Source organism: Protomyctophum bolini (genome assembly GCF_963924005.1).
Source record: "Protomyctophum bolini genome assembly, chromosome: 15".
Classification (NCBI taxonomy): Eukaryota; Metazoa; Chordata; class Actinopteri; order Myctophiformes; family Myctophidae; genus Protomyctophum; species Protomyctophum bolini.
In genome coordinates, this window is record NC_137876.1 from 37278409 (window position 1) to 37350497 (window position 72089).

General features: G+C 43.6%; 2 protein-coding genes across 2 annotated transcripts; both read left to right on the forward strand.

The window, feature by feature from the left end:
- Positions 1–11664: 11664 nt before the first annotated feature.
- On the forward strand, positions 11665–56941 carry spred1 (sprouty related EVH1 domain containing 1). Its single transcript, XM_080784793.1, has 6 exons — positions 11665–12569; positions 28641–28884; positions 37200–37368; positions 42185–42231; positions 51003–51158; positions 51580–56941. The coding sequence occupies exons 1-6, from the start codon at positions 12538–12540 to the stop codon at positions 52276–52278; spliced, it is 1347 nt and encodes a 448-aa protein (XP_080640919.1). The 5' UTR covers positions 11665–12537; the 3' UTR covers positions 52279–56941.
- Positions 56942–64571: 7630 nt separating this feature from the next.
- fam98b (family with sequence similarity 98 member B) lies at positions 64572–70552 on the forward strand. Its single transcript, XM_080783604.1, has 8 exons — positions 64572–64755; positions 64996–65144; positions 66498–66623; positions 66735–66910; positions 67005–67085; positions 67190–67306; positions 69287–69454; positions 69941–70552. Exons 1-8 carry the CDS (start codon positions 64718–64720, stop codon positions 70199–70201), a joined length of 1116 nt encoding a protein of 371 aa, XP_080639730.1. The 5' UTR covers positions 64572–64717; the 3' UTR covers positions 70202–70552.
- Positions 70553–72089: the final 1537 nt, after the last annotated feature.

Genomic DNA, 72089 nt, shown 5'->3' on the forward strand with positions numbered 1-72089 from the left:
TCAAATTTCACCTAGCAACAGGGCAGCTGCTTGTTCATTCACACACCTACATAGTTACACGTGATCCCCTTGCACTTCCACATGCACAAACAATTTATCATAAGCACAGACAAGCAAGCTTGGTTTAAGTACAAATGAACATGTGTGACGATATGATACTGGCTATTCTCTTCATGCACTCTCACGCATTTGCACACCAACACATACTGTACACAGAGTACTCTCATAGGTAACACACAAACAGCAAGTAACAAGACAGCTGCCAGTGCAAACATCAGATAATAACATGACAGTAGTACACATTTTATTCATTCACTCTCAATACATATACAGTATGCCAATGCACACACAATAAAATGTATTGTTCATACATTTACATATTATTGTTTATATATCGCTGATTTTTAACTCTGAGAGTATACAAACGTAACGAAATGGACCCTTACCACCTCCATTTGGTTGCATTGTATATAATCTCAGACTACATAAACACTGGATTTTACAATATATATATAACAAATTAGATGTATAACATCAGCACATGTAGTGAGGGAGTGTTTATCATTGCCAAACGGACTCTGTCTGTTTGTCTGTGTTGACACCAGGGCCCTGTCATACAGCCCAGTGCTACTGTCAGCCCACATAAAGCCACTTTCAATGTGAATGGAAGTGCTTTGAGTTGGCTTTCAGGCCACGGTCAGAGTCAATGCAACAGGCTCTAATAGTAAAGCTACTCCCACACACTCCTCCTCCCCCATCTCTCTCCCTTTCACAGTGACCCCACTACTCTTCTTTTCTTCCTGCCACCCCCTCCCTCCCTCCATATTCTCAAACTCTCCCAGACCCTCTCTCTCTCTCCCCATTCCAAATAAACAGACAGACCCTGTTTATTTGTCCCATTTGAAAAAACAAATCCTGAGGTCCTGGCGCTGTGTGAGAGATCAAAAACGCGATGCAAAAATCAATTGGCTCTGCGAGTCTCAAGACTGCCATGCTGCAAATTAGCCCTGAATGACAGCACTATGCGGAGCGTTTTCTTTTTATAGCTCCTCTTTAAAAACTAAAACTCATCTTTGGGAAAACAGAGTGCACAACCCCTGTTACCTTAATTTTTTTTCACTGGAATCATATCAAGGGAGTTTTCATTGGAAGCACGATACTAGTTTTGTGGTGTTTTTCAATAACATGATGTTCACCCGTTATTATCACTCGTAAATGGACCTGCATCACCAAAAGCAAACATCCGTGACCTTTTGAAAACCCCCATGGGAATATACAATATTGGATTGTGTTTCATTGAATCAAATATGTTCTTCCGCACAAATCCACCCAAACATCTTGTCATACTTTTGGTTCCTCAGAGAGCTGAACTTCGTCAAGATAATCAAATTTGTCAGGACTCTGAAACTCCCTCCCGCCATAGGAAGCAGACTAATTACTCTTGATCAATTAAGAGGCCTAGTTTTCCAGTCTGCGTGCGTGCTGGTCGGTGACAGGCATATAAACTATAGAGACCAACTTCCCCCATACTTCCCAAGCCCTTTAATTAACTCTTTGATCTGGGTGCTATGTACTGCGCTCAGGCCAGAGGGGGCTCATAGGACCAAGTAGTGAAATGGATGGTGGTACAGATACAGCACAGAAAAAGTCTTATCCCTTCTTCACTTTGAAGTGAATGCAAGTGTGTACCGTGCTTTGGGCAATCAATCCCATACCGGACTGTTAGAAAACATTTTAACATGTATTATATCCCGCATCTATTCATGTGTAGAATGATATGAGCTGCAATTGTTTGTATGTATCAAAAAGAACAAATAGATATAGATGGGGCTGTACATAGAGTAGTTTAACATGGAATGTGAAAGAATGTGTTGATGGGTTTATGGTGTGTGCACTGGGGTCTCTGTCATACATAATTCTACACACAAATAACAACAAAAAGTGACATTGAACAGGCTGCTTAGATGTGTGTTAGCAACCAGACCTTGAGGGGAGGTTTTGTCAGATTTTAGGGGAGATGAAGGAAAGGGGCAGCAGATCTGGCACATTTTAAAAGGAACAGTAAGCTCACTTTGTTGGTTGGAATTTGCAGCACCATGGAACAACTTAATAACAATGCGTGAAGCAATGAAAATTACACAGCTCCTGCACCAAAGGAAAAATTAATTGCTCTCAGGTTGCACTCCAGAGAAGTTCGGTCATCCAGTCTCACACATGGGTAAGCAAGAAGCACAGTCAACCAACCACTCCAGTGCACTCCAATGTACGCATGCACACACATGTGTACACGCGCTAGCGCGTATGCGTGCGCACACACACACACACACACACACACACACGCATGCACAAACGCACGCGCACGCACACATGCGCACACAACCAGCCAGCAGATGGGGAACATGATCAACCAAAAACATTCATGCACACTCTCACGCACACACACACACACACACACACACACACACACAACACAGGTGCACATGGATCCTTGGCAGAGCCAGGCTTTAGGCCAAAGCAGTTTGGTGGATGTGAAACTGTGTGTGTGTGTGTGTGTGTGTGTGTGTGTGTGTGTGTGTGTGTGTGTGTGTGTGTGTGTGTCTGAACCTGCAGCTCTCTTGTGCTGTGGAGTGGAGAGAAGAATAAGACCTGGGCCACATTCCAGCCCTGCCTCCCTGGGCGAGAGACAGCATTCAGCATTCCACCGCCTGCCTATCAGGTGCCTGTCCAGGTGCATTCCAGAACACGCACGCACGCACGCACGCACGCACACACACACACACACACACACACACACACACACACACACACGCTGTAAATATACCGGTATACACTCACACATTTAGAACATCACACAATACTTAGACACACGTTCTTAATCACACATGAAACACGTACAGCATACAGGTATACAATAATATGTGTTTACAGGTGATCACGGATTAAAACCATGCGCACACATTCACACTAACAGCATTAGAACAGTATTTTATCCAAATGAAAGTATTATTCTTTTCAAATATAAAATGTACAAGCTCATAACATGTTATGTTGTGTTGTGAGCTTGTAGGTTTCCACTACGCGACACAGTTGTACGACAAATTATGAATCAGGCTTTATTGGTTAAGCCAACACAAACTGCCATTGTCTGTGCAGCCGTGCTGCTGTGGTGTCGTGGGGGGAAAGAGATGTCCTCTGTCTCTTTAATTCATCATTTTTAATGCATGGATTTTCTGTTTGGAGGAGGCAGAGGCAGAGCTATTTAAAGAGCAGGAGTTGAATACACGGTGAACATACAGCCAGCCTCTATTTGAAGTTCTTATGGTGCTGTGCTGCACTGTGAGTCACACACATGACAGTGCAGACGTGGGTGGAGCGTGCACACACATCACATGTGTGTGCGTGTACGTGTGTCTGTATGTGTGTTTGGGTGTTATGTATCCATCTACGTTTCTCCTCGATGTATCGCCAGATTTGCATTGTTTTGTTGTTGTTTTGTTACCCTTACATGAATCAAACGCCACCAAGTATCTTGTGAGTATCAAACTCAATATATGTGTGAAATGCTCAGTGGCACTCGCCTCTTCTCAAGGGTGAGGCAGGCAGGTAGAAGGGCTAAAGAGGGAATAAGAGGAGGATGCAGGGGAGAGAGAGGGTTAGATGGATGGGGGTTCTTTTTAATGCTCCCCTCATGCAACGGCAGTCGTATCTGCAGGCTCGGTCGAATGTGAAAAAGCCACAGAACAAAAGCTCCATTGAGTGTGAACGCACTGCTTCGCTTCCACACCACTCCACCATCAGACACAGAGAAAGAGGCTGCTGGTTACATGCTACTTGACAGGCACAGGACTCCATGCTTGAGGAGCCCTGAATCAGACCCATTATACTTCGGCACGCAGGCCTCACTATACCTTCTTCCTCACCGTTACGCTTACTTCCCCTGTTCTGGCATTGCCCTCCCGACTATCCTTTCCCCCTTCCCCGCCGTCGTCCTCCTCATTATCATTCCCCTCCCTCCCGACATCCCTTTCTATTACCCCGTTCCATTCCTGTTCACGTCTGCTGGTAGCGTCAGCCAACTCCTTCCTTGCTCCCACCTCCCATCCCCGCACCACCCAGCCCACTTTTCATCCATTTCCATGTGGCCACTTTTCATCAGTGAAGTGCCTTCCTGGCCTTACTCCTCCTCACCACCCCATCTACTCCCTCCACCACTCACTGAATGGATGCGGCATTAGGGGGGAGAGAGGAAGGGATGAAAGCTGTTTGTCCAAGCCCTTCCTGCCGTGAAAGAGCCACCCCTTCGCCTACTGCAGCAGTGGTACGCTCCACAGTGAGGACTGCAGAAATTGAGAGAGCACATTGTTTGTAATCTGGCATCGCAGGGGTCACTTCCTGACTCGTGTGTTCGCTCCCCGAGCCCCACGCCGAACCCCCGCCACCCCCCTCCCGTCTATCCATCCATTGGCTGGGGCGGCCCAGGGCTTTTGGACAAACCCTGTTCTTCCTCTTTTGTGTATAGGAAAGTGCAGACATCTGAAAACAATCAAATAATCTGGGCACAATGCGCCTCTTTATGGAGGGGTGCTGGTGGTTCCCAGATGAGCGGGAGGATTAAGTGGAGGAGGCCAGAGGGGAGGGAAGGAGAGGGGTGGAGATGTGAGGAAGGGGAGGGGGGCACAGCTGAAGTGGGGAGGGGGACATATTGTCACAGTGTTTTTCTAGCGGAGCATGTGTTTGTGTGGGCGACCCCGAGCAGACGGATGCTTTTGAAATCAGAATGAAATATGTGAATTCTCTCCCAAAGAGTAAGGTGAGGAGTCATGTCTGACTCAGTGTTTTTTGGTCAGTGACTAGTGAGTCCTCCTCGTTTGATGCAGAATGGAACATTGTGGAAAAAAAGAAGAAGAAAAAAAGGTTTCGTTTTTTCACTTTTTCAAGAAAAAGAAAGTGGTTGAGAAATGTACTAGTCTGTGATGATTTGGTCAGTCCATTTTGGCAAAACAGTGTGAATGGTGACACATTTATTGTCTCCACCAGGCTGAAGAGAGTATGTTTTAGACTCCTTCCGTCCGTGTGTGTGTCTGTGTCCGCCCGTCCGTCCGTATACAGCTAATCTCCGGCAGTGTTGGTCCGGCCGATGCCAAACTCTTCACACACACACTCCCTGGATACCAACGACTAACCTCTGCCCCAAATTCTTCAGAACGGCCTGTTATAGCGCCATCATGAGGCCGATTTTTGCTAAACACATTTAATTACATAACTCGTACACATTTTATCCATATACACACTATCTCTATAGTCACTTGATCAACACGGATCTGTCCCATTTCCCAAATTCCATCCTGATTGGCTAAGATTACCTTCCAAAACTTGCAGGATTGAACAGTCAAGTCATGAACACAGCTGTGATTTCCATGCAATTATACACACACATTTCCACTGCACATTTATTTTTGTTGTTTAACAAAAACAATAATAATTATTATTATATAATTAATAATTATATGAATTCCTGGTGGCACTATAATAGGGTGCCATTTCTTCTTACGCCTTGGATGTCAATTGGATGATTTCAGGCATTTTGTTCCAAAATGTAAAAAGAACCACCGCTCATCCGCTGAAAAAACTTACGTTTTTGGAACACATTGTTGTTCCAAAAATGTGTTTTGCAAAACTCCACCTGTTGGTGGCGCTATAACAGGCCAATGTGAAAAGGGTGGGATATATTCCTCAGCCTAGTAGGAAAGTCTGTGGAAGATTTCACATAAATTGCACACTGCATTGATGATTTGAGGCTTTTTGTTCAAAACGGGCATGCAAACTTTGAAAGCCATGTTAGCCAATTAGGATGGAATATGAAATATCGGACAGATCCGTCTTGAACACATGACTATAGAGAAAGTGTGTAACAATTTGGGGGATTTTTGCACAGAATCTGGAGGAGTAATATAAATATATATATAAATGTTTTTCAAAAGTCGGCCTCCTGGTGGCACTAATTTGGGGAAAAGGTTCATCGTTGGCATCAAGGGAGTGTGTGTGCAAAATTTGGCATCGACCGTGTTAACGGTGCCGGAGATTAGCTGTACAAAGACGGACGGACGGACATACGGACACACACACGGACGGAGTGCAACACATACTCTCTCCTCATGCCTTCGACCTGGTGGAGACAATAATAATACCAAATGTACATATTACTCCTAATATGCTGTGTGCTACAATTAGTCAAATTAGTATGTGTTTCCCCTGCAGGAGAATACATTTGGAGAATACTATAGTAATAGTAATATTAGATTAAGACCAGTAAGATTCCTGAGGGCGAGAAGTGCACACATCCGCAAAGTTTGTGGCAGGCCCATCTAGAGTTTAAATGGACAGGTATCAGTCAAAAGGGAGACATCGAAGAGGAAGGATGGATGGGGAAGGATCAACATATGGAATGTCAGAACAGGTCAGCTCCATATATGGAGATCTAAGGGTTTGAGGTCAGATGTAGAGTTGCTGGCCAATATATATGGGCTTAATATTGCTGACATCCCTGATAATGTCACATGATGTCACGTGCTCCATTCCTGATGATGTCACGTGCTCCATCCCTGATGATGTCGGGGTGCTCTCTCACCCCGACCACCATATATGGTGCCCGACACCGGAAATGCGCGATTCCATAGTTTACTGCAAGACAATGTACTTTATGCAGACTGTCTTTCTGCTGTTCTATCTTCCCTTCTCTCTCACACACACACACACACACACACACACACACACACACACACACACAAACACACACACACACACACACACACACACACACACAAACACGACGTTCACACGGATGGACACATGCCTGCACGGGCGGCCTGAACAAATTCCTTCTTCCCCTCTGTCTCTCATGCTGTTCCTTCTCATCCCCATGTGAATAGTAAACAGTCATCTGTAACTTCCTCTGCAACATATTCATTAATCCCTTCTATCCTGTGGGGCTGGATGCTGATTACAGGGAAGCCAACTGAAGCCGCCCAAATAAACACCCCTCAGGCAGCAACAAAGGCCTGTCCACCTCACCCTAAACACAGCTTCCCTAGCTAGATCAGGTTTCAATCAAGCCCACGCACAACACACAAACAATAGGAAGTAACATAGTCTAGCACATGAAAAAAGGCCAACTGTGGCTAAAGCCAATTCTGTTTCTTGTGTGTCTGGTTGAAACATTGGTGACTGGAACAAATTTACTGTACAAGAGTCCTTACGTTTTGACTGTAATCTGTATGAGACCTATAGTTGTAGACTCTGTTACGGCAGATTTTGTTTTTAAGTAAATTTAATGAATGCCTTTCCCTCATAATTTGTAACAATAACATTATTGTACCATATGCTACTAAAGCAACAGTATTTCCTCCACTATTTCCTGAAACATAAGCTACTAAATTACATTGGATGTTCCAAAAGAGCACAGGTTATCCCTAATTTCCCCTTTAAAACACCACTCCAGTGGTAATTTATATAGATGTTCAAATAGTTCACATTCTAGACATTTGTACAGCAGAGGCTAACACGTAGTATGAAGTATGAAGTGCTACTCCCAAGGGCTAGCCTTCATAGCCATGATGACCTTCTGTTTGAACCACATCCTTGTGCATGGTCACGAGACCAGCTCTCTAAGCATGACACACTTTACTCGTCTAGTTACCATTATCCATCTCTCTTCTAAGACATTCAGAGGAGGAAAAAAACAAGAAGACGCTCTATCAAATGACATGGAGCAACTATTCTAAGGAAGTTAGGGGAATATGTTACACGTGTGCATATTTAGTTACACGCCAGCTCTATGTGGCTATAAACACACAGGCAAGGAGAGAGAGGAGAGCACAGCACAGCACATACGGTAGTCAAACATGCCTGAAGGCGCTTGCACTTCCTCTCCCTCTAGCTGCTACACCTTTTCTGCTCTGCACACCACCCTGCAATTAGCGTGCCTAACAGTTGCAGGCTTCCGAGACCAGGCCTATACTAATCATAGGTATGCATTGTTGTGTTCAGCTGCCAGGCCTTTAAAAATCAGCACCTCTTGTTCAAATCCCGCCCCTTGGCCCAGATGGCCATGTCCTCTGACTGCATTGTCTGGTGGGTCCCACGCCAAATAAGAGATCTTTCCACAGACTCCTGAGGGGGCATTACCAGTGAAGTAATCTTATCCTCCTCGTTGACTCAACCAAAGTCCAAACGGTTCAAACCCATCCACAAAAGGTAGAAATAGGCAAACCTAACTTAAATGTAGTATAGTTAATAACAAAATGGTTGACAATGACTGCTATGAATAAATAAAAAGGCTATAAAAAATCCTTCAGATTAGATTATTTAACAAGAGCTATCACAGACGATAACCCACCCCCCTCCCCCCAAGTATGGCTTCAGCCACACAGACATTGAATTTCCTTTCCATTATGGCTATACAAGAGCAGCCTTCACTCTCCTCTTGTGATCAGAGGTTGTCTACTCAGTACTGCTGCCTGGGAGCTGGTGATCAGAATCAGATCAACTGTGTTTTGAGGTCATCACCTGATTGTAATCATGGTCCAATTCAAGCAATAGAAACTTCAAACCGTCTTGAATAATATGTGCCTGGGGTTATTGTTTCCATAGATTGGTTTGTATTATATGTTCTTTGACTTTTCAGCTTGTTACTTTAAAACCTCAATCTGTTTGATATATTTTTGCCCATATGTTCCCACTTCCCGCTTCACGCAAACATCACAACATTCACGCAAACATCACGCAAATCCGTACACATTATCTCTATAGTCATGTGATCAAGATGAATTTGTCTGATTTGTCATATTCCATCATGATTGGCATCTAAAGTTTTCAGGAGTGGCTCATTTTGAACAGAAGGTCTCAAATCATGAATGCAGTGCCCGATTATCATGAAACTTGCACATAATCACTAGGCAGAGGAAGAAATGCCACTCTTTTCACATTGGCCTATTTAATTATATCTCCACCAGGAGGCCGATTGTTTTTATATTACTCCATATAAATTCATACAATGGTAGATCATGACCTGTGCTCCGAGACGCACATTTAGTTTAGTTTAGCTATTGCATTCTATTGTCTTTCTGTGTTAGGCTACCTGCAGGACTGAGCAGTGTAGTCCAACATATCAGCATAAACACATCCACAATTACCTTCCACCAGATAAAGTAAGTTCCAAATCATTAAGTCTGAATCATGATTCTAATCTCAATTTAAATTAGTCAAGTCTCAGGACAAGCCTCTAGTTTCAGCGTGGCATGTCGGGTCATGTGCATTAAAATAGGTTTTGTAAAATAATTGCCTATCTTTCAAAGGATAAAGATCTTGTCATTGAATAAAACATTGTTGTACAACAAAGAAAATTGATATTTTAAAATCCGATCAAATGTCCTCTGCGCTAAATTTGAATGTTCAATCAAGTCAATGCAAGTTGGTGAATAATTTGTGTTCAACTCGTGGAATGATGTTTGAGCTGAGATAAACACATTCCTCATTCTGTGACCATATGTTGCCAACACAGAAACACTAGCTTGTTTACAGTCTTAAAAGAGACTTAAAGAGAATGGTGATGACCCTGATTGAGGAAGTCAAGGGAGGGTTCACACCATACACACAACACAACACTGTGTGTGTGTGTGTGTGTGTGTGTGTGTGTGTGTGTGTGTGTGTGTGTGTGTGTGTGTGTGTGTGTGTGTGTGTGTGTGTGCGCGCGGTACAGGAAATTCACTATAGGCCATCCATTTTTGTGATATGAGAAAGCAGGCTGACTTCCTGAACTCTGAATACTCCAAAGGATAGAAGCATGTTAGTGGGAAGATTCTAAGATGTCCATTGTTTTTTATGTACAATTTGAAACAAGGGACACTCGTGTGCACACGTAAGCTTAATCAGGAGGATAATAAACTCTTTTCTAAAAAGGGAGTGGAGAAGTGGTCACAATTAATTAAATACAGCTTTTGCTTTTTGAACTACTGTCTACAAATTTTAAATCAGGGTGTGCTATGTTTTAATGGGTTGAAATCCTCTTTATTGTTTATTGCCGAAACAATAAATAAAAACATTTTATTGATAATAAAAAACAATCCATATGGTAAAAAAAAATCACCTTTGCTCTTAGGCCAGTCATAAAGGTGCATTGTATCAGACAGCAGAACAGATAGTAGCGTATCCATTGTGACATGCTGATAAACCTCACCTCGGCAGGGACAAAATCTAATCAAACACCTGGGGGGGATTTACAATGTGTGTTAAGTCTGCACATGACGAGGGTCATGTATGGGCTATCTATATACTCTGACACAGAGGGCTGCTTTACATGGCTGTAACATAAGGCCGTGGCACAAGCTGTATGAGAGCCAGGGAAGTACAAAGAAACTTCTCACACAACATACTGTCACTATGACAACCGGGCAGAATCATTTAGCCCGATCTCTCGCCATTCCACACAGCACAGAAATCCAATAGCATTTAAGTCTTATGCAACCAGGCTTGCTCTGCATGCACGACATTGAGCACATCCTTTTGTGCTGTAAAAAATATTCCAAATGTTTCATGTTTTCAAGATCTTTTTTTTTGTAATCGCAGATCTACAAGCTCAGCGTGACAATGCCGCTTTGTGAGCTTGTAGGTCTGCTCTTTTCAAATGGTTAAACTAATAATGTGCAGGACTCCTGGAAGCTTCTCATGGACCAAGGGGGGCCCCGGACCCACTTTTGAGAATCACTAATCTATATAATTTTGTTGGTATAACTACTGTCTATCTCACTGTATCTCAGTCTCACAAGAACATGAATGGGGAAGCTACAGAACTGATATAGGCTATAGCTGGAAGCTATTGTAATATAGGCTACATCCAACATCTGGACAAAGACCTCATTGTGTGTGTGTGTGTGTGTGTGTGTGTGTGTGTGTTTGTGTGCACGCCTATGTTGGGAGTATAGAGCATGGTAGTTATATGATGTATAACTAACTAACTATAAGACAAATAGGTGTATTACTGGCTAAAATAGATTTGGTTTTGATATGGCCTTCCAGTTTGTTAATTGCCTACCAGATTTAAATATTTGCATTGTTGTCATAATTCAATTGTTATTTTGTAGTTACTTTGGTGTCAACATTTTCAATGTCAATGGGCCTATATCATGTTCAAAACAATTCCAATTCTACAGGCCGGCGATGTCATAGCGACATGAATGAAATGCCGCCTGAGATCATACAAAAAAGAATGTAACATCGGCCTTTTCTTTGCTTCAAAAATCATGAAGGGGAATCTGATGTAATTCCCACGTGCTGCGCCAGTGGGGTTGGTTGCATTTAAAACATTTCCCCAGCGTTTCAGAGACCAGGACCATGTAGAAACACTAGTAGCCTATAAACGAGGAGGTAGGCTAGTGAATGCTTATTAATGAAAGCAAACAGAATTTCTTAATGGTCGTGTGTGCGTGTGTGTGTCACACTCACACACAGACACGTTCCCTGTGTCTGGATCCTTCCTCCAGATTCTTCTCTCCAGTGTGCGTGCTATCACACAGACGCTTCCCTCTGCTGTGTATCAATGCGTGATTGAAGGGAAACTTCTTTTGGGAAGTGTAGGGACTACTTTGGGTTAACTTTAAAAGTGAACGTCCTGTTTTCCTGCACTGCGTTGTTCCGGAGGAGCATATAATATTGTACGATTTACGACTGTTTGCGTGGATGCAACAAATCGTACAAGTGTAGAGATAGAGATTTCGATGTAATATCGCAGTATGTTTTTGCTACCTCCTCGCGGAAGGATCTCATTTTCTCTTGCGAGGGTCGACACATCCGCCCAGTTTTCCGATGTTTCATTGCCCCCGAGTTGAAAATGGAGTTCGATTAAAGCAGATGTCCACCAACTTTCTCTGGGAATTTTCGAATCTACACGCTTTTTTAACTTCACGTTTCCATAACAATATTGAAAATCACAAGAACACCCCCCCCACACACACACAGCTTCGGAGGTTTTACCGCAAGATCCTCGGACGCGTTGACGGAGCAAAACGCTGCACACAAGCAGCGCTTTTCAAGTGTTGTCCTGGACCTGAAGTTGGCGAATGGATGCTCGACAGACCCAGCCATAAATAACCTGCCAATCGTTGCGTACAATTTGTACATTTTTAAGGATCCGTACACTTTTTTGAATATATGGGATATGCGTTGCTGAAGAGGACGATGCAGATGGGCAATTTGTCGTGGTCGGATTTTACTTCCAGAGAAGATAAAATGAATCATCGGTTGTCATTCCTCCTCGTAATTTAGTTCCAGGCAGGCAGAGCAGAGCTAGGCTAAAGCTACTTGGTTTTGAGAGGAGCGCTCGGTTCTGCACGCTCCATTGTAAAATCCGTTCACTTTTTTAAAATCCAACTCTAGGGGTGATTTGTTTTAATGTGAAAGAAAATGGTGATATTTGTGGTGTATTACCCTGCCGTCACTGCGTCGTCGATGCTATTGCTAGGATTTGGATCCCCGTGAGAAAAAATGAGCGAAGATTCGACAAATCCAAACAACGAGTGAGTACTCTTATTTCGTTACATTTTGTTACATTGTTACAACGCTGCAGTGATATCAGGTATCTCAATGTTCCTGAGATGATCCTCTGCATCTTTACATCGACTACATTGTGTATTGCTTCATGGTCCAAGTAAATATACATACAGTAATATAATATTATGTATACCTGGACCAAACCATATAGTTTGGTTTTAATCGTTGCCAATAATAATATTAATAATAATGATGATGATGATCATACGAGTCGATCTGTTCTCTGTTATTGTTTGACAGCCTACGGGTTTCTATGGATTGCTTGATAATGTTTTAAATAAACGGCGTTATTACGCATACATTGTCATAGGCCCATACTGAATGCAGCGCATTCCCCCCTTTCTCCTTTTATTTCATTGCACTTATGTTATAATATGGACATCAACAATCGTCCATTCCATTCACAATTATATCATTGATTGGCTGTACACTGTTTAGCCGACAAAAACGCCATTTCCCCCATTATTGGTGTACTGTATAGCTACACAGAATCCCCGATAATGGTATTACGTGTAATTACCAATTCGCGGAAACAACAATAGCAACAGAAACAATCTATTTTAGTGGCGATATTATCTTAACATCAGTTCAGTACATGATGTTCAAATAGTGTTATTTAGGCAGTTAAGATCAGTCGACAACGTATGGTTATTTTCCACGATAGGCTACTGATCTAACATCGTCGATATACTAATCATTGAAATTACGCTGCTATTAAAGAGTAGTCTTTATTGAAGGAAAATGTGCCATCAAAGATAATGCTGCAATGTCAGCGTCCAAAAGCTGAAGATGCCATTTTTTTTCTCAATCACACTCATTTGCATATCACAATCTCCATTCATAAAAAATGTTAAAAAACGGCACGTTGATATCCAGATCCCTCGGATCTCCGCACAGAAGGAAACGACTAAGTGGCTGGAATCTATAGACGTGTTGGTTTGCGAACATTTCGTCGATATTTAGTGGCATATTCGTATTGTTTTAGTGGGCTGATCCCTGTGCGCGTGCTTGTTGACTGTCAGTGAGAAATATCTGCTCGGGAGGTGCTGCGGTCACGTGATCCCTTCCATTCATAAAGTACCTGCCTGCCCATTCACAGCACTGTACAGTGTTTCGCATTGCACTGACGATCACACAATGATCATATTTCATGCGTTTACTGTTGAATCAGGTAAATATAGTAAGAGATGAGCCTTTCGGCCATTTATCTTTCATAACGGCAGAAATCTGTGTCATTTATCCTTACTTTCTCGGAGATGTCGTTGTGCTCTTGACACCGAGGAAGTGGTATGCGTTTCTGTATCCTCACATTGTCATGGTTTCATGTGCGAAACAGCCATGTTCTTCCCCCGTTCCATTCATCTGGTGCTCATAAGGTGGATTGATTTAATGCAGGGACACTTTGTCCTTGAACTAGACGATGTCGGTTGTTTTATATGCCATGGGCTTTCAGACCCAGCCTATATGGTGCATCTGTTAAAGATTACACAATGACAGCAGCTAAGATGGCTAACATGGTACAAGCAAGCAGCAGTTTTATGCTCTCACCACCACCTTTCTGGAAATTGTGTGATTCATCGAATTGGAGTGAATGGAATACTAAGCATTTCCATTTGTTTTAACCGAATCTAATATGCTGCACTTTATGAAAAGGCCACTTAGCAGCTTAAGTGTAGAGATATTTTCATGGTTTGTAAGGATGCCATTTTAATTCTTCAAGCTAGAGGTATCACATACAAGCTGAAGGTACAATGTGACTGTTGTTTTTGGAGATTATTGTAATGTTTACATTACAACATAATGTATTACAGCCCCCTTCCTTAAACCTTTATTTAAAATTCTCAGAGAGATCATTGTGGGAGACCCTCATTTACAGTGATGCAGAGATATACATAGCCTATAAATAACATAAGAACAACAAAGAAAACAAAATGTTGACAGCAAAATGTGTGTATTGTGAATTTGTGACACATTGAGTTGTTCCATGCCTGAATGAGATTGACCTGTATTCAAATATCTAATCTTCCCTTATGTTATGCAATTTCTCAGTTTCTTTATTTTGCTCTATAGGCTACGGGCTGTTATTGGCATTGTCATTTTACATTAGGCTATATTTCTTTGATAAGCCACAAGAACTCTCACCCCTTTCTATTTAATTGCAGGAAAACATAATGCCTGATGATTCAACATTTTGTTTTCCCGGACAGGTGTAATTTTGTGGTGATTGATTGATGTTCTGGTGGTAAGGTGAGGTGGTAAACCGAGTTGTTGTGCACACAGCAGCACACCCTTCTCTGAGAACATATAGCCTGGCCTCTGCGAGCCTGTGTTCACACAGGGTTCAAATGAATAGACGATGTACGGAGCCTTGTCAAAGTTTGGTTTGCGTCTGCCCTGGGTTGTGTTGCTGGTGTGAAGAGTGTGGTGGGAGTTAAGGCTAATGGTAGTTTAGCAGCCAAGCACTATGATTATGCAGAAAGAAGATTGAATGTGTGTGTGTGATTTATTGAGGATATGCACAAGCCAAGGCCTCTCCCCTGACATTTCTTTTTTACTATTGGTATTTACCTCAGTAAGTGCAGTAGTCTTGTCTGTTGGATTTTTTATCTTCCAAAAGTACCTACCGTAATTTACTTCCTTTGAAAGTCTGTCTTGTAACTACCATCAGCTATCATTTCTATAGTTCCTACTCCTAGTTTTGTATTCACACATCAATTGTGTTTACAGTTAGGTCCCATAGTTGCAGATGTCTCTAAATTCTTAAATGAAAAATCTAAATCAAACAGGCAACATCATTAATCAGGCTGATTAATGATTCAATTAAACCTCATGTTTTTTCTTGATAAATGTTGCCTTAAATTTTATGGCCTCTTCTAACTGAGAAGGCTAATTGCAACTGTAACGCCTGGGATTCGAACCGAGGTCTCCTTCGTGGGAAACGAGGAATCCTTGCTTGGGTAGGGAAGATATTAGACTAGGCTTCAGGCCTAGTTATATTGTATTACATACTCGGATTTCAGCTTTAAACCCAATTCGTACAAATTTATGGAATGCGTGTTGCAATATGTTATTTTAGCCTCAAGAAACAGTTTGAGGAACCTTATGATGGAGTACAAATTAGGTTTCAGGCCTCGTTGTTTTAGATTCCTGCAGCACTCTAGTATTGTTGGTTGCCAGTCAGGTGATCCCTCTGTGATTCCTGTCTCTGTGCCCTCTTCCTATCTGCGTGATTGATTTGACAGCTCATCGTTTTGTCTGCCAATATGGGTGTCGCGATCTTATCACCTGAGGGCTGTTTTGCACTCCCCATTCCTGCCGCCAAGCTTCCTCAAACACATTCCTCCTCCCAATCAACCCCCATCCTGGCCTGAAACAACAAAGGGAGACAGGTACTTCAGCTGTTAAGACTAGTGCTTTACAGTGCAAATAATTGCCTGCCCTATAACCCTGATGTTGGGCTAAAGCCTAAAGCATTTCCTGGACCTTTTTATATGGACATATTATTTGCAGTTATTGCCAGTTGTTGAATATGATCGCCATGAATACGCTTTACTAGATGGGCACAGCCTAGTCTAGAGGCATATGGCTTCTTGTGTCAAAGCCTTCTGAACCTGAGGTGAACATATCTTAGGTTTTACTTCTGTATTTTATTTTTTGGGAAGTCTTGCCTGTGACTGTAATGGCCAACACAGACCATAATTGGAATTCCAGTTATCTTAACATCCAAACATTCGAGGACGTTGTAGTAAGAGCATTTGATCTAGGCCTAGTCACTGTGTGTGTGTGTGTGTGTGTGTGTGTGTGTGTGTGTGTGTGTGTGTGTGTGTGTGTGTGTGTGTGTGCGTGTGCGTGTGTGTACACGTGCGTGCGTGTAACTAACTAGGTATGTACAATATGTATGTAACGTACGAACATACACATACTGTATGTGTGTATGTCCACCATTTCATATTTCAGCTGACTACACGGTATGGGGTTAGGCCGAAGGCACACGGGTGATAATGTTTTCGCCCCTGTGTGTGAGTGTGTGTGTATGTGTGTGTGTCTGTCTGTCTGTGGCTAATTTAGCAAACAACTACTAGTGTTAATACTTTTGTGCACGCTTGGGGTGAATATAATCTGAGATCCACCATGCCTCCTCCAGGCTAGTGTTGTCGGTCATGAACGAACAAATCAAATGAACTAGTTCTTTTTGGTGAACGAATTGCACCCGTTCACTTCCGTGAATGATCCATTTAGGTCGTGCAGTTGCAAATTCGAGGCGGTGATACTGTTCCGTTCCTCTTTCCTCATTCAGCGAATCATTGCGAGCTGGAGCGAGGGGGTTAGCTCTCCCGTCTACCACAGCACAGAACAGGCAGCAAGCAGAGGAGCAGGGGGTGGCAGACTGGCTGACTGACTGACCAAGATGCGAGATAGAACGAAGTGAATGACCGAGAACGAAAAGCATATTGTTCTTCCTTCACTCTGAACGAAGTGCTGTGACCGACTAGTGAACGAACGTTATAGTCTGTCTAATGTATGTAGTACAACCGGCTGACCGACTGACCGACCGACCGGTCGTTTGAGGGGATGTTTCCCCTCAAACATCTTGTGTATCTGTGTATGTTTTAAAATGTTCTGATGAATTGGAAATGGAGGACCCTGATATAAACAAGTCTTAGTGCTTTTCTATGGTTTTATCCTCTTAGTATATGTTGTATTGACCTGTACTTTCATTGAACTGTACTACAGCATACTGTTAATACAATTTTCAATCAATCATTCAATCAACCAGTTTTACCAACATTGTTCATGTGGATTGTGGAATGCTTATTTATTGAAATTATGAGAATCGCTAGCTCATTTGGAGCCTTAGTGATCCAGACAGGGCAGGGGGTGTAAAACTGAAATTATGGCTGGGGGAAGGAATCATATTGGGGACACATGGGGCTTGGTGACTGGGGGAGATCGTGGGTCGCTTGACTCTGCCACAATGCAACAGTTACCCTTAAAAAACCCCATATCAACTCAGTTTCATTGTAACTAAGATATCCGATAGAAATTCATAATGTTTTATGCCGTATTTAGCCATTAAGAGTGCAAATATCCGATCATATATCTGTGCTAGGCTGCTAGTAGAGAGATTGACAATCATCCCATCCCTCGCAACAACAATCCCATTGCCTGAAGTGACGGTCAGCCTGACTCGGCCAATAGCATCAAGGTACGGCGTCACGTGGTGTTGCGCTGTTGAGTATGGAAGGTGAACGACAACAACCGAAAGGAATGAAATGAACGGGTCTTTTTACTGAACGACCGAACAATGATCCGGTTCACCTAAATGAACCATAGTTCCCATCACTAATCCAGGCTATGGCCACTTGGAGGTCAGTCTTGAGCTATGCAGAACCCCAATTTGAGACTGATGTAATCAATATGACATCATAGATTCTCTCTCCATAGCGCCCACACGCAGACATGCGTCGTTCACAAACTGCACACATATAGTAACTTGCTATCTATACCTGCAGGATATTGCACAGGGGAATGATCGTTATTAGACCCCAGCTTATTCTTTATCACAATGTGATGAGTGTAAGCTCTCAATCAGATGCCAAAACGTGACAAGGTAGTATTGCTAATCATTTTGCATGGGAGTATTTTCTAGTTAGTGTCACAGTGTGTCGATTTTACTTGTCTAGCACCTGGTATTGTTTTTGTGCTGTGTGTGTGTGCTTTTACACCATTTTAATATAGTTTATCCACATGTTGGCCAGCCATAGATCCTGTGGAGACTGAGGTGTCTCAGTTCATACATTAGATTAGAAATCATCTCCAATATTCTTCCATTGCAATAGTTATGCATATTTACATTTTAAACATTGAAATATCAAAATAACAAGCGGATGAGATGTTTAAAGGTGTAGGGAAACGGAAATGGTGGACATTTTATTTTGAAGTTTTAGCCTGAAACGTTGGCTCTGAAGTTTCTAAACCAATCAGAGCGTCGCATCCCTCCAGGCTATGGGGTCTCAAATTCTGTGACTTCCTGTGAATTTCATTTGTAAACAAAAGTGACAGGGAGACATTTGGAAAAGCCAGCGGATTATTTCTAACCTGTACACAACCTATATACATATTTTAGCGTGATGAATACGTTTAAAACAAGTAATACACTTTCTGGATGTCATCTTGAATTGGATTAAAAACGGAGTAGTTCTTTAATCAAAACCAGCTGTGGAGGAGGAATCAGGAAGCATGGGAATTAAATTGGTGAGCTTCATTTTTATTGGCTTTTATCGATGTGTATCTCTACACGTTCACGCAGCACGTTTTCGTTTTCAGGAAGTAATTAAAAAAATATTTTTATGGACTTTTGATATAAAAACACACAGAAATGAGAATTTGCCCATTTGTTTGACATCCATTGTTAGGTATGCCCATATGATGACCACTGATATGGTCTAAAAGTGTGAAAAACGTATTCTTCATTTCACTACGCCTTTAATCCTAGAGTTACTTGTGTACAGACCACAATCCAGCATCTCTGCCTTCTCTTAGAGACTTGTATTGTTTGCATAATTAATAACAATGAACCTCTAAAAAACAAACAAACTAAAAGCTGGACAGTCTGTACTGTAACTGTGACAAGTGATCAAAAGTGGACAGGGCTGCATGTGTATGAACGTGGTGGACCGTTTCACTCCCATGGCCAGATCTGGGACAGGATTCTGTGTATTTTAAATCCGAGCCACTTCCCTCTTGTAATTTTCATTTCCTCTTCAAGTATTTTAGGATCAGACATAAACTGGTATAAATGTTAGCAGTGTATTTGGATATTTCTAACCATTTATAATCTTATTTCTTAGACAATTATGGACTAGTGTAGGGCTACACAGTCCTTAGTGAAAATGTAACCCTGCATGTGTAAGAATTGATCCAAATGGAACCTCACAGCTCCATTTTGGGCCTTCTTAATGTTCTTCCTTGCTCCATATACCAGCACCACCAGGTAGCATGGCCTCTCTATTCTTTTCTTCGTCGAGGAAGGCTTCTGATCTTCTACAGACCATATCTCAGTGCCTCTAAAGGAGTTCTTTTTTAGCAGTAAGTGTCTGAATTGTGGATATTGTTTTCAGTTGTGCTGCATGCGGGAGCATAAAGGCTGGGTCTCGTTGTGCTGCAGCTGGGCTGAGACGGTTCTTTCCTGCAAGGCCACAGACATAAAAGGCCACAGATGTAAATCCTAAACCTTGTGTCTTTGATTGAGTTTCCAAACTCTTTGAAAACAGGAAGGGGTTTGTGTGTGTGTGTGTGTGTGTGTGTGTGTGTGCGCAATGTGTGTGTGTGTGTGTGTGTGTGTGTGTGTGTGTGTGTGTGTGTGTGTGTGCGCGCAATGTGTGTGTGTGTGTGTGTGTGTGTGCATGCTCTTGTTTATTACTCTGGGAACATTTGTCATGTGTATTTGTCTCTGTGTATAGGCCTCTAGTCTAGACCCTAGATTCATAGATCTAAACAAACACAACTTTGTCTTATGAAATGAACTATTTTTCATTTTCTTATCCACAGATTTTGACCTGGAAAGCTCATAAAGTCATCATCTATAATAGGCCCATATAGGAAAGAGGACGCTTGTATGCTGAGTCATTTTGATCTGATTTTGTGCTACCCTGTTGCCATTTTTAGACCTTGAATCAAACATTCATATTTGTTTGGAAATGCTTGGTTTGTTCTTCCAAATTCTTGAACGGGCTACAGCTACACCATATGCCATATATGCTAAGCTTATTTGAATGTGAAAAGTAATGGATTTTCAAGATGGGCCACTGCAGTTTATTTTGGGAATGTCATTATAGGCTAAAATGTTAGAAACATTTCAAAAATATTTTGGAAATGTTTTGAAGCTTTTATTTTGGCAAGTATTAGGGTTTAAGTGGTTAGTGTGGTGATGGTGATGGTACTGTTTCGTCAGTTTTGTGATGATGACCTTTTGTCAACAACAGGGCATGCTGTGATATTTTACAACTTGTTTCATAGCCGTTTCTCTTAACAACCATGGTCCTTCATCATGGTTTGGTGGCTTCTTCTTCCCATCGTGCTCCTGAGATATTTTGATGGTTTCTCCCACAGCTAGACAACCGCCTTGTCCCCTTAGTTTCCCGTCCGCCCGCTCCCAAAGTCCCACCAGTCTTGGAGTCTCTGCAGTTACTGTGACGATTAGAAGCCTGAGTCCCTGGGGACTACTTTCACATCAAAGCAGACCAGAGACTCCGCAGCAGTCCAAATTTGCGGTTCCTCTTTTTTTTCCTGTAATGGCAAGCGCAAGGTTTTAATTTTCCAAATGCTTGCGGTTCAAATTAAGATCATCTCAATATGTGGCTTTGATTGATGTTTGAGAATAGTTTTTTGGCGTTTGATACACATATGGGATCCTTTTGATTTATTATAGTGCCACGGCACAGAAGTGCCCAGAACATTGTTCTTGGGGTAGCAGGCCCAATCCAGTAATGGAAGGGTTGGTTAGCTTCGGCATAAGGCAGAAAATCAATGTTACAAAAAATACAAAAAAACTTGAGTGAGCAGTTTGACATTCACGATACTGGTTGAGGTCTGTTTTTTTTCTCTCTCTTCTTTTAAGATTGCAAGCTAATTTTATTTGCTAATTGCTGTCTATGATGGATGCTAACAGCAGGGCATGTGTTCAGTTAATTTGTCTAACCTTGTTAGATTGTATTTCTATTGGCGGACTGTGGTAATCTTGAAGTGTAGATTTGCTGTGTGGTGCAGCAGCTGAGCAGGCCTGTGTTTTTGTTGTTGTTTTTTTCTGAGTCTGGTGGTAGCTAAGCTGAATGTTCTTGTGTGGGAGATGACTCACCACCAGCCCCGAGGTGTTGAGAGGAGATAGGGCAAATTTCTCTTTCACTTCTCTTTCTATAGCCTTCATATTGGTTTCCACTGTGGCTTCTATAGCAGGACTGGTGATGTTGGCTGTCTGTTTAGTGTTTCTTAAGGCATTTTCACCATCATCGCCGGTGTCATATTAATGGTTAACAGAGAGAGTCCTTGCTTCAAAAGTGTCTTGTTGCGGCATTCTGTCATAATTTGCACTGCATCTGTGTTAGGTCATGTCAGTGTTTGTTTTGAGTATGTCTGTGCCCTAGAGTTTGCCACCGGTTATTGAAAGGATTTGAACCGTGGCTAATTGGCTAGCTAGCTTGCACCGTTCAGATTAGACGCACTGCTGGAATTGACATTGAACTCTCATGTTATTTACTTCCTACATAAGGCATGATTGTTTTGTTGTAAATATACGCAGTGTACTTTGGCTTAACCTATATTATTATCAGTTTATACTATTTTTGTTATTATGTTATGTTATTACCGTATGTAAGGTTGACAAGTTAGTGATTTTCTTATTTGAAAATAAAAAATATTTTGGTTCTGATCGCTCACTAATGAATCCCACACACAATTTTTACTTCATCACATCAGTAGATAATAGCAGTGTTAGACTTGTGCTTAGATGCAGGCTATTATTAGTCTGGACAAGGCATAAATTGGTTAGACCTGAACTGTTAGAATTGTAAAAATGTATGGTATTGTATATTCAATCACAGCCATCGAAGAAGCACACAATATTTTTGCAAATATAGAGAATGAGTCACCCCAGCTTGAGTTGCATTTCTTTTTTCCGTCTTCCAATCCCACCTTCTCCTTTGCTAGGGGTTGCTTTCCTCTGAGGATAATCTATAGAATCCGATCAGGATAAGTAGCTTGTGTTTATTTACCCAATGATTTTTTAATGATTTATTTTTCTCTGCAAAAGTCCCAACGAGCCAAAGGGTTCTAGTGAAGCCTGACAGAGCCTGACAGCTTTCCTCCGGTTTTGATACAGGGGCAAAGATGGGGAGGGAAGTGTGTGTGTGGTGTGGGGGGTGCTTTTCTCCCCTTTTCTGATGCTAATGAAAGGAGGAATGGTTTTCCAGCCTTTAGCTTGCAGAGTGTGTCTCTCCTGCAGCATGCTCCACTGCCTGGACATTGTGAGAGCACAAAACTCCAGGCCCGGGATCCAATAACGTGAAATTTCAGCAGAGAAGCGGCCATTGTGTAGAAAGAGGCAGCCGGGGAGAGGGGGTGGAGAGAGAGAGAGAGGGAGAGAGAGAGAGAGGGAGAGAGAGAGAGAGAGAGGGGAGGGTGACTTGGCGAGCACCCAGGGCTCAGGCCACATCCTTTCTCTCTCAGCCTCCCCCACCCCCCCACTCCTCCTCCTGTCTTTCTTTCACTCCCCCCTTTCCCCTCCCCTCCCCTCAGGGGGTGGGAAGCCCAGGGCAGAGCCGAGGCAGAAGCGGAGCATGATGGCATGCTGAAGCCCTGTGAGCCATGGGCTGGGAGCAGCAGACAAACGGCCACTTTGTCAGCTCAGGAAATGGTTGTCCCTGGATCCCCCCTCACCACCACACACTGGAGCAGCCTGCCTCGGGGCCCAGGCCTGCCTGGCCTGCACGTGCTCCCTCCTCACCTCTCTCTCTCTCTCTCTCTCTCTCTCTGAAATATACAGACCTTCGTAGCTAGCTATGTGAAAGTCTCTAGTAGTATTACACACGTTAATGTTTCAACATTACATATGTTTTGTCATAGTTGAGTTAATTACTGTCAAAGGGATGTGCAAGGCAAGGGGTTGTTAAATCTGCGTTTGAGCTAAATACTTTTTTGTGTTTTATGTTTGCTATTAATACAGACTATTCCATGCAATAAGTCTCTGGGCACATCTTGTTTTTTATGAATAGAACAAGCCAAATTTAAATGAGTTTGAGAGCTGTTGACTGTCACCCTGTTCCCCACCCTGCCTCCACACACACCCTCCTCCTCATCCTTCGTTATGTTCTCTCACCCCTCCCTCTGTTTTGCTCTCCTGCTTCTGGTCGGAAATGAAGTCAGTCATCCAGCAGAATAACTTGGAATAATTTGGAATGGGGGGCTCTTCTCTCTCTCTCTCTCTCTCTCTCTCTCTCTCTCTCTCTCTCTCTCGTGGGCTCAGGCCAGCTGATCTGCTTCCGCTCTCAATTGTGTGTCCAGTGGACTGTGTGCTCTCAGCAAGGGGCGTGGAGAGCAACCTTTGTCTCCATAGACCATCCCGCTCTACACTGTGTGTGTGTGTGTGTGTGTGTGTGTGTGTGTGTGTGTGTGTGTGTGTGTGTGTGCGCGTGCGCATGTGCGCATGCATGTGCGTGTTCTGCAGGTTGTGAGAAACTATCTCTTTGGAGCCCTTACTGCAGTTGTTATCCTAAGAGGAAAATTATAAATTAAAATGAGAGGAGGAAGTGTAGCAGCCAGACCTCTTTTTATGTTAAACTTGTTTTGTTAGTGATATCTAGAAACGTTTAATTTAGTGATGGCCAGTATGTCTGTCGGCTGTTGTAGGCTCAATGCAGTTTTGTGGTTGTGGATTTTCGTTATTTAGTATAGAGAGAGAGAGACATTTTCTCACTCACGTTGCTACAAACAAAATGGCACTAATGCGTCGGCCTGTCTTAAGTTCCTTTTTTCCCCCTCCTGTGTTCTCAAGACTTCCTCCCTGGGCTCGGCCCCCCTCCCTGTGAGTGTCATGGTTGCTGGCATGTGTGTGATGGTAGGTCTACAGGGTCAGGGCCTGGTCATTGTGCCCTGGTCATGGCTGAGCGACACCACCGCCTGCCTTCTGTTAGCCCCCAGGGACTACCGCCTGACTGACAGCCCCTCCTGCACCCACAACCCGTTTCCTTTATTGGGGGCCGTAGACAGGGGTACAACAGTGGCAATATTGCCCCTTTTACTACCCACTATCCTGCCTTCAAAAAAGCAGTTTGGGGTTGTGTGTGTGACAGTGCTTGTGTAAAGCTATGCTCTGTGGCGCTGTTTTTTGTGGGGTTTTTTTTAGGTGGACCCAGGAAGGGCGCTGGGAGGTCATTTGGGGGTGGGGGGTTAGTCATGGTCGTTTCGGCTGCTCTCTCAGGACCAGCTGCCCTCGTCTCGGCCCGGAGACAGGATGTGAGAGCGTGAACTGTTTAAAAGTATGAGAGAAATGTGTGCATCATAAAACCGGCCCTGACCTCGCCAAAAGACAACTAATGGAGGAAAAACATTGTTTTCCTCAAAGGCAAATCAGGTTTATGGTGTTTGAGTGTCTACTAGGTAACAATAAAAACAGTTTGCACAATGTGTGCACAGTTTTCTGCTGTTGAGGTCAGTATCTGCATGGGATTTGATTGTTTGGAGGAATAGCTCCATGCATTGTATTTGATTAGTTTCCATTCAAGAGAGAAGGTTGTCGTAGGAGGAAATTGGATGACTCAATGGTTATTTAAAGAGATGGTTTGAATAGTTTTGTAAATAGGCTCAATGCAGTGACAGGAGAGTCCAAAGACAACCAGTGAACTCAATATGAACTGTGGATGCATGGACAGCTAGGACACACAGTAAACCAAATTATTTTAATATCCACAGAATTACTGGAAGAAAGAGTTTAAAGAGTTTAAAGAGTTCTATTTAGTAAGGTTTGTAGTATTCATAAAGGTGTTTCCACTACTTTTCAAATATAGCCTAATCAGTGTGTGTGTGTGTGTGTGTGTGTGTGTGTGTGTGTGTGCGCGCCTGTGTGTGTGCGCGCGCATGCAATCGTGCATGCGTGTGCACGCGTGTGTTCAAGCATGTGTGTGCCGACATGTGTTTTTCGTTGTGCCAGACTGGAATTAGCCCAACTCTTTTTTTTTTTGTAAAGGCAGTCTTGTTTTGTTGGTTGATTTATTTTGGAATTATTTACCATGGTCATCAGTCCTCGGAAGGAACTTTGGTCAACTATTAGCAGTCAGCCAGGATATTCAGCCCTACATGGCCAGAAAGTGATGGAAAAATAGCCACAAGTTTAATGTTCAGTGGCTCATAGATTAATTGCTAACCAATAACCTGGGCACAGAGGTTTGCCAAGGGCGTGGAAGGAAGGTAGCAGACCAAAGGTTGCCTATTTTCAGTACGCCAGGATTTCCAATAAGGAGGTAGTAAGGAAGTGGAAGTGACCATTCCTTGACGTAGAAACTGATTTCTGTAGATGTAGAGAGTTTCCTTTAATTTGTCTTATTCAATTTCCAGTGATCTAAAAGAGATTTTAATTACTTTTACTTTACTACATTACTACCTTTTTATAATATAGAAAACATTATTAGACTTTTGATTGTATTCATGAAATACTTTAATTGATGAAAAGTTGTGGTTTTTAGTTTTAAACTTTTTTTTAAATCTTAATGTAGGAAACAAACTTTTCTCTCGACCCATACAAATTGGTCCACAACCCACTGTTTGGGAGACATTGATCTGGACTAGAGCACCTGTCATCTCAGTGACACTGCTACATTTTAATTATTGACTAAACGTTCCAATATATCTGATGTCAGGATTATTAGTGAACCCAAACTGCCCAAAGTGTGACGTGACACAGGGGGTAAAGACGGCCAGCGGTGAAAATCCCCGCCGTCTTGCTCTGCCCCGTCCATTCTCAGATCCTCTGTCTTTAATATGTCACCAGGAGACTCTGCAAAGCGCTGCCCTCAGCACACTGTGACCTTTGGCGTTTCCGGTGGCCTAGTGGAGTGTCTGTTATCTAATCAGGGAAACATCAGATTGCTGGAAGAGGCACAGAGTGCAGTAGGGGAGGGGGTGAAAGAGAGACAGGGATAGTGGTTTAGTAGGGGAGGGGGTGACAGAGAGACAGGGATAGTGGTTTAGTAGGGGAGGGGGTGACAGAGAGACAGGGATAGTGGTTTAGTAGGGGAGGGGGTGACAGAGAGACAGGGATAGTGGTTTAGTAGGGGAGGGGGTGACAGAGAGACAGGGATAGTGGTTTAGTAGGGGAGGGGGTGACAGAGAGACAGGGATAGTGGTTTAGTAGGGGAGGGGGTGACAGAGAGACAGGGATAGTGGTTTAGGGGAGGGGGTGACAGAGAGACAGGGATAGTGGTTTAGTAGGGGAGGGGGTGAAAGAGAGACAGGGATAGTGGTTTAGTAGGGGAGGGGGTGAAAGAGAGACAGGGATAGTGGTTTAGTAGGGGAGGGGGTGAAAGAGAGACAGGGATAGTGGTTTAGGGGAGGGGGTGAAAGAGAGACAGGGATAGTGGTTTAGTAGGGGAGGGGGTGACAGAGACAGGGATAGGGGTTTAGTAGGGGAGGGGGTGACAGAGAGACAGGGATAGTGGTTTAGGGGAGGGGGTGAAAGAGAGACAGGGATAGTGGTTTAGTAGGGGAGGGGGTGACAGAGACAGGGATAGGGGTTTAGTAGGGGAGGGGGTGACAGAGAGACAGGGATAGTGGTTTAGGGGAGGGGGTGAAAGAGAGACAGGGATAGTGGTTTAGGGGAGGGGGTGAAAGAGAGACAGGGATAGTGGTTTAGTAGGGGAGGGGGTGACAGAGACAGGGATAGGGGTTTAGTAGGGGAGGGGGTGACAGAGAGACAGGGATAGTGGTTTAGTAGGGGAGGGGGTGACAGAGACAGGGATAGGGGTTTAGTAGGGGAGGGGGTGACAGAGAGACAGGGATAGTGGTTTAGGGGAGGGGGTGACAGAGAGACAGGGATAGTGGCTTTCAAACTTTATGTGTCTCTGTATCTTTAGGCACACCTGTATTCATAGTGAAAATAAATGATCTATGACATGTGACGCAACGCGTTGTGATCCTGCTTTCTTTTCATATTTTTGAAAATGTGTGAAAACAAAATGAAACGAAAAAAATATTTCGGCTATAACAACAGAAATTTGGATGCCTAGATTGAAAATTTATATTTTTAGGGTATAGAATTTGCCTCTGTATTAGTAAATGAACGTACTTTTAAGTACTGTATATTCATTATATATTACTATAATAACATCAACACAAAATCACAAGGCACACTTATAGTATACTAATAGTCTCACGGCACACCAGTGTGCCTCGGCACACCGTTGGTCAAGCACTGACATGGAGGGCATAGAGGGGTATATTGTCTAGTGTCTAGGTCTCGAAGGCTATAGCTTGTAGCCTAGTTGTAAGCTACCTGTTTTAGGGGAAAGGTTAGGAACCAGCAGGGGTTTGGCCACGTGGTTACTCACCCACCAGTCGGGGTTAAACTTACACAGAGACGCCGGAGCGGTCAGAAATAGTAGCCGACGCGACAGACGATCACTGCATGCACTACAAAAACACTACAGTGTTGAATCTACTCAGAATTTACTTTGTGGTTTTGCCTAGCTGGGTCTGTTGTGTGTTCAGACTCATCTAAGAGTTTAGCAGAATGTCATCTCAAAAGTCAAAACTTTCATGTTGAAATCATAGGAATCAAAAACAAAAAATGGTGTAGCTATCATGTGGCCTGTCTATGTCATCACTCAGTCATCTATGACATCAGTAGTACTATGTCATCTCCATATTTTGGAAAGGTTTCAGTCCAATCCGACCTTCATTGACGTCCAGTAATAAAATAATAAAAGAAACATCCACAGTATGTGAAACATATTCCGGGATTTACTTCCTTTGCCTTCTATCAGTGTGCACACGAAATCTGGCACTGATCAGTCCAGTGGTTTGGGAGATTAGCCCTGGAGACAGACAGACAGACACACACACACACACACACACACACACACACACACACACACACACACACACACACACAGAGACACACAGAGACACACAGACACACAGACAGACCCTCTTCTAGATGGCTTGTCCCGTAGGAACCTTTTATAGAATAGGTTTTGATAGCAAGTCACCATTATATCAGTGCTGAAACACACTCATAATTCTTAATCATACTTAATGAACCTAATGAATTGTATGACGCCATGTTGATGCTGAGATCAAATGGTGGGTTGCTGACTTTTACATGCAGGCCTGCTGGCATTGTCTGGCCATGTCTCTCTCTCTTCATTTATGATGAGCAGAAACAGTTCAATGCGTATGTGTGAGCACTGCTATTAGACATCATCATCAGTTGTGACCGTTAACGTTAACACCTCCTCCCCCTCTTCTCTTTTTCCTTTCCTTTCACACAGTGACAGTTATGCGCGTGTGAGAGCAGTGGTCATGACTCGGGATGACTCCAGTGGCGGGTGGCTCCCCCTGGGGGGCGGAGGCCTAAGCTGTGTGACAGTCTATAAGGTGAGCCGGGCGGAGGACAGCAGCAGCACCCACAGTGGAGGAAGCAGCGGTAACCCAAGTCCCTGTAGCCCTAGTCCAAGCCCCAGCCCCACCACCGTGGAGTTCCTCATCAAGGGAGAGAGGCTCAAAGACAAACTGGTAAGGGAATAATATACCATGCTTCAATGTCACAGTGTATCAGTGTAACCAAGGGGATCTGTAATGTTATTTACATTATCCGAACATTTAATGTCTCCTCTGGCTAACAATTTAACAATAATGAATAATAATGCATTAATAATGAGGGGTCACAGTATCCTCTGTATTATCATGTCAACAATAATTTTGCAGCTGTTCTAATACTAATACTCTTTGTGTAAGTGTAATGTTACTACATTTACAGGAGCCTATTTCCTGTTCCAGTAGCTTGATGTACAACTACATCCTCTAGCCATAATGTACAAGTACACCCCCTGGAGATGACACTAAAGTTGCTGGGATTAACCCCAATCAGCAGGCATTTTGTATTGCTTTGGTATGGTGTTTTGTCTTTGGTATGATCTGGCCAGGGAATCCAACCCGCATTCTACACAATAAAACAGGAAAACACACTGTACTTAAGTGTGTTCCCTCCGTTGCTCTATTCCCTCACTTCTTCTTTCCCTCACTTCTTCTTTCTCTCTCTTCTTCTTTCTCTCTCTTGCACGCACCCACGCACGCACACACGCACATGCACACGCACGCACGCACGCACACACACACACACACACACACACACACACACACACACACACACACACACACACACACACACACACACACACACACACACACACACACAGAAAAAATCTTTCTCACACACTGACACATGAGAATTGGTGCATTCTGTGGAATGAGATCACCAGGAGCCCCCCTTCCCGATCCCCCCCTTTCTCAAAAACACACGCTCACATAAACACACACTCACACAGGAAGTGGTTGTTTGGCGTGCCTCCATGGCGCAGGTATCTGAAAATAGGAGCGAGCTGCGTGATGCTGTGATGCATGATGATGACATCATCAAGGATAAGGGCAGATTGCTCAGGAGAGGAGAATGTGGGATGAGGGAAACACAAAGAATTTGGAAGCGGCTGACAGAAGGCAAAAGGGGTCCGGAAATTTGTACTCGGTGTGGCTTTCTTTCTACAAGATCTTTGCCCACGACATAAACATTCGTCTCATTCTTGATTTTAGTGTTATGACATCAGGAGGTGGGTTTTAATAAACAGTCCCCCCACCCGCTGGAGAACATTCCTTTCGGCTGTGACCCGTAGAAACAGTTCTTTGTCTCATGATTGATTCACGATGGTGTCTAACATTAAAGATATAGGTCCTAGTTTTCCAACCTGGGAACTATTTTTCAATGTGCATGTGAGTTTCACAGGACATTAAAGGAGTAGTTCACCCAAATGTTTTATATATATATTTTTAATAATCTTTCTATCAATTACACACCCCATGAAGCCTTGAATTCTTGGAGATCTTTTTGTTTTCTGTCGCATTCCTAAGCCAATCATTTTATAAGCGGTTAATGGGTCAGTAGGAGACTGAGGTGACTCTTTGAGTCTTCTACCGGACACTCCGCCGGTCATCAAATTAGTCTGGAAATTGGTTTAGGAATGCGACACAAAAACAACAAAAATATCCATGAATTCAAGGCTTCACGGGGTGTGTAATTCATCAAAAATAAGTCAATTTCTGGATCAGCTACTGAATCTGTTGATATGCAGTTTGATCACATTATTTGCCTTGGGCGAGGGCCCTGATAATAGGACCAATCGAGGAAAAATGCCAAAGATCATGGGGGGCGTGAGGCCATGTTTGTTTGGAGGTAGTCAAAAATGTTTAACACTAATCATAGATAACTCCCACGTGTAACATTGTGAAGAACACTAAAAATATTGTTTCAATACGTTTTGAAAAAGCTGAAATAGCTGGCTCTACGACATTAACCTTTTACATTTCACCTTTCACTATTCATCGTACATACAGACGTGTGCGTGCAGCTGTGTGTAGTGTCTCAACTCAGCCAGAAGGTCTAAGGATAGCTTGTTTGTCTTCACTTTTAGCAGGATATTCCACAAAGTTTGTACAACACGTTTTGTGGTGATATGCCAAAAGGTATGGCTTGTCAAAAAATGCACATACATTCCGAACAGATACATTTTCGAGTCTTTTTTATTGAATTATAGTGTTGAACAAATGCCATTGTCTGATTGTCCTTCTGAATAAATAATTCCAGGCAATGGATAGGCTTACCCTATGTCATAAACCAACCATGATGGTATTAGCCAGCCCTCAGTTGGATAAGGAAAAGACAAGATAATCTATACTTTTACCTTTAGCTATCACCTGTAGACTCTAAATGACACAAATGCTTAACACAATATTTGTCACACACGCAAAGTCTCAGGATTTGTGCTTGCAACGGCCTTTGCCAACAAAGGCCGTCTGGTTTGTTTAATGTCATTAAATCCAGAATTAATAGTATTTTATTTACCGTTTTTAGCAGCCATCGTTAGCCTCTGGTAGCTCCCATGGTGTGTATTATTGAATATCCAAAATCTCCTCGTGCACACGCACGCATGCAATCTAAAGCATTTCAGGGTTCAGGTTGAGATAAAGGACCATGTTCAGAGCTTGATAAAACATTAATTTGAGGTCGCTCTATGAAGAATAATAGTCTGGGTGGCAGATCATGGCCGTGAGCGAGCCTAAATGGAGGGCAATCACTTCCGGGTGGGCCGGATGAGGGCTGTTATTCTTTGTTTATGTCGCACATTTCACTGGCACTCGCCTCACGTTACCGGCGGCGAATTGGTTAAAATTAGATGGCATTGGACTGCACCTTAAAGCCTAATAGTTACTGCCGCAATGTGGCACATTGTGAGTGTCCAGGTCTGCTACGTTAAAGCATATGCCCACAGCGTGATCCCATTCACAATCACACCATGCAATGTGGTGTGTGTGATGGAAGGCAGATCAAGTACAGTGCAGTAAAATACAGGATTATCCCAAGCTTCTGATGAGTGTGTAAATCTGTGCGTGTTAACCCATTAAAACCGGGAAGCTATATATATATATATATATATATATCTACTGACCTTCTTCAGAGCAGTGGTTTAGAACATTGGTTTCTCAAAAATAGCAATATACAAGCTCACAGCACGTCACTTCGGTCCGCACTGCGAGCGTGTACATCTGCTATCTTTGAATATTTGCAAACATTTTGAATATATATTTATTAGATAGTATACAGTAGACTGACAGTAAACAGGAGATCCGGACCACTACGGCTACGCCAGCCGTCCTGGCCCCTCCTATGTCCAGCTTTTGGTGTGTGTAGCCCAAACTTTGTCCTAACACAAACATTAAATGCCATTGACAATGAATGGACAATTTTGAGTGTTTGTGCGAACACAAACATTGCGTAACACAAACATTGATGATGAAGGTGAGGACACAAATTATGATTGGCCGGAATGAGATGATGTATGATGATAAGAGCGCCCCTCACTTCATACGGGTGTGATATTTATTTTTTAACAAATGTTCTCTTCTATGGGGACCCTGTCACAAAACATTTTCAAATGGGGGGGGGGGGGGGGGGGTGTCTGCGGCCAAATATATCATTTTGGGGGCTCTTCTTGGTGGGACAGTATTTGAGAACTACTGATTTACAGTAGAAGGCATTTGTAGAATCGTCCTCAAGTCTTAATGGGTTAAGAATGAGCTGTCTGTCACATGTCAGAAGACAGAAGAGATTCACCATGCTGAGCACACAGCCTGGTGTCTCCCGGTGACATCACCATCCCTGGTGGCTTTTAAAAAGCAGGAGGTCTAAACCGCTGTTTTTTTATTATTATTTTCTTTCACAGCGCCTACAATCCTTCCGCCTAGGCCACACACAGTCTTTATGTGTGTGTGTGTGTGTAGTGTGTAATGTGTATTCATGTGGGTGTTTACAAAGTTTATATTTGTTTGCGTGTCGTTATCCAAGTGTGTGTGGCGCAGAGGGAAGGGCGTGATGGGATTCGATTGTTCACACAGGGTATTCCTCCTCGAGGCCCCGGCGAGTATTCTGGGATGTGGTGAAAACACCGCCACCATGCCCACCCAACCCCCAATGCCTCCCCCCACCCCCGACCACCACAACAAAGACCCCGCCATATGTAAGCCTGTTGAGGATGCCACCCAGTGCCAGTGGGCAGAGGGGGGTTGGCATCAACCACAGTTCCACTAACAATCTGAGGGCATCAGCGAGAGGCATAGGAAGGAATAATGGTGAAGCGAAAACAAAACAACAAAGGAATACGACCATGAACGACGGTGCCGGTGGATTGCTAGCATAGGCGCCACGACTCATTGAGAATCTTTCAGTCGCCAGCATGGATTGGCGTGGGGGGTGGGGATGGTGGTGTCTGAAGTACTTTGTTGAGATGCATAAAAATAGAGATTCTATTTATGTTTCACACAATCGCAAATGAAAGACAGTGTTATATTTGAATGAGTGATGAACTAAAATGTGTCAATAGCCTATTGGTTTGAGCTGGCAAGTGAGTGACTCATGGCTTTTAACATTTTTATTTATGTATTTTTTTAATGTATTGTTTTGCTTTATTATGGTAAATACAGTAGGTGTGTATGGACAGAAAACCCAGGTCCTCACAAGGAGCAACTGTTTGAGCTAACGCAGCTGTTTTTTTATTTTTTTAATTATTTCATTTCTTATTTTCCCAAATGAAACTTCAGCTTTGAAAGTGATACAGCGTACATTGTTGTATGCTTATAGCAACTTGAAGTGATACAAACACACAAGTATTGCAATATCTTGGCTGTGATGTCATATACCATCCTAACGGGAACACTGAGGAGTTTCCCTCCCCTTATTGGAAATTGGACGTGTTGGACTATGGCGTTAAGAATGTAGTGCAACCAATTAGAAACCACTGCAGCCATCTCTTGAAGGCAGCAGGTGCGGCGGGACAAACGTTTGGTACGTAGTAGAGAAGTAGTAGAGAACGAAGTAAAGAAATATAAAGGCAGAGACGGAACCCCAGAAATCCAGAAATGGAGGAGAGATGATGGGAGATGGAAAAGAGAGAGGTGGAGGGGATCTGTCTATAAGCGCAGTGATGCGGCACAGAGTGTGCTGGTGATGACTCAGCTGGCTCTCCATATAGCTACATCACCCTGCCCCCCCCCCCCCCGTCACACTCTCCCCCACACTCTCTTTCATGCTCTTTATTTGTTAAAGAGTAAAGACTACAGATCTAAAATGGCTGTTGAATACTTAGATATACCGGCTGTCAGATCATAACAAATCTCCCTTGCTAAACTTTGTACTACTTTGCCTCGCTACTTTTGCCTTTGTGTTTTATTGTCTCTTTCTCTCGTCCTGATTGATGTTGCTATGAATTCGGTCCGGGCTGCAGGGATACTCAAATAGCTTTGCCTGAGGGCTGGAGCTTTACTTGATGCTATTGTTGTCTGTGTGCAGCTATAGCCTTCTGTTATCACTCATCTTAGGAATGGTATGGTATATTAAGTTTAAATATTACAATTTTTCATGTATGTAAGTAAGTATTCATGTCTAGGAAGCATGCTTTTGTTTTTTCTAGCCACAGTAGATGGTTAATTCGTTTTTTGAGGCTGGTGTGAATGAGCCCCCTGTTTCTCTCTTCTACAAATTATATTAATTCAAAGAAAGATTTTAACTTTCTCGTTCTTCTCCCAATTGAAGAGAGCTGAACAGACTCAAGTTTGGCATGCAAGGATATTTATTGGCTCCTCTAATCAATAAGTGAGTAACGATTGATGATTGTGGGAGCAAAAGAAGAGACTTTGCCCTGATTACTGTAAGAGCATCGGAAGTTGTTTTTGAGAATTGCTGATGAGATACGGTTCCCCACGAGCCAGATCGGTAAATTGATTGATGCTGGATGCAAAATAGATCTCCTAGCTCTTCTTTTTAATCTCTCCATGTGTGTATGTGTCTGCGGCGTGAAATCCAGCGTGTTCGTTTAACTTTTGAGAGTGAAAAAAAGGTTTCATACTGCTTGTATGTACTTTGTATCTGCCTCGAGTGTTTGTGTCTGTTTGTCTGTGCAGTCAGTCAGTCAGTCACACACACACACACACACACACACACACACACATGCACATGCGCACGCACGCACGCACGCACGCACGCACGCACGCACGCACGCACGCACGCACGCACGCACGCACACACACACACACACACACACACACACACACACACACACACACACACACACACACACGCATACGCACACACACACAGAGAACGGGGCCTGTCCCTGTGATTACCAGACCCTCGTGTCACAAAAGCCAGAGTGCAACTCTAAACTCCTCAATCTGTTTACACTCCCTCGCCAACCTATTCATCTCCTCACCGTTCTCCCTCCCTCTCTCTTCAGCCATCTCTCGCTATCTCTTTACTAATCCCTGCGCGTTTCACCTCTGTCTGTCCCCCCCCCCTCTTTATGTCTCCTCACTATCCTTTCTCTCTCCTTCAGTCTCTCTCTCTCTGTCAGCGTGGCTCCTCCTCTCGTTCTCTGAGCGCGGTGTGGAATGTGGTGTTAAGTGTCGTCCTTCCTCGTAACGGTGATACTTCCTCCTCGGCCAGCCTCGCTGTGCGCTCACCTTACCTGCTCCGGCTCCATTCAGTCTCGCCTCCACAATCAGCCCCAGAGGCACACAGGCAGAACCCTCCGCCTCCCCCTCCCCCTCCTCCTCCTCCTCCTCCTCCTCCTCCTCCTCCTGCCTTTCCCTCTCTCTCTTCAACACTCCACCTCCCTTCACTCCCTCTATCCAGCCCCCATCCTCCTCCCTTCACCTTCCCTGGCTTTGGGTAAACACACAGGCTTAACTCTTGCTGTTCTTGTCTCTCAGGGAAATGTGTATACACAGTAAAAGAGACCGGTCCATTTGGTTAGATTTGTACACTTGGTGCTACAAGTGGATACATGAACGCTGACAACTCCACTAGTGTGCACACATGCAATAGGCTTAAATACGTGATTGCACACTTACGAAGACACATCACTTACTTGTTCACTGTAAGTAGTTTTGGTTTCATAGATGAGTGTATGCGTATGTCGATGCTCAGTACCACTTACATATAATACGTTGATTGGCACAATGAAGTTCCTTCCGGATGGATGTTCTGGTGTACTTGATTGAGACTGTGCTGCCTTTCTCAGAACCATGCATGCGTATGCATGCGCGCATGCTATTAATTATATGTTCAAGCATGCAAGGAGCTTCCACGTGTGGGACAGCGACGGTAGTAGTGATGGCACTTTGGCTGGCTTTTGGTTTGTTGAGTTGTAGCTATAGTTTTGTGTTAACTTGTATTGCTTTTGACATGGCATTTTGTGGCACTAAAGATGCACCGATGTACAGCATGCCCCCCCCACCTTCACCCATCCGTCCCACACACACACACACACACTCTCTCTCACACTCTCACACATTCACACTCGGCTAAGCTGACCTCTCGCGCGCGGCCCACTCGCGCATTCAGCTGCGTAAGCCTTGCTTTCTCGTGCGCGCGCTCTCTCAATCACTCAGCCGTCCACGCGCACGCTCACAGAAAAACCTCAAACACTGTAATGGCCGTCTCTCATTTCATTTAATCTGCCTAGAGGAAAGGCCTGGAGGCGGCCCAGCAGCCCTGATTAATAATAGGCTTTGGAAACACAGTCTCTCTCTGCCACACACTTCGGCTGCCTGGCTCCCAAAACACACTGCGCCCCCACCACCACCACACCACTGCTGCACTCCACTTTTATCATCATCTGTAATGAAAATCCCCACCATTTAGAATGTGTTTTACAAATTATCCAGAAAAGAATGCGAAAGTATTGGAGGCTTGGAGGGATTTCTTTTTGAGCAACTCTTAAATTGTGTGTCCAGTTTGAATTCCAGGTATTTTATTCTCCCTCTACATAGCCCCCCCCACACACACACACACCCTCATAACGTTAGATTTAATGTGACATATCTGTGACATATCTAACCAGCTCAGGGCGAGGAGGTAGATGGAGGAGGTATAATGGTCTTCCTCCTAGGGTCCCACCCTGAGACATCCAGCTCTACCACATTAATTGGATGAATCTGGCGAGACATAAGTTGTATGGTGTTAAAACACGTTTATCCAGTGTAATATTTATTGTTTATTGAGTGTTTTCGGGTTTTTATGTTTTTATTATTGAGTTTTTATTGTACTATAATCTGAACGTATGTTTTTCCACATGCATGTACCTAAAAAAAAGTGTAAGTGACAATAAAGTGAATCTGAATGTAACTCTAATAAACCTTATCACTGGCTCTGTGTGTGTGTGTGTGTGTGTGTGTGTGTGTGTGTGTGTGTGTGTGTGTGTGTGTGTGTGTGTGTGGTTGGTCAGGTGGTGTTGGAGTGTGTCCTGCAGAAGGACCTGGTCTACAACAAGGTGAATCCCATCTTCCACCACTGGAGGATTAACGACAAGAAGTTTGGTCTGACCTTCCACAGCCCAGCTGATGCCCGTGCCTTTGATCGGGGTATTCGCCGGGCCATTGAGGACATCAGCCAAGGTGGGTTTGAGTGTGTGTGTGTGTGGGGGGGGGCACCATCATGGGGGGTTAACGTGCCACCATCATGGGGGGTTAACGTGCCACCATCATGGGGGGTTAACGTGCCTGCATGTGTGATTCTTGATGTTTGGGCGAGGTGTGGGAGATTATCAGGCCTCACCGGAACACACCTTAACTCGAGGCATCAAACAACCACCATTGACTATTGTTTTGGTTATCTAGAAATCAGTACAACCCGCAGATTACTGTCTGCTCCTCTTCCTTTTTTTTATATATTTTTTCATACTCTGAGCCACCAGTCAGTCTCACAACAGGCCTTATTGCTAGAATACACCTGCAAAGGTCTGCAGTGTGCATGCACCAGCAGCCATCCTATACATGATAAAAGTCTATCACGCGGTATGCATTCATGTTCATGTTCAGTTCATGTGGTATGCATTGTACCGTGTGTGTGTGTGTGTGTGTGTGTGTGTGTGTGTGTGTGTGTGTGTGTGTGTGTGTGTGTATGTGTGTGTGCGCGCGCGCATGTGTGTGTGTGTGTGTGTGTGTGCGCGCGCGTATGTGTGTGTGTGTGTGTGTGCACTGCATGTGTGCACTGCGTGTGTGTGTGTCGGCAGCCTATGCTCCTGTCTGTATGTTATTGCCATGTAATGCCTGACCTAGCATCTGTTGTAAGGGGAGATGCATAGCGTTGATTAGTGTTGATGACTTCCCCCTGCTACCTGCTCACTCAACCAAGCAGGACCCCTCCTCCTGGGTTATCTTATCAGCGCCAGCTGCCTAGATAAACACTCTACTTCCTGTAGAGACTGGCAAAGGCGAAGCCGTGCCCGGACAGCGGGCGATAGTGGAAAGAAAGGGAGGGAGGGCTGGATGGATGGGGGGGGCAGGGAGTGGAGACACGTGGACCAGGTTAGAGATCGGGTATAGGGGCAGAGGTTCAGATGAGGGAAAAGGCTGGAGGAATTTCACCGCAAGTGTAAGTCTGAGAGAGCATGAGTGTACACTCAGTGTTGCAATAGATAGATTATCATTGAGGATTTTACTGAGTAGGAATACAAAGGTCTTAATAGACCTCTTTATTTGAATACGGGAGACAAATAAAGACGTCTTTACTGTAGTTGTTGTGTGGGTTCTACCTTTTTAATGTTGTGTACAGGGCTAAATGTACTTTTAGCCCTGCACCCATTGTTGAGGTGCGTGCAGTTAGGTCCACCTTGAAGCCTTAATAGAGGAAACATGTGGTCAGGCCTAACTCAAGGTAGCATTTAGGCTAATTTGGGAAAACAAGACAAAGGGTTGGGTTGGATCTCTGACTTGAGTTAGCAGCTTTGGTTCCTTATCCCGATAAGCATTATTCTTCAGCACTGTGCCAAGGGGTTGCAAAGTCATCCAATTAGCAAGAGGACCGCCAGCTCAGCGATCTGCCACCAAGTCCTGTGTTGCGCAAGAGGCTGGCTGGCAGGCCTATGGGAGCAGTACTCTTTTTTTACTCTCTCTATCCAGGACCCCTTAGTGGGGAGTGGGGTGTAACAAACCATATTTTGCAAGTTTATTGATGTTTGCCTCTGTAACTTCTTGTCCACAATACTTTATCCAAAGATCAAACCACTGGCACACGTGTTAAGTATTTCAATCATGCAGTGAGTGGATAGTGGGCATAAGTGTGGGCCATCTTTGAAGATGCTGAATAGATCACCAATGATGAAAAGTAGAATCCTAAGGGTGGATTTAATGAGACAAAAAAAGCATGCCCTAACAGAGGCCAATTTACATAACCAGTAAGTTGGCGGGAGAGCAAGTTGGCTCAGGCTATGAGAATATTAAGTCATTGTAGCAGAGTAAGCCTCTATGCCACTGGTTCTCAATGCGGGGTCCAGGGGCCCTTGAAGGGGTTCAAGGTGGTCTCCAGGTAAACAGTGTAGATTGGATAAAAATATCAAATGAGGGTCCTTGGCCTAATGCATAGCAAACTGGTTGTCCTTGAATTTCAAAAGGTTGATAATCACTGCTCTTTTTATACTGATGTCAACATTACAGGATAACCTGTCTGATGAACCCATTACAGCTGGGAAAGCATCTGTGTCATTTTTGATTTTTGCGTTGGCTGTGCAAAAATAGCAGACATATACGCTCACACTGCGAGCTTACTTGTACATCTGCTACTTTTGAACATTTTTAGAAGTGCGAGAACTACTGATTTAGAAGGGATTTGTAGAATCGGCCTCAGGTCTTCTAGTACTGCTGAATTGATGATTTAACTAATACCCATGGATCTTTTAAATGTTCTATCTGCAGCCTCTCGCTTGTTAGTTTCAACTGTGGCCAGGCTGTGTAGAGTTTCCCCCCCCCCCCTCTCTCTCTCTCTCTCTCTCTCACTCACTCACTCACTCACTCACTCACTCACTCACTCACTCACTCACTCACTCACTCACTCACTCACTCACTCACTCACTCTTCTCTCTCTCTCTCTCTCTCTCTCTCTCTCTCTCTCTCTCTCTCTCTCTCTCTCTCTCTCTCTCTCTCTCTCTCTCACTCTCTTTTCTCTCTCCTGGCTTCCTCTGTATTCTGCCAGTGTTGTGTAATACCTCTTCACCGTGCAGGCAGGTTCCTCTGTATTCCTGTTGCATCGCTCTGCTGCCCGACTGCTCTGTGTGTGTGTGTGTGTGGATGTGCGTGCGTGCGTGTGTGCTTGCACGCGCACATGTGTGTCTATACGTGTGCATGCACATGCATGTGAGTGTATCAGCCTTGCCGTCCTCTGTTGCCATGGCAACGCAGGCACATGGCTCTGGCAGCTCTGTGGTCCAGCACTGATAGAGTCTCTGTCTCTCACACACACTCACGCACTCACGCACACACACACGCACGCATGCACGCACACACGTAAACCCACCTATACCACTCTCCATGTGATTGGAAGACTGACGGACATACTGATGGACAGACCACGTTTAAAGGGTGATTTCATTTGTAGGCTACTTAGTTGCGTGTCAGTGTCGCACACTGAAAATAGCCCCACGCTGACAACGCACCACAGTGCAATGCGTAGTGAGCTTATAGATCTGTTGTTTTTGTTGTGCGACATCATGAGACGCAAATTGCCCCGTGATATTATCCCTGTGGTGCACACTGCATCGCCCTATGACAGACAGACAGATGGACGGACGGACGGACGCATGCATGCATGCTCTGGGGCAACATTAGCCAAAAATAGCAGATCCACAAGCTCAATGAGGTCGTAGATAGGCTATTTTGGCCGGTGAGATTTGGTGTAGACGGAAAAAAGCCGTCCAAGTACAGAGCCAACTCAGACAAGTCTAGAGGGTTTAAGTGGTTAAATAAGGCCTCAGTGATTCTAATTAAGTGAACTTGAGACTTAAAAAGAAGCTCTTGATGCCCCAGGTACACACAGTTTCCCCTTCATCCCCGGTGGAAATGACTTAATGCTTGTTTTCCACGCCGTTGCCAAGATCTTCGTTTTCTCCACTTCCGGTCAGTAATTCTGCGGCGTCTTTTCAAACACATTGAATCTGCTGCTCCATGTAGGTCAAGTTGCTAGGCGGGTCACATCGCACATACGTGGTGGCCATTTTTTGCCGTTCCTTCACTTGCTTTCACAAAGAAAACATGAATGTTTAATGATGAAATTGTAAATTTAATTAAATTGTATTTAATGATAAAAATGTATTTCTTTTGGATGCTAAACCATTGTTTTTAGATATTTTGTTGGCTCATTGTGACTGATGATGGGGGGGAAAAAGGAAAGAGAGAAAAAAAGACGGTAACATGGTTAGCCAAATCAAGTGGCATATTAGCTCTGGCTCCAGTGTCTGTAGATGAGGTGTTTTGGACAGGGGTGGGGGCTCATGGCGTTTTAGCCTGGGTCAGAGTTGCACTATCCCAGGCATGCATATTTCATTAGGCTCTTCTACACAGTAAAATCTGAGAGTGAACAAATGGAGCCAAATGGACCCCTACGGGTCCACTTAGCTCCATTTGTTGACTCTTGGAGTTAAATGGGCACTGAGGATTTTACAGTGTGTGTGCCTCACTGACACAAAGCAGCTTTCATTTCCCCATTAGGGCTGCAGTCAGAGGAAAGCAGAAGTCCTGCTCTATTCTCGCTTGACAAGAATCAGCGTTTATGACACCGAGTCTGTCGGCACGCTGTGCTCAAACATGCTCAGAGGGAAGGGCAGGCTGCCGTACGTCCAAATAGAAACGCTTTCGTGAGGTTTTCAATAAAAACGTTTTTTTTTCTTTTCTTTTTGTTTGTATGCAACGGTACTCAAATAAGGAAAGGTGGACAGGCACTAGGCAGGATAGAGTTTAGCTACAGAACAAGATTAGTAGTGAGATGTTTTGCCCTCTAGCGATGAGTTTCAGCTTCAAGGCGATATTCAGCTGTACTTTGAATTTCCATACTCTCATGATACCTCCTAGGCCCCAAAGCTCTGTGCTTTTAATGTATTTATTTTTTGAATTCCTTTTCACAACAAATTAATTTTGTGGAAGGCTATGGGGGAGTGATTAAAAAATGATTTTGTTCCATATGCTGGTTTTGCTAGATTAAATTTAAAATTAGGGCATCAAATTGAATCACCTCTGTAATAATTAACATAATTATGTGCACCATGGATATGTGTCAATAATTCTGTAGTCAGACTGAAGGTCTGGATGGTTCAATGATGATTTGGGACAAACAGAGGGTGCTGTTAAGATGCTGTAGCTGTTACTTCTGTGAGTGAGTATGCGTGCATGGTGATAGTGTTGGGATTGAGGCGTCCTCTAATCTCCTCCTTTTCCCTTACAGGTTGTCCATCATTCGGGGAAACGGATGCTCCTGAGGATGGCCTACAGGTGAGTGGATGTCCAGGGATTACAAACAGAGTCCATCTAGAATCTTCATTACAGTTATAAGCTTCATTGTTACATGGATAGCACTTTAGTATTGATAATCCCAGATGGGACACCTCAACTGTCTCTGGTGTCTCACCGCATGCTGTTTTCATCACTTAAACCTCCAGACGTTCATCCTTGGCACCTTTATTTTCTCCCTTCACACCAAGGGACCTATTTAAGCCAGGTTTCCATATCATATCCATATCATAGTATCAATACGGCACTTCACGACTCTACCTGCGTTTGCAGTCGTTTCCATATACAAGCACCTGGTCCTTTGAGTACTCTGGGGGGGTAAGAGATACAAAATCCCGCCCCATTCCGTCAGGGTTCTCATAGAGCTGAATGGAGACTACATGGTGACGTGTATATAGCTTGTGACTACTGATTGGTCAGGGAATCCTCACAGCTGTGTCACTGTCAACACAGAAAGACAACTTCTGTGGGACACAGAGTTTAGTTCGCAAGTCGCGGTCTACGTTTTTGTTTTGTTGCAGGATAGCTATCTCCGGACCAGAGCATGTTAGCCTGCCTCCTGGTAGCTAGTTTGGCTATTTGTTATTATTTGGCCATGTTCACCCTGATGTTAAATGTCTTCATTGTTGTAAAGACCTGATGAAGACTCACGTGGGGTTGAAACGTTGTCCACCTCAATATGTGTCATCATGGGTGCTTTTTGGGCATAACATAAATTAGACCAAAGAGTGTTTTCTCCCATTACCATTAAGAAGAGTTAATTGCACTTGAGCACTTAAATGATTGATTATGGAAGTTGGAGGAGATGCCAACAATTGTCTGCTGAGGAAAAGTGAAAGTGTGCGACCATCTAGCAACCTAACCGACTAGTAGACTACATGCCGCCGCCAGTGCCTGGAGTCTGGAGCCAGTGCCAACAGAATGCACTTAAAAGGCTGTGAAGAAGACCCCGTAATTTGCCCCCATGAACCAAAAGTAGTAATCGGTCCGTGTCGGGACCATCATTTAGCGATAGAAACACTGATATTGCTAACCGGAAGGTAGCGATAATGTTTTATTAAGCTCCTAACATCATCCCTCACCTCCCTTTTGGATTTTGATGACATCACACCATGGAAGCCAGCGTTGCCTAGCGACGGGAAGCTAAAATACGGTAAAAATTATATTATTAATTCTGGATTAATACTCTTTTAACATTTCTCGAGGTTGGCATGAATTGTGTTAATAAAGTGATAATATATAATGATTTCTGGAATCAAGGGAATCTGGCATTTGAGACAGGCAAAGAATTTCACCTTGCTTCAGCAATGTCTATTGTCTACTCATTTATGTCCAAGACACATCCGTGATATCTTATCATATCAATTGTCTTTGGAGACGCATACTAGCAGCCAGCGGATACTTTTGGTTTTTATTTCTCATTAATAGCTTAAGTGGTAGGCTTAGGCTACCTCCCAGCATGGCAAATGGCTGATGGCAACTCATGGACACTCACCCTATGCAATCATAATGAATATGTGTACTATGGCCCAGATCAATCATCATTCTTTCAACTTCAGTGTCTCTCAGAAATGTGATCCGCCATGTTGAACTTGAGAGTTGTGTTGAATTAAGATGGTGTGTAATAATGCGCTTTCTAAATAGTGAGTCTGTCATTTAAGACCATGTTAGGACCAGGGGTGAAAGTGGCTTGAAGTTCTTGCTGGAACTATACCCCAGCATTCATCTCCAAATATTGTTTTCCTCATACCAGGGTAAAATAGAGCCCCTAATCTCTTTGCTGGAATAGCCGATCTACAAGCTCACAGTGTTGTGAGCTTCCAGATTGGCTATTGTCACCAAATGTTCACCTATTTTCACAGAATTTTCACGTATTATGACATGCCCAGACTAGGGATGTTAGGGTTCAAGTTGTTAACTAGAGGCAGGCCAGTGCTTGAACCAGAACTGTATGTCTCAGAGCTTTGCCCCCAACTAGGCCCCAGCAACCATGCAGCCTTTTGTTTTCCAATGGTTGTTCTTGGGATTTACAGGTGTTTAACCAGGGCCAGCTAGAACCTGATGTGAAGCTGGGTGTTGGCCAACAAATGTGCTCTTGCAGGCTTAGCTGTCCATATCAATCTATCCAGCGAGCTGTCACTCTGTCAGAACTGAAGTCGGAACAATAACTAGTGCCTCGGGTGCCATATTTTGTTCCTTAAATTTGTTTCTGTTCTGGCGTGGCAACGTGTGGCGTAGTATGGTCGAGCTTGTGTTATTCAAACCTGCTTTGTTGAGAGTCCTGAGCTCTGTGTCTGAGGTGTGCTATGTCGGTCAGCTGATGAAGGAAGTGTATGTCTTTGTTCCCTTTGTTGAAGCAACACGCCGTGGCCTCTGGTGCTGTGTTAACTGTTGAGGTGTGTGGATAAGAATGCAGTGCAAGAGAAAGGCATGCAGGTATATAACTCAGTCCTACACACCCATGTTCATTTGTTTTAGATATGAGGCATGTTACAGGAATGCCACTCACCTGCTCCACGTTAGATTGTGAAATAGGTGAAAAGACAGATTTGAAAGGACAAGCTCTTGTAACACAGGCTCACAGTATGTTGCAAATGTCCTACATGCTCGATCAGACCATTCGTATTGCGGACAACACACTATAATGGCCGCCTATCCCATAAAGGGGCATTCAGGCTTAAGGTGAGGACCCGTCTTTGACTTTGACTCCTCTCGTGTATGACTTCATTCACTGTGTGGACTCAGAGTTCAAAGGTCAGGGAGGAAGAGAGTTGTGTTCCTGTAATGTACCCTAAGTTTCTCTATAACCCTCTCTATAATAATGTGAAAAGAGACGATTTAAGCTCAGTGTGGGGGGGGGGGGGGGGGGGGGTGAAATAATTTACTTTTTTTTTTTTTATTCCCTAAAATATAGATGCCAGGATTAAAGTTGTTAAGGAGCCTGAACATACAGGAAATCCAGTGGCACCACTGTTGCTAGGCAGCAGGGGGGAGGGGGGGGGGGGCGTCTATGTAGAGGGAAGGGATGGATGGAATGGGGGGGGGGGTGTTCAGGAGGTTCAGTGAGTGAGCCACCGAGGGTGTCGCCATGGTGATTTGGCATCCGAATGTTGCGGTCGGAGACCTGGGCTACAGAGAAAGGAAGAAATGAACGTGTAAGTGACTTTTCTCTCGCAGCAGAGCGCCAGGCAGGGAACCTGCACATGGCTGGTGTTAAATGCCACCATGCGAGGTGCGTGACATTATCTGCCTCACTTCCACCACTTGCACCATCCAACGGATTGCCCTCGGTTTGGTACCGATGTCATCGTGTGACATTGAAAAGTCACCGCCGTTCTCGTGTTCAGGTCTTATTTAACCCTTTCGGGACGAGAACCCATTTTGGTGTTTTAAGCATTATGTTATACTGTAGCTATAACATAATACTTTAGATTGTATTTATTTTTAAATCGTGAAAATGTGGCGCAAATCTTGGAATATATATTATATACTCTTTCACAGAAAACCTTTTTAACTCAAATATTTGGTTCTGAGGGTCCCTGGAACAACATATTTTCAGATGGGGCACGGTGGCCCATATTGGTTACATATAATTTTGGGGTCTTTGACAGGAAATAGGCCTATTTTAAGAACCAGCGTAATAGAAACATAGGTTATTCCAGCAAACTGTCATGATTTAGAAGACATTTGTAGAATCTGTTGTCAGGTCTAAATAGGTTAATTGATATCGATGGCGTCTCGGAAGGCAGCGCTACGCCGTAGGCGGCTTTGACCTTGTCTAGCGGACAGTGTCACATCAACATGGGAGGTTGCCATTAAGCCTTGTTTAGTTCCATGATTAGACTGGGACATCTTAAATCTCCTGGTCTACACAGATCCCCTGGGATTTGTGATGGCCTTGTTGTATTGTTCAGCATACTTATTTGCTGTGTGTGTGTGTGTGTGTGTGTGTGTGTGTGTGTGTGTGTGTGTGTGTGTGTGTGTGTGTGTGTGTGTGTGTGTGTGTGTGTGTGTGAGCACACACGCTCGTGTGTGTGTGTGTGTGTGTGTGTGTGTGTGTGTCTCAGGGTTATTATAGTTAAGTAAATAAAAAATCACACCAGTGTGAACCGAGTGGTGCAACTCCCCTCTCTCCCCCCCCTCCTCTCTCTCTCTCTCATTACCAGGCAACAGTGCAGCACTAATACTATCTCTCTGTTTCTGGCAAACAGCGCCCCTACTGGTACTCAGTCATACTCATTAATACATACACAGGTGAACAGGGACATTGCTGGTTGTAGGAGTGGTTGCACCACTCAAAAAAACGGAATAAAAAGAAAATGAGGCTTTACCACAAATAATAACAAAGTGAATCTGTATTGTGTGTACAACTACAAAACTAAATAAAACTTAAAATCCTAATGAAAATGTAGTTAGTTTTAGTCTTCAATATCTTCAAAGGAAGCAAAAATAGCAAATCTCCAAGCTCAGTAGCTCACAATGTGAGACTTGCCATTTTTGCTATTTGTCTGACCTTGTTCAATCATGACTAATGCATTTTACAATAAAGAAATAACTCTAAAACTGATGAAAACTAAAATTTAAAACTACTCAAAAACGAAACAAAACGAAATCCTCATGAAAACAGAAATTGAAAAATGGAAAGGAAAAATTAAATACTATTAACATCTGTGCGTGCGTGCGTGCGTGCGTGCGTGCGTGCGTGTGTGTGTGCGTGCGTGTGTGTGTGTGGGTGTGTGTGTATAGGTCCATCTTATCAACCCACATCCTGCCAAGCAAGGCTCAGCGCCCACTTGCTTGTCCTCCACCAGTAGACCACATTTCTTCCTCTCACTCAAACACCTCTCACACACACACACACACACACACACACAAACATGCGCACATACACACAAACACGCGCACATACACACACACACACACACACACACACACACACACACACACACACACACACACACACACACAGAGAGAAAAACAAGTGGTTGCACAACACCAAGCCACATACACGACTCAGTTCTGATGACCCAGTGCCAGAAAAGATGTTTCACAGCCACAGTCCTCCTCTCAGTACAAAGCCAAACACATTTTAGAACACCACAAGAAAAACGTCCTCATCCAATTTAGCATCGGTAGGAAGTGTTCTATTATCGGTTTAGTACACAGAGGTTGGTTGCCAGTTGACATTTACAGCCTGGCTCAAAGGCATACTGTGGGCCCTTAACATCATACTGGTTTGGTGCAACTTGACAGAGCTCCATAAAGTACCTTGGAGCCAGGAAGGGTGGTTGAAGGCATATTTACTGGGTTGGGGAGTAGCCTGGAACTTGGCTACACTTCCTAGTCTTGAGTTAACAAGGCCCAGAGATAAACACTACTTATGATTAGCCTCATTAAGCCACGGCCTATTTGTAGCGTGGAGAAACACATCATGGTTCACATAAACCCCAGTTTAGAGTTTTTAAACGGCAATGCTGAGCACACCTCGCATAAGACTTTCTCTCTCTCTCTCTCTCTCTCTCTCTCTCTCTCTCTCTTATATTCTTGACACACATTCATGCACACAAATGCACGCTCCTACTGTACGTGTGCTCAATGGGTTTTCAGTGTGTGGTGCCTCTACCCCCAACTTCCCCTGTCCTGAGCCCCTGCGCCTGTGAGGGCGGAAGCGTGTGGAACCATGATGTTGGTCCTGAGCCAGGTTGCCCCTGGCTGCCTCCCACCCCTCCCCACCTCCACCCGTTCCTCCTCCTCTTCCTCCTCCCTCACTCGGCCACATCTCTGGGGTCAGATCAGATCCAGATTGGCCCCCACGCATGCCTTTGAATGGTGGGGCTTAGGAAAGCGCTTTAAAAGGAAGCCCAAGTCTGTTTCCCATTTCACCTCTCCCCCATCTCTCGCACGCACGCACGCACGCACGCACACACACACACACACACACACACACACACACACACACACACACACACACACACACACACACACAGCTGTCATCTGGCTTTTTAAGTTCTGGGCTGCATTTCTCCAGCTGGAGCTGGTTTATGACATTCCCTCTGCAGACTCTTTGGCCGCTCTCTCTCTCTCTCTCTCTCTCTCTCTCTCTCTCTCTCTCACACACATGCACATGCACACACGTACACACACATTAATGTTTTCCTGTTCTGTTCTTTTTCTCCTTTTCCCCTGACTGTCTCCCGCTGCTCACATTCCCCTTTAGATGCTGGATGCATGTCACACACATTTGGTATGTGAGTAAGCAGAGTCAAGCACGCACACACAGGCACATGCGTGTACATGAGCACGCACGCATCTCTCAAACACACATGTGTGTGTGTTAACTATTGGGGTGAATGAGTGACGGAGAAGAGAGAGAGAGAGAGAGGGGAAAAAAGGAAAGAAGAGAAAGAGAGAGAGGGGGGAGTCAAAGGAAGCATCTCTTAGCAACCACAGGACAGTAATTACTGTAGCAGCAGCTGGGAGTCAACCAGATTTCCGCTGTGCGTTAAAACACTGGCGTGGGCTACTTTACACACAGCACTGGCTAACCAGAGCCAGCAGCCTCCTCCACATGTGCACGCACGCACGCACGCACTCATGCGCACAGAGAGAGAGAGAGAAAGAAAGAGAAGGACTGTAAACTTAACTCTGATAGACTACAAATGTTGCCAAATTGATCCATTCTCAGAGTTATGTTAGCACTGATGATTTTACTGTGTGTGTGTGTGTGTGTGTGTGTGTGTGTGTGTGTGTGTGTGTGTGTGTGTGTGTGTGTGTGTGTGTGTGTGTGTGTGTGTGTGTGTGTGTGTGTGTGTGTGTGTGTGTGTGTGTGCGTGTGTGTGTGTGTGCGTGCGTGTGCGCGTGCGTGGGGAGGAGAGGGACAAAGTGTGCAGGGACCACACTGTGTAGTCTGTGTTGTAATCCGGATACGGACGGTATGGTTTTGTGTACATGTGAGCGCATCCACTCGTATGCACAGACCTGTGGGCACCTTTGAGTGAGGGGGTTCAAAAATAGCTTTTGTCTTATAAACTGTCATACATTTTATACAAAAATAAAAATAAAAAGTATTTCCTATTCGATCTATTACACTATTAGATGCGAATTAACTTTATTCAGTGGACCCTTGAACCCTGCTTGGTCTCATGCAATTAAACTGTCTTGCGATTGTGCGTGAACAAGCTGTCAGCTGTGCAGATGGAAGCACCACGCTCATGTGAGTGCTGGAATGTGCTGCGCAGTGCGCACTGAGGACGTCTGAGCCCGTATAGCAGGAAGGCCATAGGGCCAAAGTGTTAAACACTACTGTCAGAAAAAAGTGCAGAAATAGAAAGATCTTGAAATTAAGTAAGCCTTAGTGACATTGTTGTTTGGACTGTTCTCACTGCTAAAACTGTGCTGCCGGACACAACGAATGTCCGAGTCTCCAATAAAGCTTGGTTTATACTGATTCATTTGCCGAAATTTCCAGTTTACAACGTGTGGATGTGTTATTGTTCAGGACTGTAAGGACTGACCATCTGCCTCTTTCTCCTCTCGGCACACATGATCAACATTATGCTCACGTGATCTGTAATTTTCTGTGGCCTCTTGCCTGTTTCAAAATGTTGTTATTGTTTCGCTTCTAATCCCGTTGAACAGATCTAAATTCACGTTATGTTGTGGTGGTCATTAGCCTGGTTTATTGTCGGTTGCCAGCCACGTTTAATATTGAGAAAACATAACAAAAATGCAGCATCCAGCAAGTGTTATTTATAGTCATCTCATCTGGATTGATGACAACAACAACAATCTTCCCTCTTGTTACGGTGAAGTTAGGCCGGGCGTAAAGTCGAGGGAATTCTCCCTTGCAAAGGCCCAGAGTCCAGCTTTTTTTTCTTCTTGTGCGCATGGCTCTGGGTTACAAGTGCCTCTGTGTTTATCAGGCTCTCCATGTCTGTAGGTTTTGCACCAATAAAAATGCTTGTAGGAACGCATGCGAGGCTGATAGGAACTGTGAGTTCTCAACAGAAGGGCCTTGAGTCATCGCCACACAGCACCATGAGGTGGCTGTTAATACGTAGGTGCAGGGCCCCCCCTGGTGGTAAGATGTGGAACATCTCACCCACTCACCCTGAGTCAGAATCACAGTGTGGTAATGACATGAGTAGACGTCTGAAATCTCAGCATAATTGAACACAGTCTTTATTTGCCTGTAAAGAAAACTAATTTCACCACAGTCAAACACCAGTTGATGAGACCAAAGGAGGCACTGATTCCGCTGCAGTGGTTTCAGTTCCAAGACCCAAAAGAGATACTAGACCAGTTTGCCCATTACTGTTTTTTTTTTTTTTTTAATTCATGGGATTTATTTGTTCATTTGTTTAACATTCATAAAATGCCTTATTTATTTTTTATTTTATTTAAAACGAAAATGTTTTTTGAAAATAAAAATAAAAAATAAATTAAATGTAGGAAAAGAAAATGGGATTTTTACCCGAGTCATGGCCCATAGCCTCGATACCCAGGCTTTCATTTCGTTTGCGCGGAAACATGGCCCATTACAATTGGTCTGTACCCCACAAATGGGTCTCGACCCACTGTTTGGGAATTTGGGATTAGTGCGCAAGTCACTCATCAATGCAAAGTGGATATAGGATGTTCTTTACAATGAGAAAATGCTCAAATTAAATTAAGAAAAGTACATAGCTATGCTACACTGTTCTCCTTCAGTTGCATTTACATCATGACAGTGTTTAACCCTGCGTTTCTTTCAGGTATGCGAGGAGCCTCCCTCCATCTGTACCCCCATGAAGGAGCCGTTCTCGCCCTTGAGCAATGTCGTCTCCACTGAGCCGTTCCGGGGATGCTACGTCCGCGCCCAGCCATTTGACGAGTTTCCCTCCAGTAACCGCCGCTATCTGCCCCCACAGGTCAGCGCTTCCCTACCTGACATAACTGACCCTATCTGTGTGAGATGTATTTATATAACGGCTACATTGAGTGTCGCAAAATGTTAGATAGGTGGTAGGAATAGTTTAATTGACGAAACATTTTTGACAGCCTGAATCTTTAATGCTGATCTTGGCAGATTTCTTTGTTTTTGTGGTACTAAAAATGTATCATCTACTACTACACAGCAACTAGTATTGTGCTAAAAGAGACATGGGGAGGACTGTGATCATAGAGATGAGTGTTTTGAACCAAGGTCATGCAGAAATGTAATTAATGTAACACTAACAACAGATTGTGCATAGGCTTTTTATCATGTTCCATGGTGACTCTTTAACACAAGTCTGTTGTAGTAATTGGCCTGATTCTGAATATATTCTATTCTTATTAATATTCCCGCAGGTGTCCTTCAAATCGAGTCGTCACGTCAGTTTCCACATGGACGAGGAGGAGATCGTTCGGATTAATCCGCGCAAGGACGTGCTCATCCGTGGCTATGAGGATTACCGTCACCCTGTCATGTGGAAACAAGAGACAGAGCGCGAGGACCCTGACTTCCCCACTGCCTTCCACAAACTGGACAGTAAGAAGTGTGAGTACCTCTTCCCTGAAGGCCCCGGTGGGGAGCTACACTCTGGCCCGGGCATGGGCATGGGGACGGGCATGGGGTTGGGCTTGGGCAAGGACACGTCCATCAAGACCCAGCCCTCGCCCCTGCTCAAGTCCAAGAAGGGCCGGCGGCGGAGGGAAGATGGAGAGCGCTCGCGCTGCATCTACTGCACAGAGATGTTCAACCACGAGGACAACCGGCGGGGGCAGTGCCAGGACGCCCCCGACCCCATCAAGCAGTGCATCTACAAAGTCAGCTGCATGCTGTGCGCCGAGAGCATGCTCTATCACTGCATGTCCGACTCTGAGGGCGACTTCTCGGACCCGTGCTCGTGCGACACATCCGACGAGCAATTCTGCCTGCGCTGGCTGGCCCTGGTGGCGCTGTCGTTCATCGCGCCGTGCATGTGCTGCTACCTGCCGCTGCGCGCCTGCCACCACTGTGGCGAGGCCTGCCGCTGTTGCGGGGGAAAGCACAAGGCAGCGGGGTGACCCGTCCAACCCGAGACACTGGGACACCCACAAAGCTAGCTAACACACAGGAAGTGGATAAAAGCGGAAATAATAAGCCGACATCCTTGTTTTCATTCCCCCTCTCAGACGGGGGTGACACGTTGTTGATCCCCAGCTCTGAGGGCTTTTGGAGATTTCAGTTTGCGTTTGTCGCCGACAAGCAGCAGCGGAGGACAAACCAATATGCTTTGCGGGAGCTCTGAGCATCAAGCTACGTTCAGGAGCTTAACCTGAGGAGGAGGTGTTGAGATTAACAGACTTGGAGATATTACTAAAACACACCAATACTGTATACACGCACACACACACACACACACACACACACACACACACACACACACACACACACACACACACACACACACACGTCTAACATTCACTCATTCATAGACAAAACCAGGCCACAAATGTCAGGACTCTGCTACAAGTAACTTGTAACTTTATGAAGGAAAATTGTCTTTTGTACAGAGAGCGGAACCTAAATGACAAAAAAAGAAAACAAATTTATTATGCGTAAAGAAAAAAAAATACTTGCTGTTTGAGTATGCTAAAAGGGATATGTTCTTGCTTTTTTTTGGTGAATTTGCAGTCGGGTAACAGTGGCCTTTCCTTCACGGCTCAAGCATTTGCTGACAATGTAATTATTAGACGGAGAAAGTGCACTAGAAATTGTACCCCAACCCTCCCTCTTAAAAGGTAACCCTCTCAAAATCTAGTGGTACATATACCATATTTAGTGTAATTTAACATTTGAGAGATGTTGCTGTGGTGGATGTATAGCTATGTGTTTCCTTGCTTTCTTTTACATCGAATGTTAACACAAAGAGAACATCACAGCTTGTTTTTTTTAAGGTACGGTACGCTGAAGGTACGGCATAGCTCTTGACATTCATTTAGATAATAGAATGACTTCCTGGTCTTTCTGAGGTGATTTGGACCATGTGATTGCATTCCAACAGAAAGGGATTGATGCCATGACTAGAAGGGAAAATGGTAACGACCTACTGCACCATCCTCAATCCCCTGCCCCACAGCCCAAAAATAGCATAGTGTTTCCACATCAACAACTAGTATTAGAAACCTCATAATTGAGACCAATACACCACAATATCATTTACTTTAGCAGATTTCAGTTTTTGGCCCCGTTTGTTGGCTTAATAGTGAACCTGGTGTTTTTGTTCCATTGTTGTGATTTTTATTTTTATATTATGAACCTGAAGCTGAAATTTTGCTCAACCAGCAAGTTTTGTTTTTGGTGAATAATGGGTTTTGAGTGGTCCTTGGTGAAATGATGAGGCACTTAAATTAGACGAATCTTTGAAGAAAATCCTGAGGTTTTTAGGATTAGACTAATAGACTGTAAATAAAATTGACCACTTGAACTCCTAATTTGGCATGAAATAAACCCACCTTGAAAGCACTGGTCTACAAGCTTTGGTTACAGCACCCTCTCCAAATTTACAGGAAGTACTGTATGTTTGTCTCTTGTAAAGCTTTGTTCTTGATTATGTAATGTAGTATTGCTTATAATGCTATCATAGAGTCTATTCCTGACAGCTGGTCCACAGGAACTCCTGGCATGTGTCACGTGACCATTAACCAAGTCCTGAATGAATGGGTGTGTAGTTTTCAACGTTGAATACTTTTTGCTATTGACAAAGCATACAGCTATTGTGTGCGTGCATAGGTCTTCGTATGCACTGGCGAGCGATGTCAAATAATGTTACCATGTGACGTGGTTTGACTCCTAACAATGTGCTCTGTTTCCCAAAAAGCATCTTAACATTACTGTTGACCCGTTTGCTCACAGTCAAATGAAGATAATACTTTAATATTAAGACCCTTTTTGGTGATTCCAAGCCCCGATAGAGTTATAGGTAGAGTGAACTGTTAAATCCCATTTCCTATCCAAAGGAACACAGCCAATATAACACTGCAGATATAGATAATCCTTGGTGGAATTAATAGCTGTCGTTGACTTGACAATTCTAAAAAATTTTAAATATTAATTTTGATTAATCCCCAAACCCCTAACTGTTAATTTTGGAAATCTAGCTACGATAACACGGATATGTGTTTAAGCAAAAAAATAAATACAAAAGGCATTGGTTGCTTTTTAATTTTTGACATTGAATTTAGCACTACTACCATATACCGCTTAATTTATATTCTGCCGTACGACGGAGTCGCACGCCATAAATAGCGAACCTACAAGCTCACAATGTGTTTCGATCTCCGAAGTGCGACTCATCGTACAACGACATATAAATCATGCTGTAACTCCTTCCAACAGATTATGCACATCATGTCCCCTGCTGTCACCCCTGGTGGAAGACAGTGGCACTTCAACCTCTGTAAAAGACTGGATCAGAGGGGCGGGGGCAGACTCATTTATTCCCTAAAGTCCACCTCTGTAATGCCCACTGGCACCAATGCTCTCTTTACTTTCTATGCAACCTTTTTTAACATGGGAAACTCACTGAACTCTCTAGACTGAGTCAGTGACGGGACATGACACTTTAACACTCTAGGGTAGACCCCCCACCCCATCTCACCCCCTGGTACCAAACTTCAAACACCTGTAAATACTTAACACTATATTTAAATATTGATAATAATCCCAGTTGTTGTTATTGTTTTTTCCTTTCCTGAATTTTTTTTAAGATAGAGCTGTATTTATCGCTGCTGTCAGTATATATAGGCCTACTGTAGCTTCAATTGACAGCATTATGTACATAGGTCACCTTTTAGTATTATTTCACATTGAAAAGTAGAGGGCGTTTGATGGAAATGGCTATTGAGCTTCTAATAGAGTCTCTCTCTAGTTTTGTACGGTGAAAGAAAGGAAGGAAGGATAGTGCTAATACGGTACAGTAGTGGCAGTCCACTTATTTCAAAAGAAAAAAAAAGTTTGATATATATAAAGCTGCTAGATACAATCACTAATTTTATTGTGTGGAGAGAGAAAATCAGCTATGAAAGACTGTTAAAACAATACCTAGTTCTGCAACAGCTTATAACCATGACCATGAGTGTTTTAACAGGTTTGATCGCTGTGTGTGTGCATGTTTGATGTGCACATCATTGTGCTTGTACGTGTGTGAAGGCATGCATGTGATGCGAGTGTGTGAATGAAATTGTATGTGCTATCGTGTGTGTGTGTGTGTGTGTGTGTGTGTGTGTGTGTGTGTGTGTGTGTGTGTGTGTGTGTGTGTGTGTGCGCGCGTGTGTGCGTGTGTGTGTGTGTGTGTGTGTGTGTGTTGGCATGCATCTGCAGTGTGTGCGTCACTGAATGGTGTGCCTGTTGTTATAACCTCCCATTGTAATTGGATTGCCCTGCATGAACAGTCAAATCCTCTAAGTTAATTCAACTTGTGAGAGTGTACAAATGTAACTAAACGTACCCGTAAGGGTCCATTTGGTTACATTTGTATGAGTTACAAATACATAAATTAACACTGAGGGTTTTTACTGTGTATTGCAAGCTGAACCAAGGTTTGATGAACCTGATTAAAACTTGCTGGCTGAGAAGCAAAATGTAGGACGTGCATTTATACAAATTACGGAAATAACACCTTTTCATTCTGCATTAACCAGCACAGTGCAACTTCCTCTCATGTACTGTATTATATATGCAACACGTGTCTGTCCGCTGTAATATATTTTTTTATTTTGTACCTGCATTATGTAAGGCTTCAGTTTTTAACCACTTTGCTGCTAGTCTTTTATCTTATTTCAATCTTGGAAATTGTGCATATCTTTGGGGAATGCATACGTACAAGTGTACATTCTTGACATTGTGTAGATTAAAAAAAGAAAAAAGGCTATATAAACATGTTTCTCTTCAGTGTATTGTTTTAAAAAGGTTACCTTTCACAAACAGTTGAGTGGTTATATTTCAATCCTCCAATGCTTTTGGTGCACTGATGATATATGTAAGCTTTCTCATCTTACAACACTTTGATGATGTAACATTTGTGATTAGTTCTAAATAGTGGAAGACATTTGTGTTTTTGAAAATTGCAGTATAAATGGTACTAACTATTCTGTAAACACTGCCTGTTTTCTTTCTCTCTCTCTCCTTTTTCCTCTTCTTTTTTTCTTGTGCATATTTCTTTCCTGTGCATCTTTTCTTTGGGTTTCTTAGTGCCATCAGCTGTTCACACCCTGACAACCTCCAAAAAGTGCCTCACGTCCATCTAATGCTTTGTTTATACCCTGTCATGTGACGCTGCCGCATGCCAAAAGTAGCAGAACCACAAGCTCACAACGCGACGCCAGATGGCGCATTGTGAGCCTGTGCATTGGCTATTTTTTTCAGAGATCGACACAGCCATATGACAGTATAAACCAGGCTTTAGTTTCCATCTTACAACTTAACAACTCTTGTTCTGGTTCTATTGGTTTATATACGTCTAGGTATTTCTATCATGGTTCGAAAATACCAAGTATATGATGTAAAATTTATAGTCCAATAACTCATGTCATAGTTGTATTTTCTTTATACAGATGTAGCTCGTTACTTTTCATAAATATATAATGTAAATATGCATACATATGTTTGTAACTGTTTTTATGTTACATCATACACTTGTAATTTGACATATCAAATAACATTATCATAATAAAATGGTGAGTTTTAGTCTTGTTGTGTTGTCATTGTTTTTTGTGTTGTCTTTTAGAGACAAACCCCAAGTGAACTACAACATTTAAACTGGAGAAAATAAGTGATAACATAACACAACATAACATAATAGGAAATGTGGTGGAATATACTGTGTATACAACAAACACACACACACACACACAATAATTACTTGCGCAAGCAGAGCGTGCAAGTAATGTTATTAGTCAGGTGCTACAATGCGTATGTCCCTTAGCAGCATATGGCTGGCACGGGACATATACATATACGGAAGCAGACCGTGCAGGTATGTTTTCCGTCATGCTACGAAGCATGTCCCATGACGTGATGAAGATATGTACCAATGTCAGGGTATAATTGGTTTATGATGGTGACGTAATGATGATATGTATCAGTGTCGGGTGGATTAAAGGGACATACGCATCAAACCACCCGAGTAACCACAGTCAGTATACCACTAATCAACTCAGAAATTACATACATATGAGCACATCACGTGATGAAGATATGTACCAATGCCAGGGTGGTTATCGATGGTGACGTAACGATGACATGTTTCAGTGTCGGGTGGACTAAAGGTAATGCCCTGGCCTATGTATACATAATTATGTAATCCGACATGTTGTGGCTGATAATAATTTGCCGATAAATTACTCATGCCGGCAGGCTAAGCCTGGGAGCTAAAAACAAACTGTAATGACGCGCGACAAAACAATGATAAAATGATTCATTTCCAAACAAGCTCAAAGTTTAAAACGTTTATATAGCTCAGTGCACAAAATATTACAATACAATAAATAAATATATATATATGCAATAAATATGTGCAAAGAATCCAATAAATAACAGTCAAACAGTGAGCAAACGACGTGAATGAATCAAGCTATACCAAAGTGCATTGTGCGGTCAACAAAGTGTATCCTCCCAGCTCACCCTGCCTCCAAGTTCAAACAGCCTTAGGAGTGAGCTGGTTCAGACACCCAATATTTGTTGACTACAAAGGGCCACCCACAGAGACGCTCCCACCAATAACGGAGCGTCAATGCGGTGCCCACACCCATCACCAACCAAGTGACAACCACTATAGCTAAGCACTCTTTGGCTCCTACATTCCGGCCCCTAATTAAGCCTTGCATTAATTAACTATTATCGATTATGTAGGAGCCCTTAATTAGCCTTAGCAAAGTTACAATAATTCACAAATATAAAGTCAATGCAAATTAATTCAGAATAATGCATCATTTTCTCCATCGATAGGATCTCCATTCCTCCATAAACTCTCCACCTGCAAAATAGAGACAAAGAGAGAGGATTCGGAGCATGAGCGCCCCGAGTAAGACTTCATGGCTCCTCTGCTTCTTGAAGAAGACACCCTTTAGTAATGGGCCTATCCAGGCAGCTTGAGCTGCCTGGACTCTGATGGTCTGCATCTCCTCATGCACCTTCTCATCCTCCAGACCAGACTGGACGAGAAGCCTCCTTTTCTGAGCCAAATACAACAACAGTCTCCTAAACCTGAGAAACCAACCAACCATCTTTCTCAGGCGGAACCAGGGCGAGAAGTGGGTACTGAACTGCATGACCAAGTCTGCCTGCTCATCAGCTTGGATCGCATTCACAGAGGCCACCATCTTAACTTCAGGATCATCTAGAGAGACCTTTCCAGCAAGATCAGACTCCGTTTCAGGTTCAACAAGGAACTTGGGTCCTGCCACCCAAGCATCGGACTTCAGGAAGGATTCCACTCTGGTCCCTCTGGAAGCCAAGTCCGCTGGATTACTCAACGTGTCAACGTATCTCCACTGAGAAGGACTGGACATTGTAAGTATCTCGGAGACACGATTAGCCACAAATGTCTTGAACCTTGATGTTTCATTCCGGATGTATTTCGGTAACAGGTATGTGACCGTGCCATACCAGTCCTCGCTAGAATCCGCGAAGTGATGCGATTGAGCGGAAGTGACTTCTCCAAACTTGGGAGGTTTCAAGCACCTGCACAAGCGAAACTCTTCGATGAGATGAAGCTCCTCCAGCCAGACTGTCCACTCCCGGACAGTGCTTACTGGCAAAACATCATCCCAGCCCAGCTGATCCCTGCACAGGCGTTGAAGTAGCCTCTTGGCGCTCAGCACCACAGGTGCAAGAAACCCCAACGGATCGTGTATGGAGCTAACGGTGGACAAGATCCCTCTCCTTGTCAGAGGTTTGTCCTTGAGTGTGATCTTGCACTCGAAAGCATCCGACTGGACACACCAGTGTACGCCCGGAGCCCTTTCCACAGGCAAATTGTCATTGTCCAAGTCAAGATCCTTGACATCCACCGCTCTTTCCTGTGGAGGTAGGGCAGTGAACACAGCATGTCTGTTGCTAATCCACTTTGTTACCTGGAAGCCTCCTTTAGCACACAGAGCCCGATGTTGGTGATATAGTGACACTGCCTCTTTTTCGGGGTTCGTATGGAACGAACAGTCCTCGTCAAATCTCCTTTTGAGAGCCGGGGTACGCTGCTCAACAACCTTCCTAACTGAGCCATTGACGGCCTCCATGAAATTCAAGTCTTCCCTAGACATTCCAAGCTGTTCCTCCTGAGCACATTCAGGGAAGTCTGCCTTCATCTGCTGCTCCCACACCTGGTCTAGTCTTGCGACTGCAATCCGATTGACGGTTACGTCATGGCTCGTGTAAGTGGTGTCAGTAGTGCAGTCACCCCTAAGAGGACCATTCACGGTCCAACCCAACATGGTTCGAATGGCATAAGGACCACCAGACTCACTTCTGACCACCTCCCATGGCTCTAGAGCCTTGGGGACGTTGGTGCCAATAAGAAGATCCACTCCTGAGTCGATTGCTGTGATGTCTATGTGCTCAAGGTGCGGCCAGTTCCGCAGATCTTCCTGCCTAGGAATGTTGCCTTGGTGGACAGGCATGCACTTCTGCGTGAATATTTCAGGTAGCTCACAGAAACAGTCTGTGTCCAGCCCAGCTACCTCCAAGTCCATCACAATGTGACTGCCCACCACCTTCTCCTGACCCATTGTCCGTAGGAGAATATCTGACTTTCGTCCTGAGAGGTTCAGCCGTTTCATTAGCCCTTCTGTACAGAAAGTAGCCGAGCTTCCAGGATCAAGAAATGCATAAGTGACCACTGTTTTATGACCCTTCCTAGACTTCACTCGAACCGGAATTATAGCAAGTGTGCACTCACCATCTCCGGCCCCAGTAAGACCGCTGGACTGAACTGAGATCAGAGCACTTTCATCTGCTGTTCTCTCTTCACCTTTGGCCTGCATAGGACCTTCCCAGTCTTGGGAATAGATATGCAGCATGCTGGGATGTTTCATACCGCACACCTTACACACCAGGCGTTTGCGACATTGTTTGCTTTGGTGCCCAGTGCACATGCAGCCAAAACACACCCCTTTCTCTTTCAAGAAGGACATCTTATCGATGTGTGTCTTCCTTTCCAATAAAGAACACAGGTCCAAGGTGTGACCTGCTCCACAAAGCAAGCAAGCTCCAGGTGAGCTCCTCTCTCTATTCCATCCAGTGTCATTGTCCCCTTCGACTGTAGCGACAGTGGTCGCAAAGCTACTTCCCCTGGGTTTAGAAAAGGACTGGGATTTGATAGTTCTCGATACTGCCGGGGAAGAATCCTGTAAGTCTCCGAACAGGGGGTCGCTTGCAATCTTCACCTGCCATTCGATGAATTCAACGATGTCGCGAAAGGTGGCTCTGCGCTGGTTCCTCTCCTGCAAACTGCAAGCGACATCTCTCCACTTATCCCTTAGCTTATAGGGTAACTTCCTGATAACAGTCTGCATGTTAGCAGGAACATCCAGCTCATAGGTGGATTCAAACTCTCCCAGAGCGTTGAAGCAGGACCGCAGCAAGAAGCTGTAAGATTGAAGCGTGTTCACGTCCTCAGACTTTAGCGCTGGCCACAAGAAGACCTTGTCCATGTATGCTGAGGTGATCTTCAATGAGTTGCCAAAGTGTTCTTGTAATAAGGATTTGGCCTTGGCATAGCCATTTTCGGAAGACATATGATGACAGCTCCGAACCATGTCTCTGGGCTTCCCTTTGGTATACTGCTCGAGAAAGTACAAACAATCCTTGGCGCTGCGAGTCTTCTCCTCAATGCAATGCTCAAAGGCTCTCATAAATGTTTGGTATTCCAAAGGATCACCGTCAAAGGCTTGAATGTCACGGCGCGGGAGAAAGAACAATGACTGCTGTTCAGCCAGCAAAGAGGTTATCTCGTTTTGTTTCTCCAAAACAGAGATCAGCTGACCATGATTGGCGCTGCCTTGCGATAACGGTGCAGGATGGTGTGACTGCAGCTGCGGCTGGGAATGTACTTGAGGGTTATACCCTCCACTTTGTTGCACCCTAACCGTCTCTGGCCTTGGCTGAGGCTGGTATACTGCAGCGCGAGCTAAAGGTGCAGGATGGTGCGACTGCAGCTGCGGCTGGGGATGTACTGGAGGGTTATACCCTCCACTTTGTTGCACCCTAACCGTCTCTGGCCCTGGCTGAGGCTGGTATACTGCAGCGTGAGACTGCAGCCCCATGTTCTTCACATTAGGTCGAGAATCCAATAAAGGTGGACGCGATACTGGCTGCTTAGGCCTAGCGTCAAGCAAATGGGAACGTGACTGTGGTTCACGTATTAAAGTATGCTGAGATGGATGCCTCCCTGACACAGGCACAAAGGTCTCAGCATCCGCATCCAACAACGGAAACCTTTCTTTCCTTTTCTCAATGTAGGAATTCATCCCATCTGCCCTACTGGCTGCAGCACCAGACACTCGAGAGCTGCCAGAAACCTTCAAGACACTTATTCTAGCTGCAGATGCTGCTATATCAGTCTCCAACTCTAGCCGCTCTTTCTTTCTTTTGAGCTGCATGGCTTGCTCTCTGACCTGCGCCTCTTGCGCTCTGACCTGCGCCTCTTGCTCTTCCAGATCCTGTTTCTCCTGGAGCATATTCTGGCGAACGAGAAGATCTGCCAAGTCTGCTTCTGCCATTACACGTGCAGATGCAGTAGTTGAGGTGGTGGTACTAGTGGACCTACACTTACTACCTGCAATGCTCCTTTCCCTTGATGCTTCAACTGCAACATTTGAAATACTATCATCAGGGTCAATGTTATCAACAACTGAGGATACCACCTCATCTTCACCGCCTTCTGTAACACAAATAACATCATCGTTATTTACTTCATTCAATGTTACAACATGAGGTGTGTGTGACTGAGTAACTTCCTGTAACTGAGCTGCACTTTGAAGTGGGCCATTTATGTCTGAGAGCCATTTATTTGCATTTTCAATGAAAACAACCTTACGTCTGTGTATGTTCGAAAACCAAGTATTTTGTCTCTCTTGTTCTTCCAAAGGAAGTAATGGGATGACAAGATCATGCAGATGGCTCGCTTCATTGTACAGTGCAGACACAGTGTGAAGATTAAATTGAACGGTTTTTGCATTGTCAGTGTTTTGCATAAGGTCAGTAATTGCTTTTACAAGACCATCAATTTTATTAACCTTAGCTTTTCGTTCCTTTTGAAGTTGTTCCATTTTGTGTAAAAATGCTTTGGCAGTGGGCTTTGATTGCCTTTTCAGTTCACTTGTACTGGCACTAGAACCTGGCCTAGATGAATTTAATTCCATTTCGAATTTGCGTTAAATGAATCAAAGTATCAAATCCTTTATCCAACTCAAAGGTCAGCATACACGTTGCACAGTGACAGCCCTAAACAGTAGCATGTGTGTGAAAGTAACTGTAGTATATTAAAAGAAAGCTATTGCTCCCCTCTAAACTTCCTGAAAAATCTAAACTATCAAAGCAGACCCTATGTCTTCAGCATGTAACGATGGGCCTATATATCTCAATTAAGAGACGACACTCCCGGGCCACCCGGTCAGCGGGTAAATAAAGCGGGCCGATCCGTTCATACGCAGGAAAAACAATAAACAATAGCCTACAACCGGAGCTATAGGCTAAAGCCGCTTCACCTATAGAGGAACAATAGAATGTGTGTGTGTTTGTGTGCGCGTGTGTGCGTGCAACAGCTGTTTGGGCTAAGCCGCTATGCGAGCGTGCAACGTGCCGAGTGGACTCGATATACGAATGGATTAAACAAACGATAGCGGAATACAACATATACTGCCGTGGTGCACACCAATGCACGTTCCGTTGTATAAGCGTCGTAGGAAACCAGGTAGGCTACACGCCAACTTCCCGACACCAACACCAACAAGATACAGGTTTGTTGACAATGTTGTGGCTGATAATAATTTGCCGATAAATTACTCATGCCGGCAGGCTAAGCCTGGGAGCTAAAAACAAACTGTAATGACGCGCGACAAAACAATGATAAAATGATTCATTTCCAAACAAGCTCAAAGTTTAAAACGTTTATATAGCTCAGTGCACAAAATATTACAATACAATAAATAAATATATATATATGCAATAAATATGTGCAAAGAATCCAATAAATAACAGTCAAACAGTGAGCAAACGACGTGAATGAATCAAGCTATACCAAAGTGCATTGTGCGGTCAACAAAGTGTATCCTCCCAGCTCACCCTGCCTCCAAGTTCAAACAGCCTTAGGAGTGAGCTGGTTCAGACACCCAATATTTGTTGACTACAAAGGGCCACCCACAGAGACGCTCCCACCAATAACGGAGCGTCAATGCGGTGCCCACACCCATCACCAACCAAGTGACAACCACTATAGCTAAGCACTCTTTGGCTCCTACACGACACCACTGCCATAACAGGCATAAGTAATCATTACGTCATATGCTGGCATGGGACATACAGAAGCAGACCGTGCAGGTATGTTTTCCGTCATGCTACGAATCATATGTCCCATCGTGACGAGTGATTGTGAGAGCTGTTTCCGAGTACAATACATTTACCGGTAAGTCAATGAGGAGCATATTTTGAATGATCAATTCCTAATCACTGGAGCAATTATTTTTGATTTCTTGTCACATCATGGCAAGCTAACTACACAACCCAAACTTCTACCAAAGTTGTCTTCCACTTTAAAAATTATATTTTTTACAGCCTACCGTAAGTGATACCCCCATAACAGTTATTGCTATGGAGTATAATAGTATTTGTTCCTTCTTTTCAATAAAAAAACAAAATCATCAGGATACCAATTTTATCTGGATAGAGGGTAAACAAGTGGAAAAAAGAAGACATGGAAGTTTAAACCCTATCTTTGAGAGGGGGTCTTTGGCTTGGCATCCCAGGGTTGAGGGTTCCCACCTAAAAAAAATTCTGTTCAGAACTGGAGATATTGGGAAACTCCTCGAAATATAGGTGATTATATTACCTATACATCATAATTTCTTATCTGTTAATGTATATTTTGTATTAGTGTAAATATGCAAAGTAATTATGTACTACTTGGAAATGGTGGGATTACATTTTTTGATATACTTCCAACATTCCAAATCTTGAATTTGTAACCTATATTCATTTGATATTGAAAATGTTTTAATGCCACTGGGGACTTACTTAACTGTTACGCAGGTAGTGCTTGTTCAGCGGAACTACAGATGACAGTGGTTTCGTCACGACCTGTATTGTCTGCCGGACCTCTAAGCAGACATGTTGGAGGCAGCAGCTCTGGTTTACAAAGAGTCTCTTAGGAGGATGAATGAGCTGCAATGAAAGCGAATTAAACCGCTAAGTTACACGCGATGTAATGTCTAAATAAGTAGATGAAATACTTGTCTTGCAGCGCCCACAATGGAGAGTGATATCTTGGACTCGCTAGAGCAAATTGGGTAAGCATCGACCACAGCTCGCTATTTAGCTTTCCTAGCTGATGTTAGCTTTTTAAGCAGTATCAAGACATCAACTGAACGACACTTCTCCCCAATTAACGTTTACGTTAACTAATAGGTCAATGGATTGGAGGCATGGTATTTGGATATTATGTAACGCTGGCTGTGTATATGCAATAATAGTAATACCCTGGGTGTTTTCACTGTTTTGTTGAATCTGTTCTCCTGAACACTGTACAGTTATGATGGCCCCCTGCTGGAGGAAAATGCGCTTGCCAGAGCTGCAGAGGGCGGACTGTCCTCCCCTGAATATGTGAACCTATGCGCATGGCTCGCATCCAGGTTAAACAAGCTGTGTGACCTGGAGGAGAGCATCTCTTCTGGGCCAGGTGAGAGCCAGTTGTATATCAATTCACTTAAGTTCAAAGTAGCTTTATTGACATTAGCCCTAGAATGTCTGTGAAACTGTGATCGTACATAGTACATTTCATGTATTCCCAAATTCACAAAAAAACCTAGCAGAGCCCTACGCACACGTATCAGTGAACATGGAAGTAATATCAGATGTGGCGACGAGCGAAATCCAGTCGCAGCCCATTTAAAAAAAATGGGGCATAATATTTCCACTACTCCAAAACTGGGGCATTGAAAAAGTAGAGGGACCCCCTCGGGGTGGTGACCACAATCGACTCCTACTCCAACGTGAAGCTTTTTACATTTATACACTCAACACTATGGCGCCTCAAGCTATATTTCAGTGTGCGGACATCCCTTCCTTTTTCATTCCCAAATTCACAGCCATAGATCGGTTTCCCCTTTGTAGATTTGTATTTCTGTATTTTGGAAGGCGGTACCCTACGGTCCCTTGAAAGTCAATCCACTATTCAATAGATGCAGCTGTACTACTGTCTGGTCACAGACAAATATAACGTCGCTTGAGTGTTGAGATGTTTAAAATATGCAAAAAGTAGCAGTTAAACAGCATTGCCGCTAAGTATTTTGAATCTATTTTTGAAATTTTGGCTTCTCTTCTCTCTTCCTCACTTCCCATGTCCTGCCTCCCCCACCACGACTGGCTAGCTGCACGTTGCTGTATCTGGGCTCAGACATTTTAGAAACACAGTTTTAAAGAGGAAACATGTCCACTTCTTATTTTGAAATGAACAAAAGCTAAAGATTGGGCCATAACAGGAGTTATTCAATAGACCCACGACACGACGGCATTAAAAACATCCAGCATGAAGTTGGGAAGAGAGAATTTCAGAGAATCAAACATTTTAAAAATTAACAGTTCGCACAAGTTTCCACGGTCTCCTACTGCTACTTTATGCATCTTTTAAACATCTCATCAACACTCAAGCGACACTATGTGTGTCCGTTACCAGACAGTAGTACAGCTGCGTCTCTTGTAGAGTGGATTGACTTTCAAGGGACCCTAGGGTACAGAAAAGGTAACCGAGGGTCCCCGAAAGGGCCTAGATCTCTGCACGGTGTGTGTACTCGCCCAATAAATAATTCCTAAGACTTTGAGTCGGATACTGTCCTCTAGTTTCATATCCATTTGAAAGTTCTGGCAGAAAACGTTTGTTTAGTCAAATATCTCTACTTTTTCACGAGCAGCACAGGAACGACATTCAGTCGCGGTATGACTGATGGACTGAATTGATCAAACATTCCTTTGGGAAGCAAAAAAGTACTTTCCTGGTTTTACTTTTATTTCTCTCTCTCTCTCTCTCTTATAGATGACGTGGAAGGTCTTAAGGTTGAGATGAGTGGTTTACTGAAAGAATTGCACTGTCCTTATGAAGGGGTTGTATCTGGGATTCTCCAGGGCAGTCTACACAACGGGGACCATGTAAAACTCATCTGTACGTACTAGTTATTGTTCCATACTGATGAAGTCACTTCACCAAGCAAATAGTCATTATTGGTTGGTAAGTTACTAATGCATGTCATCTTTTATTTTCTTCTTTCATAAGTGTTTCTTTGCTCTGAGCTGCAAGCAGCACAGATAGTCAACAGCAAACGAGTCTCTAATAAACAACAAGGAAAGAGCACAGCACACCAGGACCTCCGGGCAATTTGTGAAACACTCAAGCTCTCAGAGCCAAAAGGAGAAATTGACGAAGGATTATTCTCTGAAGTAGAAAACAAGGTGTGTTTTATCAGTGCAGCTAGCACAACATGGTTTATGCCATCTGTAATTAAAGTCACAAATGTCTAAACTTAACCGTGTGTACGATTTTTAGATAAAGGCAATTCTTGAAGGCCTATCAAGTGGCCACATTGCAATGCCAGTCCTGAAGGAATCTCTCAGTAGTGAGCAATGGGTAAGTCGGATAAATCTTCTAACTTTATAGCCATGGCAAGTTCTTCATATCCATATATATTTGTCTGTACAAAGTATGCATTTGAACTTTCTATGGGTCCACAGGAGAAGCTACAAAGCATAAACACGCTCCTGTGTTCAGAGTACGAATGTCGGCGTAGAATGCTGATCAAGCGATTGGATGTCACCGTGCAGTCCTTTGGCTGGTCGGACAGAGCCAAGGCAGGTTTATCCCTGAAATTACCTGTTGTTTTTAAAACAACAGGTAAAAAAAGAAAGTCTGTTCTTTCAACACCAATTCACCACCATTATTGCCACACATGCCATGTGTGCCTGTGCACAATCTGGGCTTGATTTATAATGGCTTTCCTACCACTGCATCAATCAATGTATTCTGTTTCTGTTGCACTGCAGACTGTAATCTGACACAGAAAGTGAAAAGAGCTGTAGGTCTGTTGGGTTTTTATAGAGGCATTGTGTGCATTACATTTTTCAATAGTAGCGCAACTTTATTTTGTACTTTTTAACTAATTTAATGTGGAACAAACACGAGACAGACTATTAATAGCATGACCTTCCTCTCTAATATTTAGCTTATAATAAGCTTAGTAATAAATTAGAAGTGCAGTTTGTGAACAAAGCCCTTTGCAATATATAAAAAATAAAGTAATACTATTTAATATTAGTTGGTAGTAGTAGGGAGGAACGCTGAAATATTTATGCTGCAGGGCCCTAGTGCTGGGGACATTTTGGAAAGTGACAATGTGCTGTCAGAAACTGTATTTATTGACTGTAAAATACACATACATTTCCAGTATATTTACGGTGCTGTGTCACTTTGTTGCAAGTGTCAAATACCCCCCAAATACCTGTAAATAGTGTTTAAATAAGTTGTCAAGAACACATCACAGAATGATGAAAAGTAATTACCAGTTAAAGATTAAATAAAAATGTACTTCAAAATGTAACCCGATTTAGACCTGGTGTAACTTAATTTTTTTTTTTACTTTTAATGCCGGCTGCGCCCTCTGTGTCACATACACCTCTGTATCATATATCAACATTATTTTTTTTTATACGAATTTGAACATTTTCAGAAAACCTTAGGTTAGGTTTTAGGAGGCGTTTTCAGAATCGGCCTCAGGTCTAAATGGGTTAATTGAAAAGGTTACACATGACTTAAATACAGACTTCTTTAAATGTACATTTAAGCTGCAGTATTTGTCTCCTGAAATGGCTTTAAAATAAATACTAAATCACTGCACTTGGTTAGGGTTAGGGGTCGCTTGTAAATATTGCTGGTTGTGGGTTTTTGGGCTTGTTTCGAAAGTGTAGTTGCTTTTTTGGGCTTGCTTGCTAATGCTGTTAAACCAGTGTGAGCCGCTCTTCTCGCCATTTGTAAAACTTTGGTTACGTTCGTAACCCCCAGTTCCCAAACGTTCATATTTCATGAACCCCAAATTAATATGCATTTGTCCCTCCATAAACCCCCATCTAAATAATATTCTGTGCCAGGGACCCCTGTACGAGATTTGTGATGTATTTCACATTTTATTTCCAGATTCTTTAAAAAACGTTGCGCCATGTGACGCGTTGTGAGCTTATACCTCGGCTTTTTTCAAATAGTCGAGGGCCTATTATAGTCGCTTCTTTCATGGACATGGTTACTTCTTTCTCTCTGGCAAGACTGGTAATGATGCTTTATACTGTAGATGACTGAGTGACATGGATGTGGCATGTAAACTGTATAGCTTAGGTCAGCGGTTTCCAAAGTGGGGTCCGGGGGACCCCCACGGGTCCTTGATGGAGTTCCAGGGGGTCCCTAGCTAAATGGTAGTTTGGAACCAAATCGACCCTTATGGGTCTAACTCTGAGAGGGTCAGGGTCCATTTGGGTCCATTTGTACACTCAGAGTTAAAATAACATTGATTTAACAATATAAATTGGGGGTCCCAGAGATAGAAATGCCATTAAATGGGGGTCTGTAGCCTAATGTCAAACTGGGGGTCCTTGAAATGAAACTAGTTGAGAATCTAGAGCCGTACAAATCTTCTCTTATGGGGGTCTTTGGAATATCTTTTCAAATGGGTGGTCCACAGGAAATAAAGTATCAATTTGAGGGTCCTTGACTTGAAAAAGTTTGGGAACTTAATTTGGGGCTTAGGTCATTTTATTGTACATGTCTCTTCTTTTTTTTGTTAGGTGAAGGTGGACAGCATGGCAAGAGCTTACCAACCCAAGAGACATTCTCTGAGGCCACAGCCATCTGTGGGTATGGCAGAGCTACTTGCTGCCAGGCAGGACATCTGTAATGTGGTGAAAACCAGTAGTGGTTCCTCAAGGGAGGGAACTGCCTGCGCTGTCAACAAGGTACAAAGCCTATGTGTAAATGCTCCATTATAGTAGCGCAATTAATATTTTTATGTTTCTTTAACCACACCCTGGTGTCCCTGTTTTGAGCATGTCGGGTGAAAAGTCTAAAAAATATAGCCTGCACTGAGGTTGTAGATCTGCTATTTCCGCCACGGTGCACGACAAAGTATAAATCTTATACACTTTACACCGGGCGATGTCTCATAGAATGTGTCAGTTGGTCAATTTACACATGGCATGAAAATTATCTTTGTAATATTTACATTTATAATAAATACAGTGGAATGGAATCTTTCGGAAACTGAGAGAGTTTATCAGACTAATTATCTTAGCTGCTCATTAACTTTTTCTTTGTGTTAAAGAGCTGTTAAGCTTTGGTAGAATCTTTGGTTGCATAGCTACCTGGCCATGATGTAAGTATTGCACATGATTACTATTCAACAGTCCAGTCTGAAACCTCCTTTCATCTGGTCTTGCCCACAGATCCTAATGGGCAGAGTACCTGACAGAGGAGGCCGTCCATCCGAGATAGAAGCCCCACGTCCTGAGATGCCACCCTGGCAAAAAAGACAAGATGGTGGAGGTGGCTGGGGAGGACGTGGTGGAAGAGGAGGAGGGGGTGGTGGTGGTTGGAGGGGGGGTGGTGGTGGTGGTGGAGGAGGTGGCAATTGGAGAGGTGGGGGTGGGGGTGGAGGTGGAGGATCATGGAACCATGGGGGAAAGAGGGGGCGCTATCAATATTGAAATCATTGGCTTTTTCTTTTGTAAATTATTAGACCAGACACAGTGTTGCATATGAACTGAACTCCATTTTTAGGTCTCTTCTATAATACATACATTAATCATGAAAGCAAAGATGGAATCGATGTCTGTGAAATATCTCTCCCACTTTTTGATGATTTTGTTGTCCGATAGAAAGCTCCATCTCCATCCATATATCAACTTGTGTTTTTTCGAAAATGTATGGCCTACTTCATAGGAGTGTCGCTCAAAAGTAGTGAAAATAGCAGATCTACAAGCTCACGTGTAGATTGGCTATTTTCACAATTTAAATCACAAAAAACATAATAAAAAGGAACAGTCTTGGACATTCAATGTTTTGTTGCAGCACAATGATAATCATATTCATATTATCCTGTAGTATTTTTTATAAAACAATATTTCTTAAAAAATGGACTAACTTTTATTAACTTGAAGTGCCCAGTCAAATTTGAGTGCCCAGTCAGAAGGTGAATCTGAGTAAACCACTCAATCTGAGAACAGATTGGGCTGTACCAAACCAGATATGAAAAACAAAGTATACATCTACTGCAGTAATACTCTAGTTGGAAGCATTAAGACCCGTTTAACCCCCAATGGCTTCCCTTCTGACAAATAACGTTATTGTAAAAAATAATAATACTATACTATAGGAAATTTCCATTTCCGCAATTTCCATTTCCGCAATTTCCGCGGAAAATTGCGGAAATGGAAATTGCGGAAATGGTAATTGCGGAAATTGCTCTTCACTTATAGCTATCTATTTTCAGGTAGATTGTTTTATTTTACTCAGTCAGCCATATCACTACTCATTTTTTTCATGAAAAAGAGCTGGGTAATCTATTTTCAGGCAAATTGTGTTTATTGTATTTTATTTTACTCAGCCATAACAATTTATTTTCTGTTAACCAACTTGCTGGCTGGCAGGCAGGCAGACAGCTACTCATAGACAGGCAGACAGACAGACAGACAGACAGCTACTCATGGAGAATTGGACAGGCAGGCAATCAGACAGCTACTCATAGACAGGCAGACAGACAGCTACTCATGGAGAATTGGACAGGCAGGCAGACAGCTACTCATGGACAATTGGACAGGCAGGAAGGCAGACAGCTACTCATAGACAGACAGACAGCTACTCATGGACAATTGGACAGGCAGGAAGGCAGACAGCTACTCATAGACAGACAGACAGCTACTCATAGACAATTGGGCAGGCAGGCAGACAGCTACTCATAGACAGACAGACAGCTACTCATGGACAATTGGACAGGCAGGAAGGCAGACAGCTGCTAAATGGCTGCTGGTGCTCATTTGCCTGATTGAACACCTGTTAAAGGCTGATGGTGGTGACACTCAAACAAATATCAAACAAGATGGCGGAATAAACAAACCTATAAAGGCTGATACAGACAGCCACAGACACACACGTCCTTGTGTTTATTAATATAAGCCTTTATAACCAACCAAAGGGTGAAATAATGCACGTGCGTGCGTGAGTGCATGAGTGCGTGTGTGTGTGTGTGTGTGTGTGTGGTGCACACAGCAGTTACATCAACAGTGGATGATCCAAACACAAACCACTCTGACTAACGGACCAATGACGGACGGACTAGTTGAACAGGTGACCGGATCCAGTGGGCGGGGCTTTGGATTTAAATAGGAGCGGCCATGTTTTTTCCCAGCATGCTGTTTGGTTTGGGATCCACTTCATGCTGTCTGTGAGCAGAGCTGTTTGTTCCAAGGTAAGAAGAGTTTGTTTGAGAAACACGGTTTTATCCTTGAGCACTGTTGTTGTTTAGACATTAAGATGATTTATAGGACTGTTTATTGTTTAAACAGAGTATTTATAAGACTGTTGTTTATTGTGACA

Bases quoted from the DNA above. Each gene is read 5' to 3' on its own strand.
- spred1 (XM_080784793.1), top strand. From the start codon at position 12,538: ATGAGCGAAGATTCGACAAATCCAAACAACGA. The intron at 37,369-42,184 runs GTGGGTTTGAGT...TTTCCCTTACAG, and splicing joins CATTGAGGACATCAGCCAAG to GTTGTCCATCATTCGGGGAA. The intron at 42,232-51,002 runs GTGAGTGGATGT...CGTTTCTTTCAG, and splicing joins CTCCTGAGGATGGCCTACAG to GTATGCGAGGAGCCTCCCTC.
- fam98b (XM_080783604.1), top strand. From the start codon at position 64,718: ATGGAGAGTGATATCTTGGACTCGCTAGAGCAAATTGG. The intron at 64,756-64,995 runs GTAAGCATCGAC...AACACTGTACAG, and splicing joins GACTCGCTAGAGCAAATTGG to TTATGATGGCCCCCTGCTGG. The intron at 69,455-69,940 runs GTACAAAGCCTA...TCTTGCCCACAG, and splicing joins CTGCCTGCGCTGTCAACAAG to ATCCTAATGGGCAGAGTACC.